The sequence below is a fragment of the Spermophilus citellus genome (genome assembly GCF_964194105.1).
Source record: "Spermophilus citellus genome assembly, chromosome: 5".
Taxonomy (NCBI): domain Eukaryota; kingdom Metazoa; phylum Chordata; class Mammalia; order Rodentia; family Sciuridae; genus Spermophilus; species Spermophilus citellus.
The window spans coordinates 49,237,196-49,309,284 of NC_138186.1; the positions used below are offsets into that span (position 1 = coordinate 49,237,196).

The 72,089-nt window shown below is 39.2% G+C and overlaps 1 protein-coding gene and 2 pseudogenes across 3 annotated transcripts in view; 2 read left to right on the forward strand and 1 right to left on the reverse strand.

The window, feature by feature from the left end:
• The first annotated feature begins 8,812 nt into the window (after nt 1-8,812).
• LOC308649389 (HLA class II histocompatibility antigen, DQ alpha 2 chain-like) lies at nt 8,813-14,741 on the forward strand (annotated as a pseudogene). Its single transcript has 5 exons — nt 8,813-8,888; nt 12,511-12,764; nt 13,307-13,584; nt 13,818-13,936; nt 14,733-14,741. The product of its transcript is annotated as an HLA class II histocompatibility antigen, DQ alpha 2 chain-like (transcript).
• Nucleotides 14,742-30,505: 15,764 nt separating this feature from the next.
• On the reverse strand, nt 30,506-43,991 carry LOC308649390 (HLA class II histocompatibility antigen, DQ beta 1 chain-like; annotated as a pseudogene). Its single transcript has 5 exons — nt 43,889-43,991; nt 40,941-41,210; nt 32,279-32,559; nt 31,632-31,742; nt 30,506-30,519 (listed from the first exon to the last, which is right to left on the reverse strand). The product of its transcript is annotated as an HLA class II histocompatibility antigen, DQ beta 1 chain-like (transcript).
• A 27,492-nt stretch (nt 43,992-71,483) lies between these two features.
• LOC308649554 (class I histocompatibility antigen, Gogo-OKO alpha chain-like) overlaps nt 71,484-72,089 on the forward strand; it is a 3,893-nt gene continuing 3,287 nt past the window's right edge. Inside the window, exons 1-2 of the mRNA XM_081295112.1 lie at nt 71,484-71,582; nt 71,856-72,089. The exon at nt 71,856-72,089 is cut by the window's right edge and continues 33 nt beyond it. Coding sequence (XP_081151238.1) covers nt 71,510-71,582; nt 71,856-72,089 — 307 coding nt within the window. The 5' untranslated portion in view covers nt 71,484-71,509. The remainder of the gene's footprint in view (nt 71,583-71,855) is intronic.

Genomic DNA, 72,089 nt, shown 5'->3' on the forward strand with positions numbered 1-72,089 from the left:
GGCTTATATTGATATTAAGTTTATAATATCTTTTTTATCCATCAGAAAGAGGCTTTTTTAGGATTTATGCTGCAATGAAAAGGGAAATAATATATGGTTTTCTAATTTCTTAAGGTAGAATCTTAGTTCATTGATTTGAGATCTCTCTTCATTGATGGTGTATTTAATCTTGTGATTATTATTGAAACATTGCTTTAAATGTATAAATTGTGATATATTGTGTTTTATTTCATTCATCTCGAAATAATTTTTAAATCTCTTTCTGATTTTCTCCCCTGACCCATGTTTTATTCAAAAGGACTGTGAATTTTTGTTTTCAAATATTTGATAATATATTTTTGCATTTATTTCTAATTTTATTTCACTTTGATCAATAGGCAAACTTTGAATAATTTGAATCCTTGCAAATTCATTGATCCTTAGATAACCCCCAAAGAAGCATTTAACATAACTCAGAGTCCATTTATATTTAAATTACCCAAGAAAATAAGAATATATGAATATTTATATGATTATATAGTATGAAGTTCTCCTGTTTTTATTAAAACACATCTATATTCTTTAATATTTAAACTATATTTATTCTTCTGATAATTTTTAAATATAAATTATAAAATAAAATGATTTGTTGAAGTATCAAGAATTCATTTGACAGTGGCAGAGAATTATGAAAGCAACATGAAAAAGGGTTGTGGCTTGCACTAGAGGGAAGGCAGTGAAGTTTCTTTTCTAAGCATGTAATTTTATATAAGAAATCTCCTAGCTTCTGAGTCTGCAAGCATAAGCAGAGTTGAAGTCCTGCTCTATTTCATGCTTCTTTGCTGCTCAAACATCCACACCCACACCTCAGATAGCCTCATGTACTAAATATATGATGGAATAGTCAGTGAAATCAGAGCTGACCTGGTTGCCAGGCTCTGGGTAGAACTGCTGGCCTTTCCCAGGGAGACCTGGGAGGGGAAGGGAGAGCAGCAGTGCGCCTGGAACTCCTAAAGTGCAGAGTCTCCCCCTGCTGGTGCGCATGACCAAATTAATACCCTTCAGATTGTCAATATTCTAGGCACCTTGAACTTCTCCCAGCAAATCAATGTATTTTAGCACAACTTTTAAAAAGAAAGACCAAACATAACTCAAAAAAATGTTTACTGTAATTTGAATCTCTGAGAGTGTGATGAGAATTTTGAATCTGTCACCCAAGGAAAGTTTTGAAATAACGCTCTCCTTAGCAATACTTTTCCCCACTATTTCCCATGGTTGTTGCTCAGTTTTTCTTCTTTCAGAAAAGAAATATTTTCTGTCTGGTTCTTATCCTTTTACATAAAATTCTTAGCCTATTTCTTTCTGAAAGTTTTTAAACCATTTTAAATATTCTTTTTCTGTTGTTTCTGATCTTGTAGTCAAAAAATTCATCATTACCTATGAATCTGCAGATTTTCATTATTACTGTTTAATTCCTTTAAATTTTGAATGAACTTTTTGTATCCAAATAATTTACTCAGGAAAAGTTTTCTATTGTTTCTTTTTTTTTCTGTTTTCTTCCTACTGTCTTTTTTTCTAGAATACCTGTTATACAGCAATATATTTTCTTAATTAGGTGTTTCAGGATTGATTGAACAGGAGTCTAGTTTTTATTTTTTCTTTCTCTCCCATCCTCTGGTTTTTTCGTGACTGTGACACCATTACCCAAACACTCTAAATTGATAACTTTTTAGTACTTCTGCATCTGCCTTAAACAGTGCCCCCTTTTATACTCAAGAATGAAAGCAATTTAGAAATGAAATAACCTTAACACTTTCTTATTCTTTCCTCTCTTCTTTATGGATTTCACTCTGTGTATGTTTACTTCTTTTGCCTGTCCTCTGTACCAATCACTGCACCACTGTGGCAGATGCACCTCAGGAAGATCAAATGGTTAGAGAATTCAGTCACACAAAGGATCCTCTCACCTGTCCTCTCAGCTGTTGTCCCTCAACCACCTCAGCAGAGAGCACACAGAGAAGAGACTGTCTCAAAAAGACTGATGGATGTGGCTTTTCACTCTACTAGGGTGAATCCTCCTGAATACACTGAAGACACACAAAGATTTTAAGAAATGTGTTTGCCTACACTGAATGGGAGAAAGCACAGGGGAAAGCAGCCTTGTGGACTCGCAAAATTCCACTAGCAGGAAGTGAACTGTTAAAACTACTCAGCTGCAAACACATGCACCTTCCACAAAAAGAGAAGGATGACTCAGGGCAGACCCAAAATCCAGAAAATACAACCAAGAGCCACTGAAACCTGGAAGAGTAAGTGGCATTGTTACCCTGCAGGAAGGAAGCTGGTCCTTCCCTTCCACACCTGTGAAATTGAGGGTGTAGAGGTTACTGCCGGTCCTTAGAACCTAGCCAAAGGAGTCTGGCTAGAGTTTTCCCATCTGGAATTCAGAACTGGAATGGACCAGTGACTCCCTTTTAACCTTCTACTTTATCCCTTTTAGAACAAGAATGCCTGTAGCTCTTATCCTATGCCTGCCCCACAATTACAAACTGGGTATTTTGGAGGTAGATAATTTGTCCCTAGCTTCATAATTCCACAGATGGAGAAGAATCCTATCCCAGGAGTTAGTTGTACTGAACGATTCCCAGGAGCCTCATCCTCAGCTGGACCTGATTTACATGAAATTTTGGACTGTGTGCTGTTGTTATCATAGAATGAGACTTTAGGACTTTGGCATAAAATGAATGTATTTTACACATGGGAGACATATAAGCCATTAGGGCCAGAAGGCAGATGCACACCAAAGTGACCCCTAATGAGTAACACCCTTGTGTAACCTCCTCCCCTCTAGTGCAAACAGAACCTGTGACTTGAATTTAACCAGAGTGATGTGGCAAAGGTGACGAGGGTATGCTACATGACAAATGTAATAGGATGTATTCCCTTCCCTTGGTTAGAAGTTATAGGGCAAAGGTGATAGAATATTGCTCCATGGTTGTGTTTTTATGAGACCTTTATCTTAGCATGCTTGAGAGATTCTCTCTTCTTGCCTTTGAAATAAATTCCATGTTGTGTTAGCACCTGTGAAAGTCCATGTAGACGTAACAGCTGAGTGAGGACCCTGGTCAGCAGTCTGCATGAAACAGGGCCCTCAGTGCTTCACCTCTAAGTAGGTGGATCCAGCCAGTAACCTAAAAGAACTTGTAAGTGGATTCTTCTCTAGTCAAACCTCCAGTTGGCAATGCAGCCTGACGTAGCTTGATTGTAGGCTGTGAGACCACAAGTAGAGGACCCAGGAAAGTTGCAACTGGACTTATGGCCTACAGGAATTATGAGGAAATATATTTGTGTTATTTCGCACTGCCGTTCATTGTTCATTGTTTTGCAACATTAGCAAACCCAGGCAATTGCTGACACTCATTTACCTGTTTACTTCATTATCATTTTCTTTACTGTTTTATGCCATTTTACAATGCCCTTTGTTATGTTTTAATTTCAAAACTTTATTCATTTGTCATTTAATCTTCGTTTTCAATGTGATTTTGGGGTTTTTTTTTTATTCTTTCCTGAGTTCACTCATGTCTTTCTGTATTCTGTTCATTTCATTTCTAATAAGAATTTTCCTTCAATTCATGAATGCTTGATTCCATCTGGGGCCCGGTGTTTCAGTTCCCTTGGGCTTCATTACTGGTGTTAAAGTCATTCTTATTCTTCCCTTTATTCTTGTATTGGAGACACTATATGCTAGCTTGCAGAGGCTTTAATAGATCACATCTATTAAAATAGTTTTTGGCTTATTCTGTGAAGTCATTTTTCCTGTGCTATGCACAGTGATTTGTATATTAAGAGAAGGATTTTTGTGGATTGCCAAGTTTCTTAGTTCAAGATCACCCTCTAGTGCTAGTACAGTGCAGTGCAGTACCTTTTGACTTCATTACTGGTGTTGAAGTCGTTCTTGTTCTTCTCTTTATTCTTATACTGAAGACATTATATTCTAGCTAACAGAGGCTTTAATAGATCACATCTTCAGTTTTTGGTTTATTCTGTGAAGTCTATTTTCCTGTGCTATGCACAGTGATTTGAATATTAAGGGAAGGATTTTTGTGGCTTGCTGTTTCTTAGTTCAAGATCACCCTCTAGTGCTAGTACAGGGCAGTGCAGTTTGAATAATGTATCAGAAGTTAATTGGTCTGATTTTGTGATTCCTTTTTGTTTCTAAAAATACTTCAATCCCTCCACTTACTTCCTTTTTCTTTTTACTGCTATGTCTCTTACAGGAGCCCAAATCATTGAAGTCCCCACTCAACTCCAAAGATCAACACCTTCCCAAGTCTATCACCTCTGAGTCTCTCCACATTCAAGCCCCTTTCATTAGATTCCACAGCAAGTGTGGAATACAGCATCCTGTATTCTAGGTCCAAGGCTAGTTTTCAAAATGTCTTTTCTCAGAATAGAAGGTTATTTTCACAAGGTTGATTTTCTGTCTTTTCCTCTGAAGCCCTCCATGAACTACTTTCTTCTCCTGTCAGTCTCCATTAGATTAATCATTAATCCAGTATCCAATGTGGCTTTGATAGATTTGGGTATTTATTTCCCTACTTATGCATTAATTCAAAATTCATAGTATTTTCTGACTTTTAGTTATACTGTAACAGTGGGTTACATATGAGTTTCTTGTCTACCTTGGAACATAAATCAGAAAAGGACAGTTTAGATCATTGTTAGCAAAGTGAACCCATCAGTTGAACCAACACTATATCAAAATAGATAAGATTCAGTTAAAGTTAGAGCTATAAGGGAAACTAATGCCTTTAAAATATGTACACTGGGACTTAAGAAAAGTTTAATTAGTGATATGAGTTTCAACCTTGAGAAGGTAGAAAAAAATCATAGACCTAAAGAAAGTATAAGAAAATAAATAAATAAAAATAAAGCAGATACAAATGAAAAAGCATACTGGCAAACAGCATTATCAAACACTAAAGTTGATACTGTATAATGATTAATAAAAATGTATACACTTCCAGGAAAGAAGAGAGAAAGAGTAATTAGCAGTAATAAAATGAAAGTAGGTCTATCATTACAGATTCTACAGACACCAAAATGACGAAAGGAGATTTATGAATAGATTATGCCAACTAGTTGAATGCTGTATTTTTACATATGATTTAGGTTACATACCAACTAATTATAAAGTAAGACTTACCATTTCTGTTTTACAAATAAGAACACTGGGCTAAAATTATGTAGATCAATTGTCCAAAGCCACGTAGCTGATAAATGAGAGAGAACTTAAATTCCTGTCTTTTTTTAAATATGTTTTTTTAGTTTTAGATGAATTCAATACCTATATATTATTTATTTATTTTCATGTGATGCTGAGAATCAAACCCAGTGTCTCATGTGTGCCAACAAAGTGGTCTACCACTGAGCCCCAACCCCTGCCCCAAATTCCTGTCTTTTTAATATGAAGTCCAGGAACTATCCTCAGTCTTGCTCAGCTCTGCTACCATGATGAACTTTGACCTCAGGTGGATGCTATGACTACAAAGAGGTTATGGAACTAATAGCAAAATTTTAATTTTACAGCACTTGAAAAAATACAGATTTTTATTGTATTATGCATGGTGACTAATACTAACTTGAGTGCTGTTCAGGGAATCACTCAGAAAACCTGCATTAAAGAAAAGAAGGGGGATGGGGATGTGGCTCAAGCGGTAGTGCGCTCGCCTGGCATGCACGCGTTTCTGGGCTGGATCCTCAGCACCACATACAAATAAAGATGTTGTGTCAGCTAAAAATTAAAAAATAAATATTAAAAAATTCTCTCTCTCTCTCTCAAAAAAAAAAAGAAAGAAAAGAAAGGAAGGATGAGCACAGTATACCATTCAGTTTGAGTACAACATTCTATGTCAAATAATATTTGCCTACAGTAAACTTCTAAATGTTTGAGAATACTAGCAAATTGTTAGAAAAATTTAAATGCAAATTAAAACTACTCTAAGATACCATCTCACTTCAGTTAAGAATGGCAGCCATTATGAAGTCAAACAACAAGGGCTGGTGAGGGTGCGGGGAAAAAGGTACACTCATTCATTGCTGGTGGGACTGCAAATTGGTGCAGCCACTTTGGAAAGCAGTATGGAGATTCTCTGGAAAGCTGGGAATGGAACCACCATTTGACCCAGCTATTCCCCTTCTCGGACTATACCCAAAAGACCTAAAAAGAGCATACTAAAGGGACACAGCCACATCAATGTTTATAGCAGCACAATTCACAATAGCTAGAATGTGGAACCAACCTAGAAGCCCTTCAATAGATGAATGGATAAAAAAATGTGGCATTTATACACAATGGAATATTTTGCAGCACTAAAAAAATAACAAGAACATGGCAATTGCAGGGAAATGGATGGCATTAGAGCAGATTATGCTAAGTGAAGTTAGCCAATCCCTAAAAAAACAAATGCCGAATGTCTTCTCCAATATAAGGGGGGTGACTCAAAATGGGGTAGGGAGGAAAAGCAAGAAAAGAAGATTACCACTAAATAGGGAAGAGAGGTGGGAGGGAATGGGAGGGAGAAGGGGAATTGCACAGAAGATGGAAGGAGACCCTCATCGTTATACAAAATACATGTATGATGATGTGAGGGAAAAAAAAGAAATGTGTCACATTAGATTGGGTAGAGAGAGGTGATGGGAGGGGAGAAAAGGGGTAGGGGGGATAGCAAGGGCAGCAGAATAAAATAGACACTAGTATTGCTGTATGTATATATGTGTCTGTATAACCAATGTGATTCTGCAACCTGTACACTGGGAAAAATGAGAAATTATACCCCATTTGATTCAAATGTATGATATGTCAAGATCATTGTATTGTCATGAGCAACTAATAAAAAAAGAAAAAAAAGAAAAATTTACATGATTTAGCATTCCATCTCCTCAAATTAAATTAGCAAGAGAAACATTTTATTTCCTCATCAAATAAAAGGAAACCTTCTCTTAGTCATTGTCAAATGTTATTCATTCTTTTTACTCAGATGATTATGCTAAGAACTTTGCTAAATGTAAAGCTACCATGTTAAACTCAAAACAACCAAGAAGTGATTAAAAGTGTAATGGATACAGTGGTGCACACCTATAATCCCAAAGACTTGGGAGGCTGAGACAGGAAGATCATAAGTTTGAGGCCAGCCTTGGCAAGTAAGTGACACCCTGTGTCAAAATGAAAATTAAAAAGTGCTGGAGGTGTAGCTCAGTGGTAGAATTTTCCTGGGTCCAATCCCCAATACCAAAAAGGGGGAAAAAAGCATAATGGATAAAGGAGACAGAAAAACAGAAAAAGTAACTTATCTCCCCAATTCCTCAAAGTTGCATGCCCAATACACACACACATGCATGCATGCACATACAAATCTGCCATCTATTATCTGGTAGCAGGAGTTTGCCTTTATCCTAACTGGCAATTGCAGGGAAATGGATGGCATTAGAGCAGATGCTAAGTGAAGTTAGCCAATCCCTAAAACACAAATGCCGAATGTGTTCTTCGATATAAGGGGGGTGAATCTGAAACTAGATACTGTTTGATGGTGTTTAGATCTCATGCATTAAAATTCTCAGGCTACTAAACAAAATTTTTTATCAAAAAATAATAGATCAAATTGCAAAAAGTGTTTGGTCTGCTGCTAGAAACTCAAGAGAGTTTTAAAGACAGAACGTAAGTTAGAATGATAAAAGCAATAATTATGGTGTATTATACAGAAAGTTAAAAGCTACAAAGTAAATTGAATAGGTTCTGAATGGAATCAGAAACAGCTTCTAATTACAGAGGCATCTGTGGAAATAGTGAAGCATAAGACTGTCAGTAGCTTCAAAAATCTATGCAAAAGTTTTAATGCTAACTTTGGATAGATGTGAAACTCCACAGGGGCTCATAGTTTATGGGAGGCATAATTAATGGAGGCAGTTATCATTGATGACCATATCCACAAACTCCAATTTAAAACATGTAACATCATATACAGACAGACCATAAGGACCACATAAAACAGAAAAAAAAATCAGGAAGATGCAGAAAACGACATGTCAGTGTGGGTGATTTTATTTGATACTACAAATTTTTTAAGTATTTGAAAATACAGATGTTTAAAATTATGGGGCTTTTGAGACTATGAATGAAGAACTTGCTTAATGGGAAGTACAGAAGTAGGACAACCTAAAATGTTACTTGATTCCTAATAATTGAGATCTTTTTGAGGATAAAGCTAACCCAAAATATATTTTAAAAAAACACATGGAAAACAAAATTTTGCTTATTTGGTTTCTCTAATGTCTCACTCACCAAAAACACTAGGAAGAGGGTGGAGTGGGACATGACACAATAAGGATTTCCTGGAGCAATAATAATTAACACGGACTCAATGGACACCATACACTGACCATCCATGAGGCTTCCCAGCAACATCCACCTCCAGGCTCCTCCCTAGATCTGCACATTCTGCCAGGGTCCATGGAGGTCCCTGTTCCTCTCCTCCATCTACAGAATGAAAGTTCCCTCTGCTCCATTGTGAATCTGTGCTCCTACAGCATTCAAAACAGGGGAAGTTCACAGGCTCCTTCCAGGTCTCTTTGTAAAAATAGTTCAACTGGCAACTGAGGTGTCAGCTCCAGGGGTTTCTCTAATGGGCTGAAACCTGAGACAGCAAGGGTAGCTCTGAGCTCCTCCTAAAGCTTTCTTGCAGGATTTCTCCTTAGGTCACTTTTTTGCACAGTTCTCATCCCTTCCCCCATTCAGAAAAGTGACTTCTGAAGTTACCCTTGGAGGAGGGTGGACATGAAGAAAGCTCTGATCCTGGGGGCCCTCACCCTGCTGGCCATCGTGAGCCCCTGTGGAGGTGAAAACAGAGTGGGTGAGTACATGGTTGAGGATTTAGGACTGTGAGAGAAAATTGACAAAGCCTGACTGAATTTGTTGCCCCATAGTAGTATATGAAACCACAGTTCCCCTGAATCTGAATTGTTATACTTATTTTCCCTCCAAGAAACCAAAACCCCTAAAATCTAATCTTAGTAGACTAAACTGAATTCTACAATGTCCACCTCTCACTGAGTATTCACGAAGGGCATTATTGTCTTTCTAAAGTCAGAACCAAATGATATAATCAAGGATTATTACAGAATTAATTTATGATAACTCCTGAAATTAGAGATCTTTCTCCAAGTATATTGCTTTCTTTTCATAGCAGTTTATGAACCTACTTCTCCTCACCCACTTTAAACTCTTTCTCAAAGCGATTGCTGACTTATTCTTATTTTATCCATTTTCTTAGGATAATTAAGTCCATAAATGTTTTTGACATACAAAAAATAATGTGCCACTTTTTTGTTTGTTTCCAACATAATTTATATTTTCCAAGTTTGGACCTTACATGCAAGGAGAATAAATTTGACGGAAGATCATTAGAATGGGAAAAATTAAAATGATTAGACATTGAACAAGTCAGTTCCATATGTTGATCTTCAGATTTCCCATGTGTATAATTAATTAACACAATATTCTGAGAAACACACAAAAAATAAATAATCAAATGTGTATTCTAAGTAATGAAGAGCTCTATAAATGCCAAGGTTTGGCATTTTTATAAGTGTAACATTTTGTTTTTTTTGTCTCAGAAAACTGGGATAATGTGATAGAAAACCTAGGGACTTAGAGATAAGTTAGTCTCAGCTGGTCAGCCCAAACTCCAAGTCCTGTCACATCTAACCATCAAAGCACTAGAAGGAGGGCAAAACAGATTAAATTACATCATTCTGTAACTCTGATTTCCTGTTCCATTTCCACAATACCTCCTTAATCTATGACTCACCCCAGTACATATCAGCCTCCTCTTAGGCCTTTACACGGCTATGTCATGGACACTGAAATAATCATTAAAGTTTAAACTATCCCCAAAAAATCCAAGCAAAGAAAATTATAAAAAAATGGAATACAATGAAGTCTTTAAAATATTTCCTAATCATCATTTATTTCTTTATCTAACAAATGTTACTGAATTCCTACTGTGTGCCATGAAGTCTACTAAGTACTCAAGGTACAGAATTGAATAAGACATAACATCCCTATTTCTTATGAAGTATACAATATCATGGAAAAGACAATTTGAATAAAAACAAATTTAATTTTTAGTTAATTAAAATTTAAAACTTAGTCAATTTTTAAACCTTATCTCTCAATAACTTAAAGAGGGAAAAGACAGAAATGGGGACTTTGACATCAGACTATGCAAAATAGGAAACCACATGCTATTAGTCCCTTTACCCAAGTTTATATGTTCAAATCCTACCTTCTGAGGTGATGGTTTAGGAGTTTGGGACTTTAATAGATTATTAGACTGAGACAAGTGCCCTATAAGATATTTCTAAAAATTCTCACTGGCTTTTTATTTTTCTTTCTTTCTTTCTTTCTTTCTTTCTTTCTTTCTTTCTTTCTTTCTTTCTTTCTTTCTTTCTTTCCTTCCTCCCTCCCTCCCTCCCTCCCCCCCCTCCCTCTCTCTCTCTCTCTCTCTCTCTCTCTCTCTCTCTCTCTCTCTCTCTCTCTCTTTTTGTAGTAGGAATTAAACTTAGGGGTGTTTTACCACTGAGTACATCCCTAATTCTTTCTTTACTTTTTTGCTTTTAGACAGGGTCTCACTAAATTACTTAGGCCTTGCTAAGTTGCTGAGGCTACTTTTGAACTGCAATCCTCCTGCCTCAGCTTCCTGAGTCACTGGGATTACAGGTGTACACTATTGCACCCAGCCTCACTTGCCCCTTCTGCTATTGAAGTTATATTGAAAAGATGGCCTTCTAGAGAATAGGCTCTGCAAAAGTCACATCTGCTGGTGTCCTGATCTTGCTTTTTCTAAGCCCTGGAACTAAGAGAAAGAAATTTTTGCTGTTTATAATTCAACCAGTTTATGGAATGCTGTTAAAACAACCCCAAATGGACTAAGATAGAAAATAGATGGTACAGTACGGTGTAACCAGTATGGAAATAGCTTTGGAATTGCAAAATGGATACAGGATGCAAAGATTTTCTGCTGTGTGCTATAAAAGGTCCACAGAATCATGGACAGAATGTGAAGGATGATTCTTGCAGAGGCCCAAAAGGAAAAGAAGAGAGTTATAAAGAGAGAGCCTCAATCTCCTTAGTGAATAGCTAAGTAATACCTAAGAATAAAAGTAATCTTGAAAAAATTGCTTGTAGATTTTCAGAAGTAAAGGTCATTCTGATGACAAGGTCTCAGTTGGAAATAAAGAGCATGTTATTAGGAACTGTCTGTGGTAAAGGTGGTCCTCATTATGGCAAAGAATGTGGTTGAATTATGTTTGTATCCTAGTGTTTCCTAGAATGTAGATGTTGTAACAAATTAAATTGTATATTTGGGTAAGGAAATATCTCAGCATAGTGTTGGATATTCTTGGCTATTTGTACTATATGATAAATGACTTAAAATGAAGTTGGTAATAAAAAAATAAGCAGAACTTTAAAATTTGGATAATCCTCATCCTATACATATTGTTAAAAATGAGATGGCCTGTTTCGGAAAGAGCAGGCTATGGCCAAGGAACCATTTGATAAGGAGATTAGTATGGATTAGTCATCTCAACCAAAGCCAGGTGCTAGTCTGAAGACAATGGCAAGGTTAATCAGCCATCTAATGAGAAGCCAGGACCTGTTATCCAAGACAATGGAAGAATGACCTCAAATGCATTTCAGAGGTCATTGGAGTTGCTACCATCCAGCAAAGGCCTAGAGGGAAAGTGCCCTGGAAACACTGAAGTCACTGCAGAAAGCCCCTCTTAGAGTAATTCCCAGCAGATCCAGAGCAGTATGACCCAGGCACATAGACAATACCTAGGTAGGGCCACCATAAAAACTGGCATGAAGTGGAGCCTCCCAAAGCCATTGGGTCAGTACCTTCTGGAGCTTTGTAGACCCAAATACTACCCTGGGCAAGACCCTTGAGCTCAAAACATCAAACCAAAGAAAATTATTTTCTATCTGCAAGGTTTGGACTTGCTCAAGATCTGCCACTCCTTTCTTTTTTCCTACTTCGCCATTTTGGAACAGGCATGTTTATTTGATGTCTGTCTCACCATTGTACTTTGGAAGCACACAACATGTTTGATTTCACAGCTTCATAACTGGAGAATAATTTTACTCAGAATATCTTGAATCAAGAATATCTGATTTAGGTGATATTTAGATGGGAGTTTGGACTTTAGACTTTTATCTTGGTGCCATAACAAGTTAAAAACCTCTGAGACTCTTGAGATAGAATAAATGCAATTGGGAAAGACATGGATTTGGGAGGCCAGAAGCAGAATAATACAGGTTGTTTATGATATTTTGTTATAGCAACCAAATAGAGTAATACATTGCAATATTTGCAATATTTCCTATGCCTTCTTATTTATGAAGTTTTTTCCCTCTCCCTATATCTCACCTGCCCACTCTTAGCTTCGTGCTCTGGAATGGTTATTCCCCAGCTGGCCATGTCGGCATTTATGGCACAAATATCTACCAGACATATGGTGACTATGGCCAGTTTACCTATGGATTTGATGGAGATGAGCTGTTCTAAGTAGACCTAGAAAAAAAGGAGACTGTGTGGAGGCAGCCTGAGTTTAGCAATTTCGTGACATTTGAAATTCAGAAGGCCCTGAGAAACCTGGTTGTGGTAAAAAAAAAAAAAACTTGGACACTTTGAATAAAGATTCCAACTTTACACCTGCCACCAATGGTAAGGGTCCACATTCTGCTTCTCTTCGCTCCACCTATCTCACAGTCCAGGTCTGATCTCTTCCTTCCCCAGGGGTAGGTGTTCTTTTTATTACATTTTCAATTTTTCCCCCTTTCTAGTATACGTATAGTTCACATCTTATTCTTTTAATATTTAAATATCCCTCTGCTAGGTTTCATGAGATGTTCCTTGAATTCCTACACAAGGATATTCCAAATTTCTTGGCCTAAGAAGCTCTAAGTTGGCTTATTTCTCTCTCTCTCTCTCTCTCTCTCTCTCTCTCTCTCTCTCTCTCTCTCACACACACACACACACACACACACACACACACACACATACACACCCTGTAGGGTCCCAAAGAGAGGAATGTGTTCTGTATTTCAAAATGAAAACATAGAAGCAGCAACTGGTATAAAAATTATTCTAAAATGATAAGAAAATATCTCATTAGTATCTAAGGAATACTAGGCGGCTCCAAAATGATTAAAAATCTCAAGGCACAGTTATCTAAAACGCCAATAAGTGTGCTGTTTTCATTGTAGAAATCCCTGAAGTGGCTGTGACTCTGGGCATTCCCAACACCCTCATCTGTCTAGTGGATAACATCTAGTGGATGACATCTTTCCTCCTGTGATCAATATCACTTGGTTTTGCAATGGACATTTAGTTCCAGAAGGTATTGCTAAGACCACCTTCTATCCCAAGAGGGACCATTCCTTCCTCAAGTTCAGTTACCTCACTTTTGTCCCCTCCACTGAGGATTTCTATGACTGCAAGGTGGAACATTGGGGCCTAAAAGAGCCGCTCCTCAAGCACTGGGGTATGTTGAAATCCCATCATCACTTGTCTACCTTCCAATTCTATTCCCAAGCTACATTGTCTTGCCTTAACCCTTTAACCCCCATTGCCACAACTTTATTTTCCACAATTGCAAAGTCATCCAATAATTGACTTCACTTTCCCAAGGTCTAGTTGTCTTCTGCATTTCCAAACACATGCACCATTTTCCCTACAGACACACCCTGTCCTGTGACTATAATTCTTTTTTCTCAGAACATGAGCTTCCAGTCCCTATGGCAGAGCTGACAGAGACTGTTGTCTGTGCCCTGGGGTTGGTTCTTGGCCTCATGGGTGTTGTGATAGGCACCATCCTCATCATCCACGTCCTACACGTTCGTGGAACTTCCAGCCACCATAGGGCCATATGTGTGATAACCTAGAAAACAGACAGGTAAGGACTCAGATGTGTCATAATTGGAACTGGAGATAGGAAGGCTGGGAGTGCAGGGTTGGCATCCTGTATCCCTAAATGTATCTGGAAAACTTATGGGCTAATTGAAGAATGGCTTGACCTTGGGACAGGGGCACAGGCCTCATCAACCTCATGCTGTCTGCTGTTTCAGATAATCACAATTTACAAGAAAGAAGAGGAATGATTAGCTGACTCAAGCTCTCTGTGCAGGCCTTGCTATATGACTTAGACCCACTTCCTGTTCTGGTTTATGGTATTGCTCCTTCCATGCCCTCCTCCCTGCCCTACTTGAGTGGAATTCATGAAATATTTTTCCCACAGAGATTACTTGCTCTTATAAAATCTTCCAACTTAGTCTTACATGATCGCCTACCTTTCACAGAGAGACCTGTCCCACCCATTTACCTACTTGGCTTTTGGGTCACCCTCATCCAAAATCTGTGTGAAAATTAAATAAATGAATCTCTTTCTGTGGTGTCTTTGCTTAAAGTATACTTTTCCTCTGTCTTTTTCCTAGAACTGATTTAGGTTGTGCACAAGAATGGAAGAGATTATGTTGAAATTTTATCAGATTTCTTAGGTCCTTAAGTTCTTTATCAGGCCATATTAATAACACCACAGCTGAAGTATCAAAATGATATTGTATCATAATAAAAGATTTTTTTTTTACATTCAGCATTTCCTTTTTGCTCTCACTCTTTCTTTACCCTTTTCAGGATCAGTGAGTATAGTGAATACTTTATTCCCTAAATGTAGTATTTTTGTGAAAAAAGAAAGAGCAATGCTTAAGTTTTGAGTTTTCAAATAGCATTCTAAAAGCTATGGAAGAAATAAAAACTTGAAATAAAATATTTTTAAAGTCATATATCAGATTTTCAAGAACATAAAGTCAAAATATTCTCCACAAATGCTGGATTTAGGAAGATGGCAGCGTGAGGGAAGTTGTCTGCTCCCATAATTCACCACACATGAGATGGAAGATCTCTGGATTGGCCAGACATAAGACAGAAGTAAAAACAAGAAAATAAAAAATGTTGTGTGTGTCCCAGAAAGTGCTTCATACATTGCTCCTTTTGTGGGTAACATCAATGAAAACAAACAAACAGACAGGCAATATACTGGATAAAGGCACCTATAGCAGGGGTATCTACCACCTCATCCCCTGTTGACATTTATGAAAGTATAAAAACATTTAAATCCACTCCATGCTCAAGCTCATAAATTGAGATTATTGACATTATAACCTAGGCATTTTATGATATAAAATATTGTATATTTTCTGAACATGTTAATCATCCAATATTTTAAATGTGTGCCCTTCAGTAACCTCAAAATAGATTTTTGAGGAGATGGTGATGCTAACTCATACCATTTTCACTAAAGGACCTAGTCTAAGTGGATGAGATATATGCACATGGCAGCATAGGATAAAATAGTATATAACTGTGGAGAGCAGTGACAGAGAATGGGAGAGCAGTGACTGAGATTGGGGGTTCTCTGACCTTATATCTGTGACGCACCAGGTGCCTGGGAAAGTTTCTGTGCAAGGGTACAGGATGCCTCGATGCTATGGTAATGCCCTGCCTGAGGAGGCTCTGTGCAAGAGTCTTATCAGCTTCAACCTTGATCTCAGGCACATAGCTCCTGGGAATAGAGGAATTCTCATGCTAGACAATGACAATGTTTCACCAGCTCTGCTACTTCTGAGCCTGCTGGCCTAAACAATGTACCCTCTTGAGCACTGCACAACTGCTCCTAACATTGCACTTTGCAATGTGGATTGCAACTATGGAAAAGCTGCATAGATGTTTCTAATTTTGTAGCTTTCCAGACTATAAAGAATAATGCTTGGTCTGGGGATGTGGCTCAAGCAGTAGCGCGCTCGCCTGGCATGCGTGCGGCCAGGGTTCGATCCTCAGCACCACATACCAAGGAAGATGTTGTGTCCGCCGAGAACTAAAAAATAAATATTAAAAATTCTCTCTCTCTCTCTCTCTCTCTCTCTCTCCCTCCTCTCTCACTAAAAAAAAAAAAAAAAAAAAAAAAAAAAGAATAATGCTTGCATAGTCTTTATCCTGATAATGAGATACACATAAATAAAGATTGCTGATGTAACTCCCTAGGTCTGCTTCTCCATCAGAGAGCAATGTTCCACCAGATGCCAGCTTTATCACAAAATATGCATGAGTGAATCTCTATATTTTTTAATTCCCCATGGCCCTCACCAGAACCACCAGTTTGGCTGTGCTGGTCACAGTATATAATTTCTGAATGATGGTTCTCCTTCTGAGAAGAGGTCTTATGGTGGAAAATCCTCAAAAAGAATATCCCAGTGATTTTTTTTTGTCTAAAGTACAATTCACTGTATACATTTTATTTACAATTTTGTACTCTGTCTTAAAATGAATGGGACTGCTTTTTTTTTACTTCAGCCATTTTTAACCAAAGCAAAATTGCTTAAGGAATACAAAGTGTTAAAATACAGCATAAAGATATGAAACCAGGCATACTAATTCTACTTAGGAATGTAACTATGATGTTACTTTTTTATAATCCATAATCATGTTCACGAAATCACACAAAGTTCCTTATTTGAATGAAATGTATAAATTTGTAGCAAAAAATCAAAGTATGCACAAAATTAATAATTATTCCACTTTTGTGTCATTCCTAGATGCTTTACCTTATGTTACATGAGGGAAATGGAAAACTGGAATCAGAATCATCAGTGTTATCAAGTAGAAAAACAAATAAATTAAAATCTAGCAGCCCTCTCAAGGGTACAGTAAATATAATGCTGTCAAAAGAAACAAAGTAAATTGCTAGAAAACTGTATGCATCATGTTCTTTCAAAGCAGCAGAATATACTCTGTATACAATGGAACATAAACTCATTTTTTTTCTTATTTAGGTATAGAAATGCAAGTTCTTTTAAATTTTGTCAATGGGTAAAACTTGTTTATAATGACATTTCTACTAAGCTAATACAAAATGGGCCAGGAACACATTTATGGAATCTGTGGGAGTGTGAATTGTAATCCTTTGATTGGGATAGTGGCACCTCTATTTTTAAATTTTTAAAAATAACATCGAAGTATAAGACAAAGGCAAATGAGACTTTCTTATATCTTAGAAACATTTAGATAAAATCAAATTTAAATGCAGTTCACTCTGCTTTTGAAGAGGTTTTGGCTCAGCCCCAAATCTCAATTGCTTGAAGCAGTCTTCTTGGAGAACCCTCAGAAGGCCTCTTCTTAAACACAAACCTATTTTTAGAGATAGATCCTCTCTTAGTAACTGTGTCTTTATGAGACTGATAACCAATCTCTATCACTCTTGTATACTCTCCCTATATATGTAACAGCCTCTCTATATTCACATTCAGTAAGTCCATGTTGATGTCTTATCACTTTAGCTCTAACATGAACAACAGCTCCACATAGATTATCACTGTTGTCATCAAAAAATTCTCCAAATGGGCTGGGGATGTGGCTCAAGCGGTAGCGCGCTCGCCTGGCATGCGTGCGGCCCGGGTTCGATCCTCAGCACCACATACCAACAAAGATGTTGTGTCCGCCGAGAACTAAAAAATAAATAAAAAAAAAAAATTCTCCAATAAGGCACAGTAGTGTCTCTAGACAAAAGCTGTCACGGTCACTTCATCTTTGCTGTTTGTTCAGTGTCATGAGCCACTTTCCGCCCCATTTGTGTTTCTCATCTTCCCACACAGGCTCAATACCTTCCTTAAAATTTGAGTAGTCACAGCCAGGAATTGAATTACTAGACAACTAGCTAAGATTGTATACAGCCCCAAAGTCTTCAACTGTATCAAACCTAGAGATCAGTAGAAGGTTTTCTTGACAAGTTTTACATTTATCATTTTTAAAAAACCAGAATGCCCATCTATTCTGTAGAGGATGCTTTACATAGGGTTCTGGGTTAGCAACCTCCTGATGAGAGTCTGTTTTCTCCTTCTCTGAAGGCAGGGGATTAGCAGTAGGGGTGGTTCCCAGTTCCACAGTCACCATCCTACATGAATCTCCCCAGTGATGTTTGAGGCTAAGTTACAAATGCCAAACTTAGACCTGAAACTGGAAGTGGCAGGTCTCATGTGACACAAATTAAGACAAGAAGGAAGAGGTGAGTACTTTATAGAAAAGCAAAAATCTTATAAAGAAACAAGAAAAGAGAAAAGTGGTATAGCAAGTTACTAAAAAGTGGGAAAGCAAAATTTAAAAATAATAAATCAGGGTTTGATATCCTGTGACCCAGAAGATCTGTTTCATTTCAGATTTCATTCTTGCAGATATTCATTTTTGAAAGCCGGAATGTTAAATTCTAATTTTTGGTAGCTTCATCAGAATAATTTTCTTTCAAGTTGTGTATTGACAAAAAGAACAAATAAATTATTTGGATCTAAATAGTTTTCTCTTATGTTGTAAAATTGTGAAAAGAGGTATCTTGCATGTATTGATAAGAAAATACCAAAGGGGTTGATAAGTTATTCCTTTGCTTCTAGACTCTGTTTAAGGGTTCTGTTGATCATGTAAAAGGGACATATGTCTCTCATATAAGCAATGTAGGACAACAGTTTTAACAACTCCATCATATTAAAAAACTAGTGATTTCTTGTCTTTCTAAATTTACAAAGGAATAAATACTACTGGAAACATGTTATGATCTTGAGATAAGAAATTATATTAGAAAAAAATAAGTGTAGTTTAAGGGGGAAAATTAAGTATAGGTCCACATTCTTGGTAAAACATAAAGTACAGCATATTTCTCTTTGGCATTTAGCCTGCCCCTTAATGAGGATCACAAAGATAACTAATTCATCTGAAACTGGTTCCCCTGTCTAAGACAAGGACTTAGGTACAGGTGGTTCAATTGGGAACAAGAATGATGGAAAAGCATAGGAAAAGGGTAAAGGGGGGGGGGGAACACACACACACATACACACACACACACACACACACACACACTCACAAAGGGATGTGTTGTTAAAATTACTGCTCTGGGCAATGGAGATGATATTGCTGCACAGTAGGCAGAACACTTTCCCTAACCGTCACCTGAAGGACAAAAGTCTTACCTATTGTCTTCTACCCCTATTGGTTGAAGACTGCCTCCAGGGGCACTGACACCCCTAAGTTCCTAGGCTACACGTTAACATAGGCCAGATGGGCCCTGAAGATGGCTCTGAGAGCAGGACGAGATGCTCTTGAGGGAGGGAGTCTGGATTTCCTCATAACCTCCCACAGCAGCTGCAGCTGACACCACATGGACCACAATGGCATGGTGAAGGGACCATATTCCAGCCCTTCTACTGCCAAGATCCAATGACAACCCTCATTAAACCTATTTTATCACTGAGTCTTCATGCTTATGGATGATTATATAGTCATTATAAAAGACCTAATAAAGAAGGTAATTAAAGGATATGCCAATCCCTGACAGCCCCCAAACGGCTGTTGGTATTCATCTTCTCCTGGCTCTACCACATATTCAGGCTTTCCCTCACCTGGGCCAGCATTCCAACCTGCCCAGCTGGCTTCCCTGATGGGGAACTACAGGTTTCATCACCCCGGTCGCCTCATCTTGCTATCATTGTTTTCTTATATCTAGCTTATCATATTTCTCTGGCTCTTTTAAAGATGTTTTATCTTTAATCTTCAGTAATTGGATTAGAATGGTTCTGGTGCTTGTTTTATTTTATCTTCTCTGGGCTTCACTGAGCCTCTTCAGTTTGTAAATTTCTGTATTTGAATATGAATTTGTTTCTTTTTCAAGAACACTTTATGCAATTAATCCCTTTCTTCTCTTCTTTGGGGCTCCAGGGACATGAACATTAGACCTTTTGATATTGTCCCACTGGTCCCTGGAATGTCTGTTCACTTTTTAATACTCATTTTGTTTTTCAAATTGTTTACTGGATATTCACCCATCTTCAAAATCAATTGTACTTTTACCTGTCATTTCCATTGTGCTATTGATTCTCTCAGTGAATTCTTATTTTGCTTAGGTCATGTTTTTATTCCAGATTACTGGGTGGAAGCAGGGGGAATACGGGGGATTGAAACCAGGGACACTTAATGCTGCTCTGTGCCTGTGCTGAGAATATGCCACTCAGTGTTTTGTCTGGCACTTGGATGGTAGTTTATGTCATAGCCCAGCTGCCTTTTAACTTGTGATTCTCCTTTCTCAGCTTCCAAAGACACTGGAATAACAGACATGTGCCACCACAACCAGCTTCATTTTTTTTAATATGGTGTGTGTCCCTGCTAAAAACTTTTAGAAGTGGTCATGTTTCCCCAGGATTATTTGTGTACCAAATAAGTTTGGATTATATTCCTCACATTTTGAATATACATGTGGGGTTTGTGTTCTATTAATTCCTCTGGAAAATGTTGAAATGTTTGCTTTAGTAGGCAACTAACCTCATCAGGTCTAGAAGGCAACCTCTGTCCCATCTCTGTGGATGGTAGTACTGATGTCAGTACAGTTTCTCAATCCTTTCCAATTCTGCTCTGTCCTATGCTGAGCATATGCCACTCAGTGTTTTTTTTCTGCCACTTGGATGGTAGTTTATTTCATAGCCCAGCTCCTAATGCATATGGTGAGCTGGTAAAAGACTGTGCCACTCAGGTGCAGCTTGAGAATCCTGGGATCCCCAAGAGTTATGATGAATTTATAGAATGACTCTCTCCTCTAGTTCCTATAGGTCCCTCTACCAGTTTCTCAGTCCAGAAAGATGAGCTTCTCTCAAAGTAGTTTCCAGTACTATTAAATAATTCCACACAATTAGAACTGCTTTTGAGGCAAAATGGCAAAATAAAATAGAGAAAAAATAATGTTAAATACCCCTAAGCTCTGTAAGTCACAGTTTTTATGGCCATCAAATGGGTTTTGCTCTCGCAGTTTTTAATACCTCCACCACTGCACCTTTTGGCCATGCCCATGACAAAGCTAAAATAGAAAAAGAAAAAAATAAAATAAAATAAAGGTGTATTTCCCCCATACTCTCCATAACTTTCCCCTTTCCAATCTTCTGGTTAGAAACAGGGAGTGGAGTGCCTTTGGAGTTTCTTCTGTCTGCTCCATGACCACAGTTACCCCAGCCAAAGCCAAGAGTGAAAAGAGAGAAGAACCAGGAACCCCTCCCTGACTGCCATTTCTTCAGGTTCCACTATCCTCCTACTACTGTTTACTTTTCAAGGTCCATGGGTGGCTCTTTACACATTCTGTTCAATATTTTTCATCATGATCACTGGGAAAGAGAGACTATAGTGGGCTATGTTCCAACTTAGCCAGTACAGAATGATTCTGAGCATTACCGATAAAGGATGTTTTAGAAGATTATAGGATTCTAGGTTTCTTTGGGGGCCAAAGAGGTTCTTGATGGATTTTAATGATGTCTTCCATTGTTTTCTGGATTACATACTTTCTAATGAAAGTCAATCTTAACTCTTATTCTTTTTTAAAAAATAATGCACTTTTTCCTCTCATCAATTGAAAGCTTTTCCCTTTATCTTTGGTTTATAGCAAGTTATTCATGCTATTTAAAAGCATATTTTTATTTGCCTATATTATGATTGAAGTTGAGTTTCTTGAACCTGTGTTTTGTCTTTAATTGGTTTTAGAAAGTTCTCTGTTATTATGTTTCCATTCTTGCATCCTTTATCACTTCTTTATAAAACACTTTTAATTTTATTAAACCATTAGTTGATGAACCACATATCTCTAATGCTCATTTTCTTCTTCTTTATTTTATTTTATGCTAATATATTATACTGATTGGTGTCATCTAAAATTGGGGTTAACGTCTTAGTGAGATTAATGTATATATATGCTATTTGTTCATTACATAATATGAGCCAGGTAATATTCCAAGTTAGATGGTAATAAATGCTCCCTAAAGGAAAAAAAAACATAACTGAGGGAATGAGTAGGTATCGCTAATCTCATATATACTATTTGAACTGAGACTTGAATGACAAGAAAAAGCCAACTATTCAAAATCTACAGCAAACCACTCTAGTCCTCAAGAACAGTAGGTGCAACTCCTAAACAGGGACAGACTTTGCATGTGAGAGCACTAAATAGGGAGACAGTATAGCTAAGCTAATTGGGAGACAAAAAGAATGCTATGTCATGAATGAGTAAAACCACAGAAAAAGGCATAGTGAAGGAAGTTACTTGGATTACTCTGATATTTTCTGAAAACCCTGGCCACAGCTGTCTGAAAGGGACATTGCGGTAATGCTGAGTTTTCTCCACTGAAACCAGAACATATGGTTTGAGAGATGAAAAAGGAAGAAGGCCATCGTTCATTAAAGAAAACAAGTCTTAAAAATACATGAAAATCGAGTGTAAGACACAGGCATGTCAATTATTTCTTGTAAAGAATTATATTTAAATTAATGTTCTGTGAGTTTTAAAGAAAAGATTAACTTGAATTTATTGTTTTACTTCGTTGGAGTGGCTACTGTTACATTAAGTAGAAAAGGCCTATTGGGCCAAAAAACCATTGATTTGCACATGATCTAATCTGTAATAAGACCATCACTCATAATTTCCATGGAAGAAGATTTGATCTGAAAATTACTTATGCTACTAATAGAAGTGAAAAAAAATTTTAAGAGTGCCCTATTCCCATATGTAGTGGGTCGGAATAAAACAGCTCTCAACCTCTTCCAGTTCATCTGTCCTGACTTCAGAAGGTGCAACATTGAAGAGGACACTCCCTGGGTAACCTTTGATGTCATTTAGATTGACTAATCAGAAGAATTCTGTGAGAGTTGAACATGATTAGATGTTCTTTTAGCTGAAAATTATTCGGTGTTGGAATGAGAAGAGATCTTCATATCTGATAACTCACTTTAGGGATGTAAAGAGGCAACACACAGCAAGTCCCTTTTACCAGTGCAAATTGATCAGAGCAGCTCACTAAATGGAGGGGCTTCCCCATGTGGCTGTCTCAACCAATGTGGTTCCCTGGTTAGAGAAGAGGGAGTGGCTTCATAGGTGGCCTTATTCATCTGTTTCTATTCCCCTGGTAATTCTCTGAACTATATTAAGCCTTGTAATAAACTCTTATCTTCCTAAAATCAGCTACAAAATTTTGCTCTGACACTGTTCTTTTATCAATATTCCATGTCTATCAGTTGAATAGAAGAAAAAATCCTTGGTGGCAATTCAGCTCCCTCTTCTGCAGTACCTATGACTTTGAACTCCTTTGTTGAACACTATACTTAAGACTGCGGCTTTGGGGTTTTGTCTGTAGCAGTGAATGAAAGACTTCAGCAACACTGAAGAATTATCCATCTTCTGAGTCCACATAAAATTTAAATTAAATAATGAAAAGGATATCTTAGAGAACCCCTATTTTTTACATGCTTTGTCTGGTTAATAGAAATTAGAAAACAATAATTTTTCTCTTGCCTTTGGCATAATCAAGAGAAAGCCTTAGAATAAGAACTTCAAAATAGGCTGATTTTGAATGAATCAAAAATGGCAGCTGCAGCAACACCCTCTTGGTAGTTTAGTGAATGTGTCTCCCAACATTACAGAAAGTTAGAGAGAGAGACAAACCTGAAATAGCAGAAAAGGAAGAAAACAAAACTATCTTTTTAACAGTATAAATGTGATACAGGAAATGCAAACAAGTCTAAAGATGGCTCATGAGATTTATTATAATAGTTTAGCAAAATTATTGACTTCAAGATCTTATATGATGAAGCATTCTATTTCTGTTGAAAACACAGTATTAAAGATTTTATTTTTTCTTCCTTCCAGGGATTAAACTCAGGGGCACTTAACTGCTGAGCCACATCCCCAGCACTTTTTATATTTTATTTAGCGACAGGGTCTCACTAAATTATTTAGGGCTTGGCTAAATAGCTGAGGATGTGAACTCGCCTTCCTCCTGCCTCAGTCTCCCCTGGCTGCTGGGATTACAGGACTATTGAGGATGTTTAAAATAAGGTTATTGCAGAATCACTTTTGGCAGAGAGGGTGGTGAGAAAAGGAGCATGACCTGCTCCTGGGGACCCTCTGGGACCCTTTGCCCCAGGCCGGCAGGTGAGCTGAGAGCCTGGGGACAGGCCATAGCCTCTGCCCTGCAGACCCCAGAGCTCCTGCAGCGCCTATGCACTGGCTGACCCAGGCTGTCAAGGAACCCCTGGCTGGATGACCCGAGGGCTGCAGCAACCTGTCAGACCCGGACCCTGTGGGCTGCCTGGTCTGCTGCCCCAATCCTGTCGTCCCAGGCAGAACCTCCACTGAGGACATGGCACGCCTTTGGGTGGTGGCTGGTGGGACTAGGAGAGAAGAACGGAGGTCCCCCAATGCCATGGAGGTTGGTGGGAGGGGGGACTTTGAGGGCCAAGAAGGTGAGCAGAAACCAAAATCTTGGCCACGCCTTGGACAGCAGAGCAGCGCAGACCAGGGCCCTCTGTTACCCCTCAGTGCCAGCTCCTGGCGACACCACCTTGTAGGACAAGGCAGAGGCCTTAACGCCCTGGAAGGTGATTACGCCCAGATGACCAGGGTGGACCCGTTAGGCCTAGAGGTCGGTGTTCCTCCGACACAGAGAGCCTGCAGAGCAACAGGCCGCAAGTGACCCACTGGAAATGCCACCGCCCTGCGGGAAGATTCCGTGGCCCTTTGGAGAAGCCTGTGTGTACAATATGAAAGGCCGCTCTCAACTCCCCCACCTTTAAAACTAGTGACAAGTCTGGACCTTGTAAATGTAAAGAGGTTGTCCACGTGTGATAAAGGTAGACGGTGACGTCCGTAAATGCCCGTGTTAAAACCTCAGAAATGTCTTCTGGAAGGGACTTTGAAATGGATTTGTTAGACCAGCTCTAGGAGGGACACGTGTCCACGTTTGCCCAGTGGGTTAGAAGACATGGAGAAGCCTTTGACCATGACACTGAGGAGGTCCTGTGCCAGATGGGTCTTGTGTAAAAGATGTTTTTCATAAAATAACGATTGTTTTCTGTGCATTTTATTCCTCATTACTGTATTTATAGTTGAAAATGCTAAGTACTTGTTATGAAATATCTAGACTTTCTAGATATTCTAAAGTGCCTGATATATGTTAAAAGTAGAAATGGTAAAATATAGCACATTTTGTAAATTTTCTTATGAAATGATTTGGGGGGAAATAACCAAACCCCCTGTTGAGTGGTGCAGATTGTGAGCTGCTCCTCAGGAGCACCATGCCAGTGTGGCAAGGGTTGTTCCTGTGTTCCTGGGTTTTGTTTTACTTTGCTCTGTATGTAATGTATATAAAGGACAAATCCTTTCTAGATGTTAAAGAGGTTGCCAGTATATGACAAAAGTACAATTCATAAACAAATTGTGTATAGTTTGTGTTAAAGTTCCTAGAAAAGATTGTCTTCTGAAAATTTGAGTATTATAGCCCACTGGGTCAGTGAAGGGCCAGAAAACTCACATTTTGAAGACATTTTCAAATTAGAACTATTGTTACATGTGTGCAGTTTATTCAAGACTATTGTGTACATAGTGAACAAATTGAGTTCTTACTTGAAACTCCTAGTCTGTCTAGATATTTAAAAATGCACATTGTATGTTAAATACAGATGTAGTAAAATGTCACTTTGTAAATATCTTTTTGCTAAAACTCATATGAAATATTGTCTTTTGGGAATGGAACTGTGAAACCACCTCTGTGAGCAGTATATTACTATCTGTACTTGTTGAGTGATGTGGAGGAGGGCGGGAACAATTGCTAAGGGTAATATGTTCCTGTGTTCATACTTAGACATGTTCAGACATCAGTTTTCAGCATGTTTTGTACATTTTATTTTGCTATGTATCTAGTGTCTATGATGGAAAAATGAGTCCCAATTTTGCAACATATAATCTCTAGATGTTAAAGAGTGTATGATCAAGTAGTTAGCAAAATTAGCACATTTTGTACATTTTTATTGAAATTCATAGGAAAGCTTGTCCTCCATAAAAACAAACTTTTGGATATGAATATACTCAACTTGCTCTAAGCATTACATATGCTTCTAATTGTCCACTGGACTGAAAGTAGAGAAAAGAAAGTGAGAATGGAAAGGTTCAAGGACAAAATATTAGAAGATACCTCTGATTATAACTATTGTTACATGTGCAATTTTATTTACCAGTTCTGGGTGCATCATGGATAGGTTCTTATGTGGAATATCTAGTCCTATTTAGAAGTGCTTGATGAACTTAGAAGTAGTAGGATGAATCCTTTTGTAAAGAGCTTTTAAAAACTGATGGGAGGTTGTGAGGGGAATGGGAAAATAAACAAGGAGAGAAATGAATTACAGTAGATGGGGTAGAGAGAGAAGATGGGAGGGGAGGGGAGGGGGGATAGTAGGGGATAGGAAAGGTAGCAGAATACAACAATTACTAATAGGGCATTATGTAAAATTGTGGATGTGTAACCGACGTGATTCTGCAATCTGCATTTGGGGTAAAATTGGGGGTTCATACCCCACTTCAATCTAATGTATGAAATATGATATGTCAAGAGCTTTGTAATGTTGTGAACAACCAATAAAAAAATCTAAAAAAAAATAAAAAAATAAAAACTGATGGGAAATACTGTGTTTGGAATTGTTAAACCACCTCTAAACAGAACACTGTCTGTACTTGTTCACTGGTTTGAGGGAGGCAGGAGGGAAGTTGCAAAAGGTGTTTGGTTAGAGTGTGCTAGACAATTTCAGCTTACCCATTGCCCTGCAATGTGCATTTCATTTGTCTTTGCTGTTCTGTATATATTGTGTATATACTGGACAAAGGAGTCTTAATTTTATAATATTTAGCCTTTAGATTTTAAAGAGGTTGCCAAAGTATAACAAAAGTAGAGTAAGTAAACTAAAACATTTTCTACACTTTATGTTAAAATTCATAGAAAGGCAGTCTTCTGAAAAGTCCCTTCAGAAGTGAAATTGTAATGTCATATTATATGACACTCAGATAAGACACATGTGACATAGGAAACAGAAGTGGAAGAAATGAAGGATTCTAGGCCAGAATGATCCTACAAAGAAGAAACTTTCAGATATAACCATTGTTATATGTGTATAGTTTATTTAAGTCCTTATTTGAAATATGTAGGATTTCTAGATGTTTAGAAGTTCACAAAGGATGTTAAAAGTAGAGGTAGTGAATGAAATATTTTGTAGATTAAAAAGAATATTATTGCATATTCCAAAACAGGAAAATATAAAAACACAAAAGTTAACACTGAAAAATAAACAATAAAATCCTGCTGTATGGAGATACCCCACCATCACTACCAGTATATGTGTCAAAGTGACAAAATAGCCAAGACAATTTTGCCATCATGACTGAGGGAAGGAGACACTACAGACATCAAAGTGTATGATAAAAAATGTATACAGATTAAAAGTAAAAGGATTCCAGGAATAGGCTAACCCATGAAACAGAGGTCTTCATGGGCAACCAGCAAATATTTACTAAGCACTTACCGGATACTAGGGCACAGCATTTCAAAAGTATGTGATCTGATTATTTAAACATAAATAATGCAGGACTTGCAGAACTTGGGCTACTACTAATCTTTTTTAGAAAAACCCAAGTAGCAGGACATCCCGGGGATCCATACTGTAAATATTTACCATCAGACTTACATGGACAGAATAAATGTCAAACGTATCAATACCTGTCCTAGCTTTGACAACTTTATTTTCCCTGATGACCTCTCTGAAGTAGATAGTAGCAGCAAATATATGTTGGAAATGAGTGTGGGGATGTTCTATTACATAATTCCAGAAGTTACTGCATTTATATCCCAGTGGCTTCCCTCATCATCATCTGGTAATAGGTCACATAAATAAGCAATGGGAAACTGACTTTTCCCAGATTATCAAATACCACTTTTTGCTGAGCAAAAGTGATTTCTGATTATACTTTTATTGTCGTTATGTTTTATATCCTCATGTTTTGAAGGTAGATGAGTTTATCCTTTCACCATAATTTACAGGGTCAATAAGAACCACCCAAAGCAAATAAAGATAAATTCATGTAACCAGAGAGCTTGGATTTGGAGGTTGATATGATTTGAAATTCTCTTTCTATAATGGCACAAATGAAACTACAGATGAATGTAAACTACACAAATTATACTTGAAGCATCATGGGTGTGGGCACTGAGGATCAAACCCAGGACCTCATGCATGCTAGGAAAGGGCTTTACCACTGAGCTATTCCTTCAGCAACAAACTTTTAATGGGTAGGAAAAAAACAGAGAAGTACACTTCCTATATAGAGGGAATGACAATTGATATTACTATTATTGTATTATCATTATTACAGTTACCATCTATCCAGTCTTGCTTTGTTTTTCATACTTTTATCTTTTTTGAGGAAAAAAATCTGGCTTTCTGCCACAGAAATTGGGTCAAAATTAAGGCCTGACTTAGAGTCTATATCCCATGGCTAAAATGATTGGTTGAGAAATTGGAATTTCACTCTATCAGGGATTTCTCTAGATTGTTAAGCTGGAGTTGACATATTTGATCTCTTGCTATTCGAGTGATAGGCTGAAAATTTGAGATATTCCTCTACATACCCATATTTCCAGAGGAGAATATAAGAACTATCAGGAAAAGCAGTACTCAGACAAACACAGAGAGCATAAGCAAGAGAGAAAGAAATACACGCAAAGACGGATAAAGAGAGGCAGAGAAATAAACACAAAGAGAGAATGCAGACAAGGAGAAAGATAATGGACTATAGAAGGACAGAAAGAAATGACCATGTGCACTATGAGCACAGGCCAATGGATGGATTGAGAAAGAAAAGAAAAAAGAGGCAGACAGCAAGACATTCTAAAGCAGGTAATGAATAAAAAATGTGTGAGAGAGAAGATCATGGAGGAATGCAAATGGAAGAAAGTTAGAAAAACCATATCATATATGAACAAAGAGAGGATCCTTCAGATAGACAGAGAGAGAGAAAAATGGATGTTAATAAGAGACAGCCAGGCACAGTGGTGCACCCCTGTAATCCCAGCAGCTCAGAAAGCTGAGGCTGGAAATTGTGAGTTCAAAGCCAGCCTCAACAACAGGGAGGCCCTAAGCAATTCAGTGCGATCCTGTCTCTAAATAAAATACAAAACAGGTCTGCAGATGTGGCTCAGTGGTTGAGTGCCCCGGTATCAAAACTAGATAAAGAGACAGACAGATGAAGAGCTACAGAGTAGAAAAAGAAGCACACTGAGAGAAGAGAGTAAAGACAGAAGGAAAAGGTCAGAAAGAAAGGAAGGAGCTAACAGAAAAAGGAGAAAAGAATCTCATATTAGTCCTTGATCTAAGCATTTTTCAGAAGCCAAATTCATTTATGAACTTTTAAATTATATGTCAAAAATTAATGTTTTCCTTAAGATGGTATTAGTGGAGTTTCCCTCACATGCAATCAACATATTACTTTCTAATAAAACTCCCACTGGCAAGTATATAATCTGGTAGTTCAGACGCAACAAACAGTCATTGTCTTTTCCCTCCATGTACATAGTCAACAATGACAGGGGACATTTGTGTGGCGAGGTTGGCTAACTTATAGTGTTAGGTGTTATTAGGAAACATCATGGCACAAAACAATTCCAATAGCTCAAATATATAAAACGCATGATGCTGCAGCAGAAGCTAGGAAAGACTGCTGCACACAACCCCACTTCCAAGCCCCTCAGATAGTGGACAATTGAATGTTTTCATACTTTTTCAGATTCTTACATGGCACCTGAATTAGACCAGGTATGGGGACCCATGACTTCCCCTAGTCTCCTCCCTTTGGGGGCATCACTGAACTAGCCCTCTAGAATCTGCTCCTTTCTGTGTCAGTATCTCCCACCACCACTTTTACTCAATCAGAATCAGAAACACAAGGGACTCACAAATCTATTTAATTTTGAAAATATATATATTGAAAGATAAAGGAGTTTGACATTTAATTCATGGGAAGTCTTCAGACAGAGCACAAGATCAGAAACGTGTTGAAAGTACTTGTGGCCCAAACAGATGTGGCAGGCAGCACAGGGAGCAGAGCTCCCAGCGTCAGGTGGAAAGCAGTCACAGAAATTCAAGAAATACCAGAACAAGAAGAGGGCCAGGGGCCTGGAGTTTTGGCTCAGTGATACAGCCATTGACTAGCATGTGTGAGGCACTGGGTTTGATTCTAAGCACCATATACAAATAAATGAATAAAATAAAGGTCCATCACAACTAAAAATAGTGTGTGTGTGTGTGTGTGTGTGTGTGTGTGTGTGTGTGTGCATGTGTGCAAAAGAAGAGGGCCTGGTATCTGCTGCTCAGGCACTGTGGGACTCAGGTCTTGATGGGGGACAGGGCTGGCAGAGGTGGATTCCTCATAAGCCTGAGAGAAGGGAGGCTAGGAACTGGGCACAAGGGTGAAGACAGCAGTAGACCATGGAACAGGGATAACAGGAAGAAACATGTTGGAATCAATGCATGAGTCCTGAAGGAGAGAGAAAAAAATAAGTCATAAGTTAAATCCCTAGAGAAAGTCAGCCCCCTGCCCAATACCCCTGGGGTCTCTCTGCACTCAGAACACTAAGGGTGATTTTGTACAACCACCCACTCCTCACCATCTCTCCTGGTATCTGATTAAAGAGGATACCGTGCTAAAGTGAACACAAAGCTTCTGCAGGGGCATGTGGAAGAAGGCCCCAGTTCTATCAGTAGTCTAAGTGCTTTGGTGAAGCACAGGTCACGTACTTAACTGGACAGGTAAGAAGTGTAACCTCCTGTCATCTCATCTAACATCCAGTTCAGCTGCACTCTGTAATCTGGGGGTCAGGGAGGATCGTGCAAGCCCCACTCAGTGCCAAAGGTTGGGGGTTGTTCTGGATACAGTTCCTGAAATTTCCTGCAGAGACCATGTGGAATGTTCCAAAATTTTCCTCCAATCAAATTCACATGAGAAAGAATGTGTCATGAAGCCAATAACAAAGTAACTGACATGTATTAGGGTGTCCAGTCAAACCCAGCCAACATTTTTATCTATCTTACATGTGTCACATTTCTGGGCAAGAGGAGTAGGGCTCTGTCTTGGGGTAGAGCTTTGGGTTGTTCCATCATCAGCAAGAATAAAAGAGAAAGGGACAGAAAAGCTCCTTAACCTGGGCAAAGGAAGAGTTGCTTCTCTGTCTCTTTGTCCCAAGTTCCAGAAGAAAATTCAAAGAATTTTCCTGATTGCTCTCTCTCCCACTCCAGTCCATGTGCACTAAGGTTTCACTGTCATCAAGTGATATCACCCCAAAGTCACTGAGTCAGTCACTGAAGGTAGTGAGCAAAGACTCTGCATCTTTAAGGAAGTCACATGTTAACAAATGCTTGGCATAGGTAAGGATGGACTGAGAGCTTCTCTGTCTAAAAGTCACCCTCCACCACTGTCCTCTCTGATGAAGCAAACTTGACTTGGGACAAGGAGGACTCAGGCCTTTCTAATTTCTGCAATCTACTTCTATCCCTAGTTTTGCTCCCCCTTTTTACTGTGATAAGAAAAGTTACAACAGAAACACTTGGTCCTAGCACCAGTCTTCCCCATTTTCTCTACAGGTGACTTACCTTTCTTATTCCAAAAGTGGACAACAAGGCCCAAGCCAAGAAAGATCAGTCCCAGCACAAGACTCCCAATGCCACTCAGCATCTTGTTCTGGGCAGATTCTGATAGTGCCTCTGGGAAGTAGAAGCCTTTGCATCAGTGACTGTCCCCACATCCTACAGAGTCCTCATCAGGAAGCCTGGAGTACAACCCAAGATATAAGAGACAGAGGTGCCCCACTACCAAACAGAGGAGGGTGAAGGGCATGCAGAGACCCCAGGAGAACAGTGAATGGAAGAGGGTTTGGGGGAAAGGGAAGTGTGAGTCCCCAGGGTAGGTCCATCTGAAAATCCAGAGACCATCCCCAAACACCAGCCTTAATGTCAAAGCCCAGAATTTCACCACTGCAGAAGATATACTGCCAAGCTGAACCTCAGCCTGGGGATCAGGTTACATAAAGCAATATCTTCCAGCAAAAAGAGGTCAGTACTCAGCATCTGAATTTTGACTTGAGATCTCAGGCCTCCATGACTCTAGGCACAGAAATGACACCAGGAGTTGTATAGGAGAGAAGGTATGAATGTGTCCCACAACAGAGGAAAGGAGGGACCCCAAGCTCACAAGACCCAATGTCCTCCCTGCTCCCTGGTATCAATGAAGTGGCCCTTACACCATTCTACAGTGATGGGGCTCTGGAGGCTGGGGTGCACCACATGGCAAGTGTAGACATCTCCAGGCTGAGGTATTACTTCCAACATCACAAGAATCTGGTAGATCCAATCCCCATTCTGAATAAGTGGTGTGGACACAACTCCAGAAGTCTCTTCCTCTTCATTCCAGAACCATCTGACTTTAACTTGTCGAGGATAAAAATTTGTCACTGAGCAGATCAGCAAATTGTGGTGGTTTAGGGGCTCTGTCCTGCAGGAGAGATGGTGACTATAGGCTCCACTAGGATGAATGACAGCAAAAAATAAAGTCCGAGAATGAGGTAGCAAAGAGGCTCTCGCCATGGGCTTAAGTTCCTCCTTTGAAATGAAAGTGGAGAAAACAGCACCTATTTGTGTTCACACAGACCAAAGGTTTCACCCATTTGTGGAAGATTTTTTTTTTTAAGTTGATCCCATAGAAATAGAGGGTTGAATAGAGATTACTAAAGCCTAGGAAAGGAATAGTGAGAGGGTGAATAATGGGAATCAAACATACTTGGAGCGGAGCACTTCTAATGTTATACAGCTCCACAAAGGATAGTCTACAAAATGAATTACACACTTTGTAATAACTAGAGCATAAGAGTTTGGGTTGCCAATAGACACAAATGATAATATTTCAGAAAATGGAAATGTTGATCTCCCCAGTCTGATTATGATCATTGTGTTGAATTACAACACTGTACCTCATAAAAAGTACCAACAGTATATGTTGATTTTTAAATGAAAAAAATAAGTAAAATGTCCCTTTTATAAATATATATGTCAGCAATGCATATACCATCATGGTCCTTTAAGATTATTCGGACTAATGATGTCCTAGTTGTCTTGCTTTAAGTACAGTCTGTGATTTTCATAGAATACAATTAACTAATAATGCTCTCCTCCTCTGTATTTCCCCACTATGTTGTGCTACTTCACCAGGGACTCACAATCAGTGCTATCAACCAACCATGGACTAAACTGTGAATCAAAATAAACCTCTCCTCTATTTAAGTTAATTATCTCAAGCACTTTATTATAGTAACTCAAAACTGACTAATAGAGATGGCGGCCAAGGGAGTGCAGCACACCAGTACGCTGCGCCACTGTGCGGGAGAAACACGAGGTGAAATGGCTGAAGGCTACCTTGGTGGGAATCCCCAGTGAAATTGAGGTGCTCCAGAATCTAGAGGTCAGAATTCCAGCGCGCGGGATTCGGCTGTAGGGGCTTGGTCGCGGGCAATTTCTCCGAACGGAGGGAAGCAGTACTTGGTCGGCGGACCGCCCCGTGGATGGAGTCTGGGACGCGCCCGAGTTAATTAGCCGCGAGGTACCAGAGAGGGATTACAGCGAAGCGGATTCTGCAGGCTCCTGCCAGTGGCACACTGGCCGCGCTGAGTGCTGAATTCCAGCTTTGAAATACAGAAGAGAATCGGTCCAGTTCGATTCCCGACACCGGTCGGAACACGGAGGAGGACTGCAGCCGCCATCATGGAGAGCTGATGCAATCATCCCTGTTTTCTACTGATCTCGGCTCATTCAACTACGGAACAGGTGATTCCAGGCTGGTATTTGCCTGCGTCGCGCAGACAGATCGCTCAGGCTCGGGATTGGAAACTCTGAGGAGAATACTCTTCAGGCCTCACCCCTGGCAAGGCAAGGCGGGCGCCGGGCTTTGAGCGGCCAGATTCTAGTTCCCCGGGTTGCTTTGGCCCAGGGCGGGAGATCCTTCTTGGCCCGGGGCTAGGGAACCCGTGGCGACTGTGTCTTTGACCCTGCCCCTGTCTGAGCGTACACTGAGCTGGGAGAGGTTGGAGCTGCCAGGCTCGGGCTCCCGGGGCTGCCTGAGCCTGAGGCTAGGGTACCTCTGTGGAGCCTGCTCCGAGCAGAGTGTGGCAGGGATCGAAGAGGCTGGGTTCTGGCTCTCGTGGCTGCTTGAGCCCAGGGCCGCGGAGCCTGCAGAGACCGCGAGCTGAGGCCAGCCACAAGTGAAACTTACGACGAGGGGCAGCGGGACTCTGTCTCCTGGAACAGTTTTGACCCGGAGCTGGGGAGCCCGCGGGAAGTGCGTCTTAGACTCTGCTCCCAGGGGAGTGTGCACCGAGCAGGGAGAGTTTGGTGCGGCCAGGCTTGGGCACCGAGCAGGGAGAGTCTGGTGCGGCCAGGCTTGGGCTCCCGGGGCGGGTTTGGCCTGGGATTGGGGAACCCATGGTGGTTGCCCTGAGGAGCCTGCTCCTAGCAGAACGTGGCGGGGATCGGAGAGACCGGCTCCTGGCTCCCGAAGCGGCTCTGGCTCAGGGTTGGGGATCCTACAGGGACTGCTTCTTGGTCCGGGCCCTGCTGGGTGCTGCGGGGGCCTGGAGGGCAGAGTGGAGCTGCCTCCTGTGCCCAGAGCAGGCTAAGGGTCCCGCCGGTGTGGTATTGCGACACCCCAACTGCAGCTGGGGCTGAGGAGAGTAGCCGCCCACGCCTGGAACAGGACCAGCGACCCGACGGCAGGGTAGCCAAGTCAACCCACTTGGAGTGGAGGCCGTGAAGAGCTGCCGTCTGACCCTGCAAGGTAGGCAGTCCTGCGTCACACTGGCAGGACAGGCTCGGCAGCCGGCCAGTGTGGTGGACGAGTAGCATCGAGGCAGTCACGTCACACTGGTTGGAGTGGGGGTTGAACAGAGCCGCCGCCAGCGTCCGGAAGGAGCCCAGAGACCCGTTGGAGAGGCAGTTAGGTACCCCCACTGGGAGTGGGGGTTGAGCAGAACTGCCGCCCAGGCCCGCAGGGTGGGCAGATCTGAGACCCACCGGCGGAACAGGCTTGGAGGCCGACCAGCGTGGTAGACACGTCACATCAATTGGAGTAGGGGTGGAGAAGAGCTGCTGCCCACATCCGGATCAGGACCAACGATCCGAGGACGTGGTAGGAATGTCACCGCAATTGGAGTGGGGGCAGAGTAGAGCAGCCACCCGTGCCCGCAGGGCGGGCAGACCTACGACCAACCAGCGTAGTGGATAGATCACCCTGATTAGAGGAGGATCACAGCCACTACCGGCCCTACAAGAGAGATATCCCAAATATACAAGAGCAACATAAATAAACAGGGGGAAAAATTTCAAAAACACAACAGTTTCACGAAGCAGAAAGAAACGCAAGCAACATGAAAAGACAAGGAAAGAAAGGACCACAAGCAATGCAGGTCAACTCAACTCTAGAAGAGGTAATAGCTGCAACAGATGGAATGTCAGATAAAGAGTTCAGGATATACATGCTTCAGATGATCTGGAGTCTCAAGGAAGACATGAGACAGCAAAATCAGACAATGAAAGATCACATTGACAAGGAACTACAGAAACAAATCCAGGAAGTAAAAGATCAATTTCACAGGGAGTTAGAAGTAATAAAAAACAAACAAATAGAAATCCTAGAAATGCAGGAAGCAATAAACCAACTTAAAACCTCAATTGACAATACTACCAGCAGAATAGATCACTTAGAAGATAGAACATCAGACAATGAAGACAAAGTATTTCAACTTGAGAAGAACATAGACAGTTCAGCAAGACTGCTAAGAAACCATGAGCAGAACATCCAAGAGATATGGGATAACATTAAAAGACCAAACTTAAGAGTCATTGGGATACAGGAGGGCACAGAGCTCCAAACCAGAGGAATGAACAATCTATTCAATGAAATAACACGAGAAAACTTCCCACACTTGAAGAATGAAACAGAATCCCATATCCTAGAAGCCTACAGGACGCCAAAAGTGCAAAATCATAAGAGATCCACACCTAGACACATTATAATGAAGATGCCCAACATACAGAATAAGGAGAGAATTTTAAAAGCTACAAGAGAAAGAAAGCAGATTACATTTAGGGGCAAACCAATCAGGATAACAGCTGATCTCTCAACACAGACTCTGAAAGCTAGAAGATCCTGGAATAACATTTTTCAAACACTGAAAGAAAATGGGCTCCAACCAAGAATCGTGTATCCGGCGAAATTATGCTTCAGGATGGAAGATGAAATTAAAACCTTTCACGATAAACAAAAGTTAAAAGAATTCGCAGCTAGAAAACCATCTCTTCAAAAAATCCTTGGCAAAACATTACAGGAAGAGGAAACTGAAAATAACATTGAAAACCATCAGTGGGAGGTAGGACAGTAAAGGGGGGAAAGTAACCAAAGAGGAAAACTAATCAGGTTTAGTAACATAAATAAACAAATATGACTGGAGGAACAAACCAAATCTCAATAATAACCCTAAATGTTAATGGCTTAAACTCACCAATTAAGAGACACAGGCTAGTCGAATGGATCACAAAACAAGATCCAACAATATGTTGCCTACAGGAGACGCATTTGATAGGAAAAGATATACATAGACTGAAGGTGAAAGGATGGGAAAAATCATTCCACTCATATGGACTGCGGAAACAAGCAGGAGTGTCCATACTCATATCAAACAAAATAGATTTCAAGCCAAAGTTAATCAAAAAGGATAAAGAGGGACACTGCATACTGCTCAAGGGAACCATACACCAACAAGACATAACAATCATAAATATATATGCCCCAAACAATGGTGCAGCTTCGTTCATCAAGCAAACTCTTCTCAAGTACAAGAGTCTAATAGACCACCATACAATAATCATGGGAGACTTCAACACACCTCTCTCACAACTGGACAGATCTTCCAAACAAAAGTTAAATAAGGAAACTATAGAACTCAACAACACAATTAACAACCTAGACTTAATTGACATATATAGAATATACCACCCAACATCAAGTAGTTACACATTTTTCTCAGCAGCACATGGATCCTTCACAAAAATAGATCATATATTATGTCACAGGACAACTCTTAGACAATATAAAGGAGTAGAAATAATACCATGCATCTTATCTGATCATAATGGAATGAAACTGAAAATCAACGATAAAAGAAGGAAGGAAAAATCATGCATCACTGAATGATCAATGGGTTATAGAAGACATCAAGGAGGAAATTAAAAAATTCTTAGAGATAAATGAAAACACTGACACAACATATCGGAATCTATGGGACACATTGAAAGCAGTTTTAAGAGGAAAATTCATTGCTTGGAGCGCATTCCTTAAAAAAAGAAAAAACCAACAAATAAACGATCTCATATATCATCTCAAAATCCTAGAAAAAGAAGAGCAAAATAACAGCAAAAGAAGTAGAAAGCAAGAAATAATTAAAATCAGAGCTGAAATTAATGAAATTGAAACAAAAGAAACAATTGAAAAAATTGACAAAACCAAAAGTTGGTTCTTTGAAAAAATAAATAAAATTGACAGACCCTTAGCCATGCTAACGAAGAGAAGAAGAGAGAGAACCCAAATTACTAGCATACGGGATGAAAAAGGCAATATCACAACAGACACTTCAGAAATACAGAAGATAATCAGAAATTACTTTGAATCCTTATACTCCAATAAAATAGAAGATAGTGAAGGCATCGATAAATTTCTTAAGTCATATGATCTGCCCAGATTGAGTCAGGAAGATATAGACAACCTAAACAGACCAATAACAATAGAGGAAATAGAAGAAACCATCAAAAGACTACCAACTAAGAAAAGCCCAGGACCGGATGGGTATACAGCAGAATTTTACAAAACCTTTAAAGAGGAACTAACACCAATACTTTTCAAGTTATTTCAGGAAATAGAAAAAGAGGGAGAACTTCCAAATACATTCTACGAGGCCAACATCACCCTGATTCCTAAACCAGACAAAGACACTTCAAAGAAAGAAAACTACAGACCAATATCTCTAATGAACCTAGATGCAAAAATCCTCAATAAAATTCTGGCGAATCGGATTCAAAAACATATCAAAAAAATTATACACCATGATCAAGTAGGATTCATCCCTGGGATGCAAGGAATATACGGAAATCAATAAATGTTATTCACCACATCAATAGACTTAAAAATAAGAACCATATGATCATCTCGATAGATGCAGAAAAGGCATTCAACAAAGTACAGCATCCCTTTATGTTCAAAACTCTAGAAAAATTAGGGATAACAGGATCATACCTCAACATTGTTAAAGCAATCTATGATAAGCCACAGGCCAGCATCATTCTGAATGGAGAAAAATTGAAGGCATTCCCTCTAAGATCTGGTACAAGACAGGGATGCCCTCTCTCACCACTTCTGTTCAACATAGTCCTCGAAACACTGGCCAGAGCAATTAGACAGACGAAAGAAATTAAAGGCATAAAAATAGGAAAAGAAGAACTTAAATTATCATATTTGCAGACGATATGATTCTATACCTAACAGACCCAAAAGTGTCTACAAAGAAACTATTAGAGTTAATAAATGAATTCAGCAAAGTGGCGGGATATAAAATCAACACGCATAAATCAAATGCATTCCTGTATATCAGCGACAAATCCTCTGAAACGGAAATGAGGACAACTACTCCATTCACAATATCCCCCAAAAAAATAAAATACCTGGGAATCAACCTAACAAAAGAGGTGAAAGACCTATACAATGAAAACTACAGAACCCTAAAAAGAGACATAGAAGAAGACCTCAGAAGATGGAAAAATATACCCTGCTCATGGATAGGCAGGACTAACATCATCAAAATGGCGATATTACCAAAAGTTCTCTATAAGTTCAATGCTATCCCAATCAAAATCCCAACAGCATTTCTTGTAGAAATAGATAAAACAATCAGGAAACTCATATGGAATAATAAAAGACCCAGAATAGCAAAAACAATGCTAAGCAGGAAGTGCGAATCAGGCGGTATAGCGATACCAGACTTCAAACTATACTACAGAGCAATAGTAACAAAAACAGCATGGTACTGGTACCAAAACAGGCGAGTGGACCAATGGTACAGAATAGAAGACACAGTAACCAATCCGCAAAACTACAACTATCTTATATTTGATAAAGGGGCTAAAAGCATGCAATGGAGGAAGGATAGCATCTTCAACAAATGGTGCTGGGAAAACTGGAAATCCATTTGCATCAAAATGAAACTGAATCCCTTTCTCTCGCCATGCACAAAAGTTAACTCAAAATGGATCAAGGAGCTCGATATTAAATCAGAGACACGGCGTCTGATAGAAGAAAAAGTCGGCTATGATCTACATACTGTGGGGTCAGGCCCCAAATTCCTCAATAGGACACCCATAGCGCAAGAGTTAACAACCAGAATCAACAAATGGGACTTACTCAAACTAAAAAGTTTTCTCTCAACAAAAGAAACAATAAGAGAGATAAACAGGGAGCCTACATCCTGGGAACAAATCTTTACCCCACACACTTCAGATAGAGCCCTAATATCCAGAGTATACAAAGAACTCAAAAAATTAGATAATAAGATAACAAATAACCCAATCAACAAATGGGCCAAGGACCTGAACAGACACTTCTCAGAGGAGGACATACAATCAATCAACAAGTACATGAAAAAATGCTCAACATCGCTAGCAGTCAGAGAAATGCAAATCAAAACCACCCTAAGATACCATCTCACTCCAGTAAGATTGGCAGCCATTAAGAAGTCCAACAACAACAAGTGCTGGCGAGGATGCGGGGAAATGGGTACACTTGTTCATTGTTGGTGGGACTGCAAAATGGTGCAGCCAATTTGGAAAGCAGTATGGAGATTCCTTGGAAAGCTGGGAATGGAACCACCATTTGACCCAGCTATTCCCCTACTCGGTCTATTCCCTAAAGACCTAACAAGAGCATGCTACAGGGACACTGCTATATCAATGTTCATAGCAGCACAATTCACGATAGCAAGATTGTGGAACCAACCTAGAAGCCCTTCAATAGATGAATGGATTAAAAAAATGTGGCATTTATACACAATGGAGTATTACTCTGCAATAAGAAATGACAAAATCATAGAATTTGGAGGGAAATGGATGGCATTAGAGCAGATTATGCTAAGTGAAGCTAGCCAATCCTTAAAAAACAAATGTCAAATGTCTTCTTTGATATAAGGGGAGTAACCAAGGACAGGGTAGAGATGAAGAGCTGGAGAAGAAGAATAACATTAAACAGGGATGATAGGCGGGAGGGAAAGTGAGAGTTAAGGGAAATTGCATGGAACTGGAAAGTGAGCCTCAGGGTTATACACAATTACATATAAGAGGAAAGGAGGAGTAGGAGAAAAATTTATATAAGTGGAAGAAACGATTTATAGTAGAGGGGATGGAGAGAGAGTAGGGGAGGGGACAGTGGAGAATGGGATAGACAGCAGAATACATCAGTCACTAGAAAGGCAATTTGTAAATCAATGGAAATGTAACTGATGTGACACAGCAATCTGTATACGGGGTAAAAATGGGAGTTCATAACCCACTTGAATCAATCTGTGAAATATGGTATATTAAGAACTATGTAATGTTTTGAACAACCAACAATAAAATAAAAAAAACTAGAATAAGAAAAAAAAAAACTGACTAATACACTATTCCAATGATGTCCTGCCAAGTTTTTCAACAGATTTTCCTTGAATTCAAATGCTCTCCCAAGCTTACCAAAATTCTAGGAATCCCAAAAGTCACCTTCCCCACAGGCCTTCCACACTAGTTCAGAGGTGAGTGCACTTTGATCGGTCCTAAACTCACCTCTCAGCTGAACAGTGAAAGAAGCTGTCTGGTAATAGTTGTGTCTGCACAAGGTGTCTACTTGGGCCTGATACTCAGCCAGGAGGTCCTTCTGGGCATTCCAGCTCTTGGCACTTGACAGCCCCAGCTCTGTTTCAGCCACAAACACCCCCACATCACTGTCAAAGCCCAGGATCTCCTCCTTGTTGTAGATTTGTCTGGCCACGAGCCTCACTGGCTGAGTCCCATTGGTGAAGTAGCATGTGCCCTTAAATTGGTACATGAAATCCTCTGCAGGAGAACCAGGCCATGTTAGATTTAGCCCAGGCTTGCAACCAACCAACCCTGTGTTTGGTTTAGGGAGACATAGGGGATAAAGGGACATCACAACACAGACCAGTGACTAACAAAATCTGCTCTCATTCTTCAGAATTTTATTCCCAGGATGAGTGAAGTGATTTCTCTACCTCAAATCCTGCATTGATCATTTATTGGAGGAAATAGAAAATGTCAAACAAGGAAGATAATGAAATAATGTTTGGAATACAGAAACAATATTGCCAGCATTTTCATATACTGTAGCTGTAAATATCAAAAATCCAAAATAATCTACTAACTAAAAGAATGTAAAGTAAGAGAGAGTTCAGCAAATGGCTGGATACAAGATCCATTTTTAAATATTCTACATGTACATGAGTAACAAATGTGAAGTCAAATGTTAATTACATCATTTATAATGGCATAAAAATTATGAAGAAGTTTTATACTTATATACAAGAATTCTAAAAGGGAAATAATGAAATTTTTTAGATACATCAAAAGGGTCCTAAATAAACACAAAAATACACCTGTACATGAATTGGAAGATTGAATATTATAAAGAAGACATTATCTCAAATGGTCTTATGAATTCTGTGGGTATAATTTAAAATTCCTACCAATTTGTGATTACTCAAAATTTACAAGCTGATTCTAAAATGCAATAAAGGTTCATAAGGCAAAGATGGTGATTAAACATCATATTTTTGGCACAGACATAAACAAATAAATGGCATATTGTATTCCAAAATAAGTTGAATTCATTTAGACTAAATTTACAACAAGGGTGGCACAACAGGTGGTCAGTGAGGAATGAATACTTTTGTTAATAAATGATGTTCTAATACATGGATATACATCAGAAGGAGCAGAAGAAATTAGGCATACTTCTTGCACCATATGTAACATAGAGCTAAGTATGAATGGAATGCTACAAATCTGTTAAGAGATAAAACTAGAGAACATTTTCATGATGTTGGAATTGTGACAGATTTCTTAAATCATTAAAAGCACTAAACATAAATTTAAAAGATTGATAAATTCAATTCATTAAAATTAACAGCTTCTGCTCATCAAGAGACATCATTAAAAGGCTTACACAAGGCCAAAAGTAGAAATATTTGCAAAACACATACTGATGATAGGCTTGATTTGAAATATATTTTTTATCTTTTTGAAATAAATGAGAAAAAGATAAATATGGAAAAGAATAGAAGTTCCCATAACACTATACACTCCCCAGACAGGGAAACATTAAATAGTCTAAGACACTAAAAGCTGTCAAGAATTGGATTTTCTTATGAACAGCTCATGAGACAACTAATGTGAATAACAGTTGGACTTTCTCTTGTCAAGTTGAAGATAGGCAGACATTGCAATTGAAGTATCTATTTCAGTCTAGAGAAATGCAGACCCAAAGGTTCCAGGATTCCCGGATACATTTTCTTTTAAGTAAGACCAGCCCAAACCTCCATCTACATAAGAACAGGTTAAGTACATTGCTCTGCCCTCATAAAATGGAATGTACTATCCAACAACAAAATGGATGAATATTTCATCAGAGATTTGTGGCAAGTCTTCTCAGATATAATATTGAGAAAGGAAGCAAGACAGAGCACAGCATTTATAGAACATTTAGAAGAGGAAATATTAATTTATATTGTTTAAGGATACATTCATATATATGCTAACTGTAACAATGAGCAAAATATTAGGATTAAAAGAGTCACAACAGAACTTACTTCTGGAATGTGAAAATGGGTACCTTTGGAAAGGAGTACACAGAAGTCATTTGGAGAATTGGTAATATTCACATATGTTCAACTTGATTAGAGGTTATTTTGATATTTCTTTGTAATTTTTGTTATGTGTGTGTGTTAAGATGTCTGTTGTGTTATTGTCCTAATAATTAAAAATACACTATAATAATACATACCCCAGAGTCATCAATTTGTATCTGTGTGTGTGTTTCAGAAAGACCAAGTGAGACAGTTGATGTAATACTATCACTACAGGCTTGGGATTTAATGGGTGAAAAATAATTATCAATTTTGCAGTTTTTTTTTTCATCATCGTCATAACCCCCATTCACTATCAATACTGAATCAAGTCCTAATTAACCCAGAATGAGTAACTGTCTGTCCTTATCCCATTCTTCCTCCCAAGTCCCACAGTGTCATCTGCATGACCCCACTGCTTACCTCCAAGGCATGGGTAATAGTGCTCTTCTGGTATTGAAGCTCCAGAGACCATATCTCTGGTCTGAATTTCTCTGATCACAAGCCCCAAAATAGATGAATACTATTGGCCCAGAAAATCCCCAGAGTGGCCAGTTCTTTTAATTTACCTGATGCTTCTCAAGTACCACATTTGCATTTTGTATTGTGTCTGGCATAGAAATGTAATTTGTCTTTTTCTTCCAATTCTGAGATCCCAAAGTCCTTTAGAGATATTAGCCTCCTTTCCACTGCAGAGGTTGAAAAAAGGAATCTAGCAAAACTCTAACAAGGAGATATCAGGACTCTTGTAGAAGTCCTTCCAAATACTACCTGTGGATTGTTGAAAATACAACAGACCCAAGCTTAAGCTCCACAGCCCCCAAGAAATTATTTCCAAATCTGGGCTCTGAATAGCAGCTGTCCTGCACTTACTTGGGGAATCTCTTCTGTTAGCCATGGGAGTCCTCAGCACCATGAGAATCCCCATCACAATTCCAGCTTTTATCCAAGGGTTCCTGGGGATTATCTCAGTCATCTTTTCAAACTTGAAACTGAAGCATTTTAACAAAAGCACTTGGCATACAGCACAACTACTACCAATTGACCTGACATTTCACTTCACAGAGATGGAAAGTAGGAAATCGCCTATGAATTTATTTTTGGACAGTTCCTAAGGAAGAAACAATCAACCCTATGACTTAAGTCCTCATTTGTCTCTAGGTAAACATTTTTAATGGAAGTTCTCAACTCAAAAAATATCAGTTGTTGAATACACCACCAGTAAACACCACATCATGTACAACCTCAACAGTGGGATCCTAATTAGAATAAGTTATATTCCATGTATGTATAATGTGTCAAAATATACTCTGCTGTCAGGTATAACTAAAAAGAACAAATTAAAAATTATAAACTAAATATATCAAAAATAAAACAAAATAATTGTAGAAACATTATCCATTGATCATCTATTTAGTGTCTAGTGGTAGATCATCTTCAAATATCACTGAACTTTGTAAAGTGTTGAAGATATGTTGGGAAGACTCAGAACCAAGAACAGGACTCAAGGCATGTTTTCTTGTGACATTTATTTAAATTTTGTTTCTGATGTTTGGGGTTTGATGGTGGCTAAGGATTCCAGAGGGCAGGAAGAAGTGGAATACTATTCCTTGGGACATAAAATTATTATCTAAGAGTTCTTCATTTTTCCTCCTGACTTAATACTATGAGCACTAAGATACAATATGAAAGGAAACAGATTTTAAAGAAAATATATTTGTATCACGGTTGAAGAATTTATTGATTTTTTGACTCTGGACAGATTACATAATCTCTGTTAGCCTCAGTCATTGTACCTTTAACAGGTAGACACTTTCTCTTTGACACCATCGGTGTTCAGACAAAATAAAATTTTATAGATATGACATATTAATTGCAGATCCTGGCAAAGAGCTAGAACCCCAAGACAAAGCCATGTTATGCCTTTTTAAAGGGGACAAAACAGAGGCTGTAATGAGGAAATAGTTGAGAAAAGTTCCCTGGGTTATTTAATCAACTGCGTTATTTATCAGCACATGCATTTTACATGGCATTCAGAGGAGGCCCTTCAGGAAATAGCTGCACAAGGATGACTTGACCCCTCTGAGCCTATTACTACCCCAGTTCCAGCAGCAACCAGAGGTGAAATAGATAAACAGGAAGTAGGTCAGGTTAAGCTGAAAGTTAATAGGAGTTTTTCAAATTCTAAATCTAATCCAAGAAGAATAGACATGGCACATTTAAAATATCTTGACACAAGTAACCAACAGACTATAGGGAAATTATTATTATTATTATCTAAATTTTCAGATAAGGAAACAATGCTTCAGTCTGAGTAACTTGCCCAACGTCACAGTTTATCATTTATTTTAAAGATGTGCCTATGTTCAAAAATCAATCGAAAGAACTCAATATGGATTTAATAACAATTTACTGAATACCTAAAATGTGCTGCTCTACCTGCTGAAAATATAGATAAAACAGTTCCTCTGCTGTGTATGTATTTCATTGGGATCGCATGCTACAATATTTTTGAAATAAAATATTTGGCCTCCCATTACCACTCTACCAGGGGTTACAAAGTAACATAGAAGAAAAACTAGCATGGTCCCTGCCTCATGGAGCTTAGATTTGAACAGATGTGACAAATAGGTATTTTTAAATTGTGTTAAGATCTCAGAGAAGAGCATTAGAGGCAAGAGAGGTCTCTGTCGCCATCTGTTGGTCGAAGTGCACCATTGCGTCCCGGAGCAATGACTGGGAAGTTGCAGAGCAGAGCAGGACTCAAGTGCAAGATTAGGGTCTGAACTTTTTTTTTTTTTTTTTTTTTAAGATATTGGCGATCCAAGCCAGGCATGCTCGGCAAGTACTTCGTGTGTTTAAAGAAAAAGGAGAGTGTGGTTGGAACAGAGTAAGTTGGTTGGATAATTGTAGGGAACAAGGTGAGAGAGGCAAGCAAAAAAAAAAATATATATATATATATGTGTGTGTGTGTAAGGCATGTAACTCCCTTTAGGACTTTCTATTTCTTCCTAATGGCAATTAGATCAAATACCTCTACCCTAAAACATGGCTTTCACATTTCATAAAAGTCATAAAGAAATATGGAAATTTTCACATCGTTTTTTTTCTGCTTTTGTTGTTGTTGTTTCTTCTAAGAAAAACTATGTAATTTTTTTTTCTAGTTTTCCCCCCCTTTTCTCCATTTTTTTCTGTTTGTTTTTTTTTGGGGGGGGGATTATCTGTTTGTTTTGTACTGGGATTAAACCCAGGGGCACTTTATCACTGAGCCACATCCCCATTCCTTTTTATTATTTATTTATTTATTTATTTATGACAAGGTATTGTTAAGTTGCTGCAGATCTCATTAAGTTGCTGACGCAAACCTCAAACTTGAGATCTTCTTGCCTCAGTTTCATAGATTGCTGGGATTACAGGTGTGTGCCACTGCACCTGGCTGTATTCTCAATAACAAGGAGATAGCACCCAAGAGTAGAAACTGAAGAGAAGTAAACCAGGGGGAAAGAAATCAGGAATAAAAAATCACCATGCATTTCCCTTTCAAGGTCCTGATCCCCACAGCTTTCATGTCTCCCAAACTGTATCACATCATCAAGAAATTTCCTCTATGTGGTGTCCATTCTGTTCCTCAAATCACATGCTCGAAACATTTCCTGAACCAGAGACACATAGAGAATTCTGACCCTGACCCCACCTTTTCCTATAGAATATGCAGCACATATTTTGTCAGAGAAGACAAATGCTGATCGTCCCTCAGAATGGTAGGATTCATACTCTAGGAGTTAAGAAAACCCTTAGGGAATCAACCAAATTCTGTTACATACACGTATGAATATATCACAATGAATTCCACCTTTATGACAAATTATAATGCAAGAAAAACGAAGAAGAAGAAAAACCTTAGGACACGGACACACACACACACATACACATAAACTTTCGGGTGAAAGATAAACATTCAGTTAAGATGTAAAAACTGAATTCTTCACCTGGAGAAGACAACAGCAAAGGATAAAGGGCTCTAATGAATATGGTCAAGATGGAGGAAAGGAAAAATATATAATTCAGGTGAGACCTTCCCAAAAAAATAAAACAAAAAATACCCTGTGCAGTTCTCTCCTAGCTAACTGCTCTAAGGGAGGATGAAGTCTTTCTTCAATAATTAGGACTAAAAGAGTCTAAATGGAAATACGATGGGAGTATACAAACTGGTGGAAAGAGAACCAAACAGGAAATCAAAAACCCTGAGCTCTAGACCTGGCCCTGCCACTAAGTGCCTGAAGGAACCCAGATAAGCAATTTAGAGGAGCAGGGCCTCAATTTTTGTACTTCACTCTTTCATTCAACAAATATTTATTCAGTGGAACTGCACTAGGTGATGATAATACATTAGTGGAGAAATTGTCGGGGATCGGGGTGCAGGAGCCGAATTCCTGCCCGGGTGGAGCTCAGCTCTAGTGGGGACCACAGTGGGATCTACAGGATGCTCTGACTGACCCAGGTCGCCCACTTGTCCTCCAGCCTGAAGTCCTACAATTGGGTCCACGGGAAGCAGGAGGGCTTCACGGCTGGTCTGGAAAGCTGCCCATCACCTCTTCTCCTGTCCCTGGTTTTCCATATCCCGCCGTCGCTGCTGTCAGAACCTCGCAGATTGATGTAATGTGAGAAAGAAGAGAGAGGCAAAGGCTGCGTGGGGAGAGCCCCTGTGAATAGTCGGGTTTCCACGGGGATTTCCGCTGCAGCAGAAGAAAAACCACTTAAACTTCGGTCTCTGTCGCCATCTATTGGCCGAAGTGCACCATTGCATCCCGGAGCAAAGACTGGAAAGTTCCACAGCAGAGCAGGACTCAAGTGCAAGACTAGGTTTCTGAATTTTTTTTTTTTTTTTTTAAAGATGTTGGCCACCCAAGCCACGCATGCTTGCCAAATACCCTGCCACCGAGCTACACCTCTAGCCCAAGTTTCTAAACTTCTTTCCTCTGGAATTTTATTCAATATTTCATCTAACATCTTGACTGTGCCGTTCATTATGACATGGAAAACCGTCTTCTCTATGCCATGTAAGGACACTAGAGATGAGATATTTATACACTCAAAACCACCACCCACACAAGACTTGCTATTGTTTTTCCTCCACCTTACCTTCCCCTTCCCCTGGCACATTCTGGGTCAGAAACCTAAGAGGTCCCCACACCTCCCTGGGATAATGATGAAAATGAAAACTTCTTATGAAATAAGCTGACAGAGTGCAGCTTCAAGCCAAATCCTGAACGACATCTTTGCTCTCAGATGCAGTTTATAGAATCTTATTCTATGGTGATGTATTAAACACCAGGATGATAGGAAAAGATAGAGGACTCTAATGAATGTGGTCAAGATGGAAGAAAGGAAATATACATAACTCAAGTGAGACCTTTACAAAAAACAAAATAAAATACCCTTTTCAGTTCTCTGCTGAATAACTGCTCTAAGGAAGATGAAGGGGCAGTTTACAGAATAGTGATTATGTTTAATACTGAATATGTATTTAATACTAATAGTATTAAACATTTGGATAAGACTTAAGAGCCTCCTGTTTTGCATGGACCTAATCACCAGGCATAAGGGCTAGAAAGGACAATGTAGAAGATCTAGGTCCACCCACACATTATTCATATGATGATGTAAATCAATCACTGCTGAAAAGCAAGAAACGTGGCCTTGGAGACCAGGAATCCCTATCACTGACAATCCACCAAAAATCATGCCTCAAAACTGTTACTGGTGGGATGTCCTGATGAGGTCTAGGTTCTTGGCTTCCCAACCAAACAAGTGAGCAAGAAACACAGAAATAACAGAGCATAGATTTATTGAAAGGGAAAGGGAAAGTAACATTCCTAAAGTACAGCTAATTGGTTCAAGCTAGAGCATGACCCAAGGTCTCAATGTCTGTGAGTTTCTCTTACAAGCTGAGCTGTGCCTTGGTCCCCTCTCTGCACAGGATGATTGAAGAATATGTCCTGCTGGTTCCCAATGTTTACTTTATTTTTACCTAATTAGAATACAGAACCTGTGATGGGAATTGCCATGGGCAATAAGCCTTCCAGAGCAGAGATAGTCATGGTAATGGGACTTATTGCCATAAGGCAGCCATACTGGACTCCAACCCACATTTTTCTTCTACCTTCCACTATCTTAACACCCCTAAACTCCTACCTCATTTTCCCCTGAGAAACATGATCCCAAAATTCTTTTGGGGTGGCTAAGGAGCTAGAGGTCTCATCTCCTGTAGTTGATTCAGGCACGTTGTGGTCCTTCTCCCTGCCTAATTGGGGACCATGACCCTCTCACCCTATCAATGGGGCATGTGGGTCCATTTGTGGGATTGGTTTGAAGCCCTGCTGCAGCACCAGCTGGAGTTTGACAGCCTCTAGATGAGAAGAGATCAACCATGACAGTAGGTTTAACAGGAAGAGTCCAAGCGACAGGGCTAGAAGGAGCATCAGAAAGGATCCCACCAGGATGGCACCAAAACCTCCAGATGTAATTTTGACCATGATCCCTTATAAATCTGATGGTTTCTGCCTAATCCTGGAAGGACAGTCTGCTAATTTCTTTGTTACATCTTTAACTATACCAGATTGGTTTATATAAAATTGCCATCTTTCTTCCAAGAAGAGATATAGTCTCTTAGTGGTAAATAGATCTGATTGTCTCCAGTTTTGGAGAGTGACTGCTGTTAGAGAGTCCACCTGGTTCTGGGGGATAACTATGCCTGTTGCTGTTTCCTCTAGACTAACACAGAGATCTTTAGATAAATCTAGATGATAGGAGAGGGAGGTGGATGGACCTCCTATCACTGTATCCATCGCAGCAGTTATTCCCAATCCTACTAGAAGAGGAATGAGTGGTATAGCCCATTTAGCTCTTATGGATGCTGTGCTTGGGGTGAGATTGAAAGCCAGAAACACAGATCCAGTCCGTTCATGTAGGAGGTGAGGAAGTTTGGTAAGTTTGTGAGATTAGGCTCAAATGGACTCGGGACAAAGTTGTCACTCTATTAGAGTCCTTTGTGGTACTTATTAGGCTCTCCTGCACAAGAACCCTTTCTTTATAACCACCTAGTTTACTTACTTTTAGGAGGATTGACACAAGTATACATCACAAAATTGTCTTTCCTTTTAAATGTCCACATAATGGCTGTGCTTTGGTTATACTTGACTGCCAGGACTTAAGACTAAATTGTTAAAAAATAGACCTTGTCCTACACTCAGGGCAGTTGAGATTCCTCCGGGATCACTCTTGGGAACCTGTGAGAAGAAGCTTGGCCTCTTTAGCTTTCCTCTACCAGCCATTTCATCTGCCAGGATGGGTCAGACTCTTGATGACTACTCATGGCTTCCTTTGGAAGCATCAGGGACATTTCCTTCTCCAATAACTCTCTGCAGAATATTCACTGGTTGCTTCCTGTTCTCTAGGGTCCTCACAGCCCCCTAATCAGGCGGTCAAGTGACTTGCCAGAGTTGATGTCCCTTAGAGTATTCCCATCATTCCCTGGGTCCTGGCTGACCCTAGAGGGCAAGGGTCAAAATATTGACTGCTTTTTCCTCAGCCCTTTTACTTCCTTGGCTTTTGTCTTCAAATTTTGATTTTAAATATCCAATAGACCAGTTTCGCCAGTCTTGAAGAGGGAGTAATGGGTTTTAACTTTAAAATGTCTATAATTTTACAGTTATCTCTTTCATTGACTTAGGGACAGTATTTAGGGTAACTATTAGTACTGGAAGTCAGCATTATATCCTCTCAATCCTGTAGGTGATAACTTATTGTCTTAAATTAACTCAGGTTGATCTGTTAGAAGTAGTAAAAAAAAAAGCACTAACAGACAATGGTTATAAAATTTTACAAGGAAAATACAAAATGAAATTAACAAAAGCAAAAATGTTGTATAATAACTTTGATCCAAGAAGCATAATTTCTATAATAACACTAATGTATTTCTGTATCTATTTAGCCTCCATAAAGACTCATGTATTTATTCTACAAAGATCCACATATTTATCAACTCAGTCACATAAAAAATCCTTTACAAAATTTTCTTTATTTTAAACCTTTACAAACTTTAAATACCTTTTATAATTTACCCAAAACCTTTACTTAATTTTGTATTATATCCCCTTTTATTTGAGATCTCAGTAATCTCCAAAACAAAAATATATCTTTTGAACGTACTCTATATTTTTATGAGTTTAACTTTTTTATCTGTTCTTTTCAGATATACTTGACAGTAGAGTGTATTTGTCCATATTATACATATGTAGAGTGTATTTGTTCATATTATAAATATGACTCTCCACCCTTGTGGTTGTACATGATGAGGAATTACACTGGTCATATATTCATATATGAACATAGGAAAGTTATGTCCAGTTCATTCTACTGTCTTTCTTATTCTCATCTCTGCTCCATTCCCTTCACTCCTCTTTGTCTAATCCAATAAACTTCTGTTCTTTCCCCACCCCATGTGTGTTAGCATCACATATCAGAGAGAATATTCAGTCTTTGGCTTGGAAGGTTGGCTTATTTACTTAGTATGATAGTCTCCAGTTCAATCCATTTTACTGGTGAATGCCATAATTTCATTCCTCTTTATGGCTGAGTTGTATTCCATTATGTATATACACCACATTTTCTTTATCCATTCATCTGTTTAAGGGCACCTAGATTGGTACCATAGCTTAGCTATTATGAATTGAGCTGCTATAAACACTGATGTGGGTATGTCACTATAGTATGCTGATTTTAAGTCCTTTGAGTGGGATAACTGAGTCAAATGGTGGTCCCATTCCAAGTTTTTTGAAGATGAATATAACTTCAAATGAGTTTAATTCTAGTCTACTTTGGAGCCAACTCAACTTGTCTCATCTTATTAGGATGAGAGGCAGAGTCATATCTCAGGTGAAACAAGGCTCTCTAGGAATCCTAAAGTTTTTTTTTTTTTATTTTTGAAGCTGATCGTTGCCTCTTTTAAAATATTATTCTGCAAAGTTATCATATATTGTTTCCTGAGCCTATCTGAATATCATTTCACATAACATGACATTATATCTGAAGCAGGAAGCAAGCAGAATTGAGCACTCTTAATTTTTTTGTGGAAATAAGTGACAACATAGTCAAAACTTTTCAATGAATCAGATTCTCCTTTTACTATTTGAAAAATATATATAAACTTAAATTTACATCCCACTGTAAAGAGTGACATAAAATTTTTAAATCACTTATTGATGACAGGTTACCTTTATTCAGATACAGAACATTATATGCCATAAAAAGAGCCAGAGTTATAAGAAAGATCACTTAAAAGACTTTACAGATATTTGTTAAAGAAGTTAATAAGCCAAGACTACTTGAGATTATATTTAGAAACTGATGTCTGTATTTTAACTTTGCGAATTAATCATATATCATCTCTAACAGACATGTTTATAAATGTTTATATCATTTATGTTAAATCTAGTTTACCATTTTAATTATTAACTTTTGATTGTCAATGAAAATGAATGCTAATGTTTCAAGCCATCTTCTGACAAAGAAAAAAATTAAAAGCACTGGACACAATACTTTAAACATTTTATAGAAACCAACACTCTTGATTGGCTGACCACCTAGAAAAACATGTGGAGTAATAATTTTTAAGACATTTTTACTTTTATATTTCTGGGTAATTTATATTGACCTTTTGTTAAAAGTTTATTTAAGTCATTAGAACTAAAAGTCATTTGAATCAATTTTTTTTAAAATGTATCTATAAACCAGATTATATGTCTATAAGCCAGTTTTGGTACCATATAAATGATGCATAGACACACCATGTGTGTAGACGTAGTATATAATACACAGGTGTGCACAAACCTACATGAAATCAAAGAGGAAATAGGGATTGCATAGCTTTTTGCCATGTATATGCTCCCCACAGGTACGTGACAAAAGATCTATAGGTGTTTATTACACATTTTATGTCACATTTAACCCTTCAGAAATTAAAACAAACCCTGTCACAGATGTCCTTGGTGTGACAATGATCAATATATTGTAGAATAAAGGGCATAGACCTGGAGGAGTCCTGCACAGTTGGGGATGGCTGGGACAGGGTCCATGGATCACACCTGGACACTGAATCAATGGTTCTGATGGCCACTTGTCCAGCCATGAGGTAGATCTATGTCAATATCACCACTGTTTATTCTCTGTTTTAGGACCATGTGAAGGGGTCCTACAGGGGTCTTTACTTTTCTGGTATATTTGAGAATTCCCCTTTGAATAATTAGCCTCTGAACAAAGACAGCATTTTAACACAAAGGACTAATAAATTTCAGTTAAATTAAAACAAGACTAATTAGAACAAAAATATATTAATTTGGGTACATGGAATAAAGGTGAATTTACAAAAAAAATGAGTTTAAAAAAAAGACATTAAAAAATAACATGCCTGTAATTACACTAGTAAAGAGACACATGGAACATCCATCAGACCAGGGTTCTATTTGAGTTAGAGTCATCCAAATACTTAAAGACTGTAGAAGCCCATGAAGTCCCAACAGAGGGTGGACCTCAGGAAAAGTTTCTCAAGAAAAAGAAAACTTGCACAGGTGGGATTTTTCCATTTTCCTTCTCTGTGCAATCATCATTTAGGGAAGAACTTAATGAGACAGCAGAGTTCCAGAGTACAAGTAAAGAAAAAACAGCTATTTAGGTCCCACTGAAGCTTAAATTTAGAAGTGATACTTTTTCCTTCTGGTCTCAAACCAGTTTTTCTTATGTAGCTGACCTCCAGATGCAAGCCTTGGAGGGACAGAGTATCAAGAAAGCAGATAAGGAGTAAGGAAAGCTGTTGTTTAAACATGAGAGACAAACAGGCATTAAATAGGGCATCTTGACCTGAGATGGAGGGCACCCCTCTGACCCTTGAGGGTCCCATGATGTTCTGTGTTCTGGAGATACAGATAAGAAGGTAAAAGGAATAGAAGAAGTCTTTATCCTAATGTGCACCAGGATCCAAAATCTCATAATTGCTGGGCTTAAGTTTCTACAGGGTGTCACCCTTGCCAAGAATCTCTTAACTTCCAGTGAAATCTTTGTTTCCCCCAAAAGGCTGAGGTGAAGGCCTCAATGCTTATGCTTAAGGGCTGCAGCATCTGAGCTTCAACCAAAAGATCTTTAGATTTTTACCAGAGTGTTCTCTAGCCAAAACCCCATCAATATCTCAAGATTTTTCCTCTTGGGCTGTGGTTGTGACTCAGTGGTAGAGCACTTGTCTCACATGTATGAGGCACTGGGTTTTATATTCAGCACCACATAAAAATAACTAAATAAAGTTAAAAGAAGAAGAAGAACAAGAACAAGAACAAGACGACTTTTCCTCTAGTCACCAAGAGTCTGAGGTGGAATATAGAGGTTCAGAAAAGGCTAAACAGAGAAAGTGGCCAGAAAAGAATTGGAGTAACCAGTGAGAAGCAGGTGGAGAACCCCAAATATTACAGAGCAAAAGACCATCACAAAACTGAGGCAGTTGTGAGGGTCCCACTACTTGTATGCTGTGGACTCAGGATGTTTGAGGAGGAAGGGGCTTGTGAGCTAGTTCCTCTGGTGGGGAGTGTGGAGCGGGTTGTTGGTGTTCCCCTGAGAGACATAGGGTGACTCAGTGAAGAGTCATCTATGGGATGGCCAAGATGGTGGATTAGAGGAAGGCTGCATTCCTCCTTGCTCTGTGATTGGGATTCAAACAGCAGGAATACTGCTCTTCAGTGAGATTGGTGAAAGAAGGATTTCATTAAATTTCAATATTAGACAGTCAGTGTCTCAGACCCAGAAATTTTGTTACATTAAACTGAAGAAGTCATATGTTGGAGTTACACTTGTTGTGACAGTGGTACTGACCGTGGTACTGGTTCACCACAGAGGGAGGAATAACAAAGAAAGAAAGTCAATGGACAGATTTGGTGTGGAAAACATGTATCTAATAACTTAGAATTATATAGTAATATATAATTACATATAATGAATCATTGGCATCATATTTCTTTTTCTAGGAAATATCCTCTAAAATGCTCTCATGAATCTGCATACACTCTAGAAGTCATAGATAACCTAAATGGCTCTATACCTTTTAGCAAAATGAAATTCATAGTAGAAATTTGTAATACCACATCAACTGGTAATTAGATACAAACCCCATGAGGTACATTCATACTATGCAATAATATTCAGCAATAAAAAAATGAAATACTGAGACATGTATAAACCTCAAAACATTATGGTAGGGCTGGATGTAGCTCAGTAGTAGAGCGCTTGCCTAGCATTGTGCAAGAATTTGGGTTCAACCCCCAGCACTGTGCAAGTATGTGTGAGCACGTGCACACACACAAACACAAACACAATATGCTAAATGAAAGAAGCCAAACAGAATAGACCACAGATTATATATTTCCATTTATATGAAATGTGAAGTGAAACAAATTCATAGAATTCAAGTGAAAATTTGTGTTTGCCTCATCATGGAAGTGGGGGCAGGGCAATGAGCAGGAGCAATTACTTAGGGTAATGGAATTATTCCATAATTGTACTGTGATGATAGTTGCATACATGTATACATTTATTTGAATTTTATATTGTTCATATAAGAAAGTAGAAAACTTTGGACTAACATTATTCATGAATCCACAACATATCAGCAAATCAAATTTAAACATTATGATGAAGTTAGTTTTATTCTAGACTATACGTTTTGATAAATATTTAATATCAACACTAATTTACTATATTAATGGGATAAGGAGAATAACCACAGGACCATCTCCTTGAAGAAAAGGCATTATACAAACTCAAAACCTAATCTTGATCCAATTTCTCAGCCAACCAGGAGTAAAAGGCTGCTTCTTCAGATAAAGGGCATCTCTAAAAAATCTACAGCTAACAATGTATTTTGTCATGAAAGTGCTTTTTATTTAAGATATGGTGATATTTTTATTTAAGATATGCTGTCAGATTTGTGTTGCTGTGAAAAAATACCTGAGATCAATCAACTAAAACAAGGACAGGTTTATTTTGTTCACTGTTTCAGAGGTGTCAGTGCCTAGTTACTTGGCCCCATTGCTTTGGGCCTGTGGGGGCACAGTACCTCAGCACAAGCATGTGGCAGGAAGTCCCTTCACCACATGATGCCAGGAAACAAAGAGAAAGAGGAGGGGACCGAGGTCTCAGTCACTTGTCCAAGGGCACACCCCTAATAAACTAGCCTCTTTACATGGGATCCCACTATTAAAGGTTTCATCCATTAGACTGTCACTAAGCCTTTGGCATATTGGGCCTTTGGGGGACATTCAGGATCCAAACCATAACTCATGGGCCAGTGTGTCGACTCCCACCTCTTCTATTACACATTGTAACTCAACATCTCAGCCAGAATCTTAAGGCAAGAGATAGAAATAAAAGGAATATAGATTGAAAAGACTATGTTTCAATTTATAGATTATGAAGTGTCTTAATTTGCAGATGACATGATTGTATACATAGAAAATCCTAAGGCAAAGAAAGGTCCTTGAACTAATAAATGAATTTAGAACACTGCAAGGTCTGAAGTCAGTTGTGTTGGCATGCACTGGCATTGTAATATTTTAGAGGAAAACCCTAAATTCCATTTATAATAACATTGAAATAAAACATTTAGATACTCATTCTTAAAAACCAGGCAATTGTTTTAGTCAGTTTTTTTATTGCTGACTAAAGGATCTGACAAGATCAATATCACATGATGAAAAGGTTATTTGGCAGCTCACAGTTTCAGAGATCTCAGAACACAAAGGGCTGACCCCATTCCTCGGGACTTGAGGTGAGGCAGCACATCATGGCAGAGGGTGCAATAGAGGAACTGGCTCAGGACATCACATCAGGAAGGAGAGAGAGGAGAGAGAGAGAGAGAGAGAGAGAGAGAGAGAGAGAGAGAGAGAGAGAAAGAGAAAGAGAAAGAGAGAGAGCGAGAGCTCTGCTTAACAAAGATAAAATATATACCCCAAACACACACTCCCAGGGACCCATCTCTGCCAGGCACACCCTACATGTCTACAGTTACTATCTGGTTAATCCCTATCAGTATTAATTCATTTGTTAGATTAAGACTCTCATAACCCAATTATTTCACTTCTAAACCTTCTTTCATTGTCTCACATATGAGCTTTTGGGGACATCTAGTATTTAAAATAACAGCAACATTTTACACTAAAATCTATAAGCCATCATCAAGAGAAAATAAATAAAAAACTAAATGAAAGTGCCATAGTCAAGGATTTGAGTAGTTAATATTGACAAGTTATCAGTTCTCTCCAAATTGATCTATTGATTCAATGTATTTCCAATTGAAATCAAGATGCCTATTTTTTAGAAACTAACAAACTGAAGTCTATAATCGGTATGCAAGTGAAAAAAACTTTGAATTGTCAAGATATTTTTTCACTTTGAAAATGCACACTATTTTCAAGATATACTTCTGCATTCAAGTAATAAAACAAAGGCCTGGCTCAGGATAGTCTACATCACTAGCATAGAATAAAGATGCACAACTAGAAATGTACATCCAAGCTGATGGAAAGGGACTCAAGGAACCCAAAGGGAGAGGATCATCCTTTTAACAAACAGAGGTGACCAATGAGACCCAAAGAGAAAAGCAACACCATGTACAAAAACCATTTGAAATGAATGATAGACCTGAACATAGAAGATACAATTATTAAGCTCTTAAAATAGAGCTATCCAATAAAACTATAATTTGAACCACAACTATGAGCCCTAGATGCAATCTTAAGTTTGCTAGTACATTTTAAAAGAAAAAGGAATAGATGAAATTATTATTTTATTAAACTTCATACATTCAAAATATAATTTCTACTTGAAACCAATAGAATACAGTAAGGTCTGAAGTCAGTTGTATTAGCATGCCCTGGCATTGTAATATTTTGGGGGGAAAATATTACAAATTTAAACAAGATATTGTGCATTGTTCTTATACTTAGCCATTATTAGTGTTGCTATTTGGAGAATCTTAGGGCTACAAAGATCTCTATTTTATATCATGCCAGGTGGTAACTATCCTCCCACTCCAATGGGGCATTTGCTGATCATGTAAGATTCAATTACACCTCAAACTCAGTAGGCAATCTTCAACAAATGATCTGGGGAAATTGGAAATCCATATGTAGCAAAATGACATTAGGCCCCTATCTCTCACCCTTAAGAAACTCAAAGTGGATTAAGGACCTGGCATTAGACCATAGACCCTGCACCTACTAGAAGAAAAAGTAAGCGCAACTCTCCTCCATGTCAGCTTAGGAATTTGATTCCACAACAAGACTCCTAAAGAGCAAGAAGAAAATCAAGAATCAATAAATGGGAAGGTATCAAACTAAAAAGCTTCTTCCCAGTAAAGGAAACAATCAAGAATGTGAAGAGAGAGCCTATAAATGGGAGAAAATCTTTACCACCTGTACCTCACATAGGGCATTAATTTCCAGGATACACAAAGAACTAAAAAAGCTTAACGCCAAATAACCAATTACCCCAATCAATAAATGGGTAAAGGATCTGAACAGATACTTCACAGAAGAAGAAACACAATTGGTAAATATATATATATATATATATGAAGAAAAAATGTTCAACATCTCTAGCAGTTAGAGAAATGCAAATTAAAACTACACTGAGATTTTATCTGACTCCAGTCAGAATGGCCATTATCAAAATTACAAGAAATAAGAAATGTTGGTGAGGATGTGGGGGAGAAGGTACACCCATAAATTGGTAATAGGACTGCAAATTGATGCAACCACTCTGGAAAGCTGTATGGAAACTCCTCAGAAAACTTGGAATGAAACCACCATTTGATGCAGTCATCTAAATCCTTGGTCTATACCAAAAGGACTTAAAATCAGCATACTATAGTGACACAGCCACATCAATGTTTATAGCAGCTCAATTCACAAGAGCTAAGCTATGGAACCAGCCTAAGTGCCCTTCAACAGATGGATGGATAAAGAAAATGTGGTATATAAATGTGGTATATATACACAATGTATACTACCCAGCCATAAATAAGAATTAAATTATGGCATTTGCTGGTAAGAGGATGGAACTGGAGACTATAATGCCAAGTAAAATAAGCCAATTTCCAAAATCCAGAGGCTGAATGTTTTCTAGGATATGCAGGTGCTAACTCACAATATGTGGGGCCAGGAAGGAGTTCATTGGATTAGACAAAGGGGAATGAAGGAAAGGGAGGGGGCATGGGAATAGGAAAGACAGTAGAATGAATGGGACATTACTTTTCTACATTCTTATATGACTACAAACCAGGGTAACTTCACATCACATATAACCACAAAAAGGGGAATTTATACCCCACATATGTATGTTATGTAAAAATAGACTCTACTGTCATGTACAACTAGAAAGAACAAAAAAACCCCTCTGTAGGCAAGAGAAGAGCACAGAGATGGAGTTGGGTGTGAACCCCTCCTCAGCTTGCTCCCACCTCTCCCAACCTTCCTCCAAATACAGGAACTTCAGTGTCCCCAAACTTCAGGACTTAAGGAAGACTTCATGAGGCATAATAGAGAAGCTGTCATGGAATCCAAAACATTCTGCCCAGAATCACAGATAGGAAGTCCTTCCTGAAGTCTGCCCATTATAGGATTCTTACACAGAGAGACAGGACACTGAGACTTTCAGCAGGAAGGAACATTTATTAGTGCTGGCACTGGCCCAGAGGATTTGCACCCAAAGGCTGAGCTCTGAGCACAGTGAAGAGTTACCTTATATGCCTTCTGTTAGCTCCTCCTTCACATGTTAGCCTGTTTGTCTCCCCATATGGTAACAAACATTCTAGAATGTTCTATAGAGTCAAGAGTGAGCTGTACCAGCATTGCACATGCACACATAGATACTGATTGTGTCACATCATCTTCCCTTTGTCCTGGGAGGGCCCACTCCCATTCCTGCTGCAGCCTGTTGGTGCTCAGTACAGCCCAGAATGTGAGGCAGTAACCAAGTGTCACCTCTCAGGAAACCCCACTCTGAGGACAATAATTAAAATAATTACAACTATCTCCCTTATCCCTACTTTGTTCCTTTTCTCTAAATCACTCTACTTTCTGATGCTCCTTTTACTGCAGTCACCTCATTATTTATTAACCCCATCTGAAGGTTAGCTCCTTGAGGAGAGGGGATTTTGCCTGACTTTGGTTTAATGTATTGTAAGAGCCAGGCACAGAACAGAAAAACACTTTTTAATGAATCAGTAAATCCAAGGACAAGATCTCCTTGGAGCCCAGGAAAGGCAGGTAGTTTTCCTGGATGTGACTGGGGTCGTCTTTGTGCATGTGTGCATGGCAGGGGCTACTTACTACTTTATTCCCAACTGGAACCCCTCACTCAGCAGACTTATAGCACCCTCCACACTCTGGACATTGCACAAAGTTCATGACCAGGGAGGAGTTCTGCCCACTAACTGTGTTGACAGCCTCTTGGAGTCAGGAAGAGGATCCTAACCAGGCACAGGATAACCCAGAAGCCTAAGCTCAAGAATTCACTGCTTACTTCCCATCTCACAGTCTTGCCCCAATTGCAGACTGTGGATCCCTCAGGATCGTCCCCAGAACAAAACCCCCAAACTCTGGGGGCACATGGCAGGGATCAAAATAAACTCAAATCCATAGGACCATTAATTTGGAGAAATGGTGAGGATAAGGTGTTAGGCTTGAGGAATGTAGCAACAGGTCTTTTTCTGCTTAGGTCCTAAAAAAGAAGAGGCAGGATGTTTGTGTCCCGGACTCTCAGAGTTGTGGAGAGATGGTCCTCTAGGCTCCAAGAGGGTGCCTGATCTGGTGTCTTGGAGAAGGGTCCACCCTTGACATCTAGAGGATGGTAGTTGGATACCTGAACTTGAAGGTCTGGAGAAGTAGAGAGTGACCACCTAAGTATCCAGGGGAGATAATGGGTGGACACCTGGACTCCTACTCTTCACAGGTCTTGCAGTAGCCCCCTGTGGTCTTCAGATACTGCCATACCTACTCTTGACCCTCTGCTCCATGGCTGCCAGCTGTGTAGCCAACTGCCAACCCATAGCCCCCTGTTCCTGCAGTAGCTCCTACTGAACCAAGACATCCAGGTAGACAAGGCTTGTTGCAGGATAACTGGGGTGGGCTTAGAAAAGACCAAGACATTGGAGAATAATAAGTGGGACCCTGAGAAACTGAGAATCAAGGATGAGAGCTGGGCACTTCACTTTGAGGCACAGGCCTTCTCTTCCCTCCTCTCCTTGATTCTGTCTGCACCCCAGCATAAGTGTGTGTGGCTCTGGAAGATGGGGATCCCCTTAGTCAATTATCCTCTTGCATCTGCTTCTTTTTGCATTTCTTCCCTGTGTGTGTTTGAATTACTCTATGCATGAAACACAGAAGACTGTCCGAAACATACAGTGGCCTACTGATGACGGACAGCTAATACCTGTGTAATGACCAGCCTAGTAAAAAATGGAGCCCTCCTTCAGCACACCAGCCAGAAGACCCTGAACCTCTCCCCAAACAGACCCCCACCACAGGTGTTCACTAGGTTGGCCTTCCCAGGCCTTTTTTTGGTCTGATTCATTCTCTTCACTTCTTGGGCCTTCGTTTCCTTAATGTCCCACTTTCTTCCCCATGTTAACCTCTTCAGGAGGCTCCCTCACCACCCTAGGCCAACACTTCAGTGGCTCCTCTCACTCCTGCCCTATTGGTGTCACAGTAAATGGGGAGCTGAAGCTCCAGGCCTCTATTCTTGTGCCGGATGAAATAAAATTTACAGTCAGACATGAAAAAGACAAGCAAAAGAATTTTATTATAAGTGAAAGTAAGGCTCAAGCAAAGAACGCTGTCATGGGAGAAAGAGAGTGAGTCATCCATCTCTCCAAAGAGAACACAAAGGAAACTTGATACTACTTCCAAACACATTGAGTTGGATGTTTGCCAGGAGAACAGGGGTCCACCTTCTGCCATCTTCATTAATCTGAGCAAGGTATTGTTTTACCCTAGTTGATCCTCTTGGTAACTGTCATGGTGACCATCCCATTCAGGGGGGCTTCATCCACAAGTGAATTCTATGTTAATATAGGAGATGGGTCCACAACCAGGCAAACTGTACCTTAGTGCACCTGTGCTACTAAAGTCCCTTCTGATACACACTGAGAATCCTGTGGCTATAAATCCTAACTTTACAATGATCCTGCAAGATTCTGTCAGGAACTCCCCATAGATCTTTCCCTCTGGACTTATTTTTTAATTTGTCCCTTTGTTTCCCCCTGTTTATTCTCAGGGTTAGTACACCAGTTTTTTATGAGTTACTCATTTATATATTAGGTTTTTGTTTTGTTTTTGTTACCAGACATTAAGCCTAGGGGCGCTTAACCATTGAGCCACATCCTCAGCCCATTTTTCAGTTTTTATTTTGAGACAAGGTCTCACAAAGTTTCTTAGGGCCTCCATAAGTTGCTGAAGCTGGCTTTGAACTTTTCATTCTCCTGCTTCTCCTTGTCTCTGGGATTACAGGCGTGTACCACCACTCTGGCTGTTCATTAGTATTAAAGGCAATTTAAAGAAAATCACATGACCCTATGTCTCACAGGGGTAAAATTGTGACATATGCAGTCAAGGGGAGAAATAAAGAATGTTCATGCACTTCTTCCCCTTTCAATGTTTTATTCACTCAAATTACTCAATACAATTTCACTCTGTGGATTCTTAATCAAGAAAACGACAATCCTTAATGCTAGGCACTGCAATAGACATAATCAATTCACAGTAAACAATTCTATATTGATTCTAAATACTGCAAAACACATTTAATCATGACAGGCTAATGACAGACATTTCCTCTGCATGCTAAATTCAAAAGTCTTAAGCCTTAGGCTTTATGTCCAGCAGATGCACACTCACTCAGACCGTGGTGACCAGGTCCAGAATCAAGGCAGGCTTTTCCTGACATGGAGTAGATGACCTGTTGAGGAGAGAGGTCATAAGGAGGAGTTGTAGCTCTCACCAAGGTCCAGACGAGGCAGAAGAGTTTGAGAGTGGTGAGGATCACACAGAGGCTCAGGAAATGATTAAAAGTGATGGGATGTCAGGTCCTCATCAGGCTCTCCAGCTGAAGTGCATCCTTGTTTGGGCTGGCTGAATCCCTGTTCATTTGCTCTATCATTTATACTAAATTTGGGGGCTTTTGACCCCCGTTCAATCTTTATCATCTACCACCAGATTTCTTGGTGACATGATTTACCCTGGGGTCAAAAACATCTGGTCTGGTGGTCTCCACCCTGATCTTTTTACCTTTCCCTCTTATCAGGCCAGGACAGCCTGCCAGGGGCTTCACTCTCTTTATAAGGGTGAGGGGAAGTAACTTTTTGAGGCCATACTGGAGGGCTCTGTGGGTGTGCCTAGTGAGACTACAGGTTAAACTGGAGTTTTTAAAATGGAGTTGCTTAGGCTCAGGCCTAAGGCCATCCTAACACCCTTCTACCTTATTGTTTTATATTCCACTGCTCATTACTAATTACCACCTAACACTAGGGTTAAAAAATCTGGCCCAGTAAAGGAGGACTCTTGAGCCTGGAACAAGTCTCAGGAATTCAGTGGTACAAGGCTCCATTCAGGAAACTGAGGACATGCATTTTGTTCATGGGGTTCATCCATAACCTGAAAACTTGCCTTTAAGCCATAGAGACCTGGGACAAGAGTCCACTGTAGATCAACTGGGAGGAAATATATTTTATCTTATATTTTCAGTAACAGTTGGAAATCCCAAACCTGACAGGATGAAAGCGCCAACTTGTGCATACAACCCTGTACAGTTGGTTCAAGCCTAGGGAGACCCAGGACTCCCAAAAGAGCACAAAAAAAAAATGGCAGTTCAGATCTTTAGTGCTCAGCCACATGGCCACACAGAGGCGCTGCTGTGCTGCCCTGCTAGGCTACCAGAGCTTTCTTGAGAGGACCAGGCTGTGGATGGACTAGGGCAGAGATGGCTGATCTAGAGATTCCTCTTTATTCTGGTTGTGTTTGTTTGTTTGTTTGTTTTCTGCTCCAGCTTCTACATACGAAAGAAAATTTTGCTCATTGACTTTCTGAGTCTGGTGTATTTCAGTTGGCATGATGTTCTCCAGTTCTATTGGCTTATTAACAAATGACATTATTTCATTCTTCTTTATGGCAGGGTAAACCCCCACTGTGTACATATAGTACATATTATATACATTCATCTGTTGACACACATTTAGATCTGTTGAATAACATGGCTATTGTGAATTATGCTGCTGTAAACATTGGCGTGCATATCTCAATAGAGTATGTTGATTTTAGTTCTTTTGGATAAATATCAAGCAGTGGGATAGCTGGTCATATGGTGGTGCCATTCCTAGCTTTTTGAAGCATATCCATACCGATTTCAAAAGTGGCTGTATTAGTTTGCAGGCCCACCAACAATGTTTTAAGTGAACATTTACCCCCATGTCCTCCCCAGCATTTATTATTTGTGTTCATGATGATTGCTCTTCTAACGGTAGTGAGAGATAAACTCAGTGCAGTTTTGATTTGCATTTCTCTGATATAGATAGATAGATATAGATATATGCATATATGTATATATGAAATGCCATTTGCATTTCTTCTTGAGAAATGTCTGTTTAATTCTTTTGTTTATTTATTGGTTGGGTTACTTGCTTTTCTTCTGGCAGGTATTTAAAGTTTTTTATATATCCTGGATATTAACCCCTTGTCAGATAGAATCCGTCAAAGGTTTTCTCCAATTCTTCAGGCTCTCTCTTCATGCTCTAATTGTTTCCTTTGCTGTGCAGATTTTTTAATTTAATGTCCACTTATTGATCCATGGTTTTATTTCTTAAGCTGTAGGAGTATTACTAAGGAAGCTGATGCCTGAGCTGACATGTTGGAGTGTTGACCTGTTTTCTTCTAGCAGTTGCAATGCTTCTGGTCTAATTCTTAAGTCTTTCATCTGCTTCCAGTTAATTTTTGTGCAGGGTGAGTGATAGGGATCTAGTTTCATTCCTCTGCATATGGATATCCAGTTTTCCAGGTACCATTTGTTTAAAAGCTATGTTTTCTCCAATTTGTCTTTTTGCCACCATTGTCAAGGATCGGATGACTGGATCTCTGTAGGTCAGTCTCTATACCTTCTATTCTATTCCACTGGCCTTCGTGTATGTTTTTATGCTAATACCAAGCTGGTTTTGTTATGACAGTTCTGCACTATAATTTGAGATTGGGTATTTTAATGCCTCCAGCATTGCTCTGATTAATAGCTAATAATTGCTTTGGTTATTCTGGGTCTTCTCTTCTTCCATATGAAACTTAGGACTTTATTTTTCTTTGAGAACATCATTAGTATTTTGATGGGGATTGCAGAGAATCTGTAGATCACTTTTGGTAATGTGGCTATTTTGACAATGTTTATTCTGCCAATTCAAGAACATGGGAGGTCTTTCCATTTTCTAGTGTCTTTAATTTCTTTCTTCAGTGTTTTATAATTTTCACTGTACACATCTCTCATCTCATTGTTTAGATGTATTCCTAGGTTTTTTTTATTTGTTTGAGGCTATTGTGAATGGAATTTTCCTGATTTCTTTCTCAGCAGCATCATTATTGGTGTCTAGGATAGTTTGACTTTTGCTAGTTGATCTTGTATCTAGCTACTTTGGTGAATTTATCAGCTCTAAAAGTGTGGGTTTTTTCCTTGGGTGTGGGAGGCCATTTCTCGCATGTGATTTGAGTTACCTCCCTGGCTGGGCGAGAGGCACTTAGGAACATCTTGTGTCCAAATCTTTCCCCACCCTTCTCAGGTCCAAGACCTTGTCAGTGTGGAGGCATGTCTGGCCATTGACCTGAAGACCCAATTGTTGCCCCTGACCTTGGGACGCTGCCCCCCTAAATCTTCATTGGATGGGATTTTCCCCAGAATTTTTTGTTCCCCAATAAAAGTCCACTCCATGGCATATTCTCTCTCTCTCGCTAGCCTCTTCAGTAAACCTTGGTACCATAATAGGTGGCTGGAGGCTGGAACTTAGAGGAGCCATCCTGGAGCTAGTTTAAAGTAATTAGAGTCTTGTCTCTTTAATTCAAAACTCCCTGAAGATTTCTCACGTTTCGAATCTTCATTCATGAAGCTGGAGCTGGTCGCAGGCTAAATTGGGGTCTTCTCAGTATAGAATAATGTCATCAGCAAACAGGGATATTGAATCCTTTTCTATGTTTATCTCTTTAATTTTCATCTCTTGCCTGATTGCTCTGGCTAGAGTTTCAAGTACTGTATTGAATAGGAGTGGTTAGAGTGAACATCTGTGTCTTATTTCTGTTTTTAAAGAAAATGCTTTCGATTTTTTTTCCACTTAGAATGATATCAGCTTTGGGTTTGACATATATAGCATTTGCAATGTTGACACAAGTTTCTTCTATTCCTAGTTTCTTCAGTGTTTTTAACATGAATAGGTACTGAATTTTGCTAAAGATTTTTTTTTAATATTTAGCGAGATGTTTATGTAATTTTTTTCTAATTCTATTTATGTGATATACTCCATTTACCAATTTTCATATATTGAGCCAACCTTGCATCTCTGGATCGAACTGATCTTCTTAATGTGTTTTTAATGTAAATTGCTAATATTTTATTAAGGATTTTTGCATCTATGTTCATCAGGCATACTGACCTATAATTTTGTTTCCTCGATGTGTCTTTATCTGCTTTGGTATCACAGTGATATTCCCTTCATAGAATCAGAACACATTTCTTGTCATTACCTAATGTATGACTATGATGTATATTTGATACAGAAAAATTATGAAATCTTAACCATAATAAGCTACAAGTTAAAAATAATCCATACGCCTAGACCAGAAAAAAATTGTTGCATTTCTTTCTAGTCTGGTATTCTCCTCCTCCTGCAGCCTGAATGCTGCACATTTCTCCTTATATCCCTCTCTTTCCCTCAGATGATGAACACAAGCTCCAGTGGCCCCCTGCACTGCTCTCTCCAAATGCCATTTTCTAGATCAGTTGGCTCTCTGCCCCAAAAAATGCATTTGTCACTTTTTCCTGCCTTCTTGCATCCCACTACTACATCCCCATTCCTCACTCCTAGAGGATGAAATTCTTTCTCTTTTTACATGAGAAAAAAGTAGGACTCAGGTAAGAACTACCTCAGAATCCCCACAGAGCCTTCATATTTGAAACTGTCCCACCAGTGATGGTGGATGGTCTGTGCTCTACACCTGGGAACAAGGTTGGCCCCTCACTCGCCTACATCTTCACTTTCCACTCTCTGGGGCTTACTCATTCGTGCATTAATCATATTGCAACATCTCCCATTAAAACAAACATAATTAACTTCATTATTTAAAACAAAATCGCTCCTTAAAAAATCAACACCTGACCCTATGTCTCCCTCCCATTACTGCCTCATTTCTCTGATACATCTTATAGAGTGACATCTGAGTTCTTTCTCTCATGTTGTCTTTTTAAACATTGATTTTTTTTCCTAGTAGAATCATGGCAGCATTTCCAAGTTCAAATGTTTCTACAAGGTTTGCTATAAAGACAAATGGCCCCAATCTTCCATATAGCCCCCATTTCCTAATCCCAGAACTAGCCTGCTTTACTGTTTTGCCTGGTGCTGTCATTGCTACCTCTGTGCCTAAATAGAATGCAAATAAGACTCATCTTTAATTTTTCAGTTTCAACTTGCACTCGTAGTGGACAGCTTCCATTCACAGGCACCATTCTCTCAACAATCATTCTATCATTTTGATTAGATCAATTGTATTTATATTGACTATGCAAGTGTTATTCAAAACAGACTTGTAGCTTTCATTACTTTGTTGCCTTGAACTGAATTTAACTTCCCTGCAGTCAAAAAAATGTTCTTCCTTCATTTGTTTAGTTTCCGTTGTTCTCACTCCTGGAACATTCTCAAACTCTCCCCTAGAATCTCTTCTATGGTTTGAATGTGTGCTCCAAAGTTCACATGTTGGAAACTTGATATTCAAATGTGGTGGTGTGGGGAGATGGGGCCTAATGGGAGGTGGGTATGAGGGTCCTGCTGTCATAAATAGATCAGTCAGTACTGTTACCTTGGAAGTAGGTTGGTCCCTCCTTACCACTCTTGCTCTCTCCCTTGCCCTTACACCTCATAACATGAGTATACAGCAGGAGGGCGCTAGCCAGACACCAGTGCCTTAACCTTTGACTTCCCAACCTTACTAATGGTGAGAAAATACATTTTATTCTTTAAAATTTACTCAATATGTGGTGTTCTCATGTAGCAGCCCAACAGACTAAGACAGTCTCCATGAATATATTCAGGTATATCTAGGATTCCTCTAATTCGATCTTTGTTAAGACATCAGTCCTAGAACTCTCAGTCCTGCCAGACCTGGACTGGATGCCTTCACAACTGGATAGAGGCTGACTCCCTGGATCTCCTTCACCTCAGGGGGGAACACACTGGGCCTCCATCTCTTGTGCTGTCTCCTTTTAACTACGTTTCACATATCCCCTTTTCTTGGTTTTCCTCCATTATTTTTGTTTCTCATTTCAGTTAGCCATATCCTAGAGAAATATAGAAAAGAAAATATTGAGAATAAAATCATGGCATTTGAAGGTAAATGGTTAGAGTTGGAGAATATCATGCTTAAGCAAAATAAGCCAATCCAAAAAAACCAAAGGCCAAATGTTCTCTCTGATAAGTGGATGCTGATACACAATGGGGAGGGGGCAAGGGAAGAATGGAGGAACTTTGGATTAGACAAAGGGGAGGTAGAGGAGGGGGCATGGAGGTAGGAAAGATGGTGGAATGAGAAAGACATCATTACCATAGGTACGTTTATGATTGCACAAAGGTCTGACTCTACATCGTGTACAACCAGAGAAATGAAAAGTTGTTCTCCATTTGTGTACAGTGAAATGAAATGCATTCTTCTGTCATGTAGAACTAATTAGAACAAATAAAATAAATAAATAATAAAAAAAATATTGAAACCCTAAACGTCTGAAATATCTTTAGGACATCCTAGCTCTTAGTCCAACTTTAACTTAATACAGAATTCTGTGTTAAAAATATTTTTACTTTGAATGCATCTGATATTGCTTCAACATTTTCTAGCTTCCAAAGCTGCTTTTCCTGCCTCTTGAAAGGTTCAGGGTCTTTTCTTTTTTACCTGCTTTCTGAAATTTCATTGTAATGTATCTTTGCATGGGTAAGTTTTCGTTTGTTATCAGGCAGTTCAAATGTAATTTGGGGGGGATTGTAAACACTGAGTAATTTTCTTGAGATTTGAAAATCATTGCTTACTCTTTACTATTTCAGAATTGATATTGTTCAATTGTTGGAAATCCTTTATTGACAGGCTTGTTCTCTTATAGTTCTTCGGTCTTCCTTACCACTATTTTACTAGGTGTAAGACTTCTTTTCTGGTACTAATTTAATTGTCCAAATCATCTATAGACTTATTCATTTCTGTGACCAGTTTTAAATTTTTAACAACTTATTTTTGTTTTTTTTCTGCACATAATTATGCATAATTCCACTACTTGTTCACAAATACCGTATCTTTCTACATGTTGAAGCAATTATCTAGAGTAGTGGCAGTGAATCAAGGGAAGAGGATGGAACCAGTTGGGATCTCTCCACAGTTTACTCAGAGCAGCAATTCTCAAAGTGTGATTTGTGGAACCCCCAGAGGTGTTTAGACTATTGGGCAGGATCCATATTATCAAAAATTATTTTTATAATATCACTAAAACATTGTTTAAAATAAAGTAAAACTCAGAAAATTGGAAGTTGTGGTACCAAACTGCAAAAGTAGTTATTGTGTTCTTGAACACTTTTAACTGTAGAAGGGAAAACATTCCAGTTCACTTAAATATGTCCTGAAGTATTAAAATCATTAAATTTATTAAATTGCCATTCACAGTGCATGTTATAAATATACTTATTTGATAGAATGGAAGTACACATAAAACACATCTGCTACATTCAACCGTAGGGAGTTTGCGTCAACAAAAGCCATTTGTTGAGTTGTACTGGCCTCAACTTTATGGAATATCATTCGTGCTTAAAAGAATGAACGACAGGGGAAGTATTACTTACACTTCAATATTCGGCCAATATTCTAAAAAATTACCTCAACATGTCCCTTTGAGATAATCCACTGACATCAATATATTCAATAATAACATGTATGCTCTCAAGAGGAAAAGAGATTCTGAGCAAACCTGCATCCACCACTATCAACCTGCAGACTTCCAAGTACTTACAAAACTTTCTGGGGAAATCTGTGGTTATATCAAAATAATCAACATAAGACCTATTGGTTAATTTCACTTAAATCTGTTAACACTAGAAGGTCTATATAGCTTGGTCAAAGAATGCATGACTTTAAAAAATATCATTCACTAGCACAAGATCGATTCAATGTGCAAGACATATCCACAGACTTTAATGGATAGAATATGAACTATTCAAAGACAATGTTTCATGGTCCTTGTGGCAAAAAAAAAAAAAAAAAAAAAAAAAAAAAAAAAAAAAAAAAAAAAAACTTTTAAGAAGCTAACATTTGTGTCATTAGTGTAGTGTCAAAGATGAATATTGGAAACGTTATTAAAAACATTCCTCCTATATATTTGTGTGAGGCTGCATTTTTTTGTTTCAACCAAAGTCACAAATTAAGTGCTGAAAATATGAATATCTAGCATTCTCTGATGACAAATAAAAAGGCTTTCCAAATTGTAAAAAGTAAAATGATCCATTTTTCCAATTAAATATTTTAATTTGAGAAAAGTTATTTTTCTTTGAAATTACTGTTTCAAAGAGTGCTGAACATTTTTCATGCAATTAGTTAACATGCAATTAGTTATTAATATTCAGGAGAAATAAAAATATCTTTAAAATGGCATTAATTTCTAATATGGCAAATATTGATAGACATAACCCACATAAATCTAACTACCTCTGGAGTCACACTGCTTTCTAAGAGCATATAAAGATCCTGAAACCAAAATGTTTGAGAACTGCTGATTTTACACCCTGAGGCAGAAATCAAGGGATGGTGAGACAAAGAATGATTAGTAAGGAGGAGGGTTCAGGGCAAATTCCCAGCCCTGGGCATGGCTCTCAGGGTCTAGAGCTGTGTCTGGGGTGTGGACAGGGAGCGCTGAGGATTCCCTGTCTTCTCTGAGTTTCACTTTTTCTCCTCCCAACCTGGGCCAGGTCTTTCTGCCTGGACACTCCTGACTGGGCCACAGTTCTCACTCCCATGTCGTCTTATTCCTAAAGAGGCCAATCATTGTGACTGCGGTTTGAATTTTAAAGTCCACAGCGACCTCCCCCCCTCTCGCCCACTCCAAGTCGCAGAATCTCCACAGAGCTGCAGGATGAGGGTGCTGGCGCCCCGAATGCTGCTCCTCCTGCTCTTGGGGTCCTTGGCCCTGAGGGACACTTGGGCGGGTGAGCACAGGATTGAGAGGGAAATAGCCTCCATGTGGGAGGAGCGAGGGGACCATCTGGTGAGCACTCAGGACCTGGGGAAGGTGCTTCCCCGCTGTCCCCAGCCCAGACCCTCCCCAGCATGGTGCGGTCCTTCCCTTCCCTCCCCTCCCGCCCCAACGTCCTGCCCTTCTGCTCCCACCGCCCTCTTAGCGTCTCTGGACCCAGCTCCTCTCCTCCTGGGGTAGTCAACCTGGGACCTGGTTGGGTGGTCTCAGTGGCTCCCTTCCCCAGGCTCCCACTCCCTGAGGTATTTCGACACCTCCATGTCCCGCCCCGGCGGGGAGCCCCGCTTCATCTCCGTGGGCTACGTGGACGACACGCAGTTCGTGCGCTTCGACAGCGACACCGAGAATCCCAGGATGGAGCCCCGGGCGCCCTGGATGGAGAAGGTGGGGCCAGAGTATTGGGAACGGGAGACACAGACCGCTAAGTGCAACTTACAGAGTCACCAAGTGAGCCTCAACA